The following is a 58,460-nucleotide window of genomic DNA, read 5'->3' on the forward strand; positions in this document are numbered from 1 at the left end:
AACTTGGTGGAGTTACCCTTTAAAAAAAAAAAAGGTAATAATGCTGAGATGCTGCATTATAAAACCCTCTCAGGCTATCAATGTAAAATTCATCCTCCCGTTTACCTCCTGCAATTAGGCGGCATATTATAAAGTAAAAGTTTTCTCTTTTTTCCACATAAAAGCAGATGCATAAATAAAGTACCGCAATAAACAAACAACTCAGGGGGGCTACGCTCCTCGCATGCCTCAACTGCAGAGAAGGCAAGACATCGTGTAAGCACGCTAAGTTCAACTCTGTATTCTTTGGCCGTGTTTACTGTTTGTTATCCGTGTTTCATTATGGTAATTAACCGCTGTATTATGAGCTATGGCTGAATGCGTTCTGGTGCTCGCTCTCTCTCTCTCGCTGCAGCGATGCTCGGGCGTTGGGAAGAGGAGAGGATGTTTCTGGGTCACCAGCTGCCTACGTTTTCTGCAAACACAGCACTGCTAGACCTCACCAGCTGTTTTCTCTCACCATCTCTACCCCTTCGAACTTCCCCTCGTTCCCTCTCTCGGTGTCTTTTTTTTCCTTCTTCTTCCCTTTACTCACTACATGCTTCTCTACGCTGTATCCAGATGCTCGCCTGCGGCTAGGGGGAAAATGAACTGTCTCCTCTCTTACTACGGCTCTACTTCTGTGTGTAATTGTGTTTGCCTATTAATAGAGGAAGAGATAAGCGAGACTTAGGCAGGTCTAAAACATTGGGACATATTGATCATTAGTGAGGGAGGGGGTGGAAGACAGAAGGACAAACAGAGGAGACACAAGTAGAGGAACATTTTTTTTACCTTTGATTCTGGCTAGCGGTGTCATCGGAAAACCGAGGCGCTGATCACACAGCTCCGAGAAAGATGTGATTACTCTCTATCCTCCAATTCATTTAATTACCACTCTATAACCTTGCAAATGAAAAAGAGAGGGAAGAAAATGAGGAACGTAAAAAACAGAAGATGGAGAGACGGGGAGAGAGCAAGAATGCAAATGGAAGTGGGAAAAGAGTAATTGGACAAGAGTGATAATTCTAATCCTACAGCAGTTAAATATGCATAAATGGGATTTAATCCATGGGGCGGCAAATGCGCGGAGCCACAGTGGTGGTAATTGTAAGTGTGTTTTAATGTACGTCCAATATAATGTATGAGCCATTTAGTTTAGCTGCTGTTTGAAATGCTAATGCGCGTGGTGTGCGTGCGTTTGTGTGAATGCCTACCTTCGTTTTTTTAGTGTGCGAGGCTACCAGCGGGCTCATAAGTGTGTTTAATTTTGTATGTTTGTCTCTTTCATGGCTCCTATAAAACATCCGCGTTTTTTTTTCCTCCCCCTCCAGATAGAACAAGTCTCTCTTGGATCATGAATATGGATAACGGAGAGTAAAAGCAGGTGCGAAGGGGAGGGAGATGAGTTGAGTCGACATTGTTGAGTAATTGCAATTTAAATAACTGATGAATGTGCTTTCGCCGGTTTCTCTCGCAGACCTGCGCCCCAAATATAATCTTGATCAATATGTTCTGAGCTTCCGAGCTAATCGCTTCATAGCCCCGCGCGCACGGCGCCCCTTTCAATCTTCGTGTTTTGGAGATAAAAGATCAAACGCAGTCAAGTACGGGGGATTTACGCAAAAGAGGTCACACGCACGCACACAGATATCCACTTTGTCGAGCGCACGACTTAAAGTTAGACCTCTACCGAGCGTTCTCCTGTAAAGACTCACAAAAGTCAAGCAAAGCACAGATAAACGACTTCGCTGACACATACATACATATGCAGGGTGCAGCTATATACAGTGCACACAGACAGGCAGACACACACATGGAAAGAGGAGATAGTAACACTCAAAGGCAACACTGGGGGCCAATTTGAATTTAAAAACAAGAGATCAATCACTTCAAGCAAAGATTATCATTTCACACACGCGCTTTGAGCCGAGGCTGGTAGAAAATGTTAAGCACTCTGACAGCAGCCAATATGCCCTTGAACACACTTCACACTTTGCCACAGTTCAGCGAATCTACTGGGAACAGTTGCAGCAAGCGAGCGAGCACCTCGCCACCGCATGCCTCAGCTCCTCCATAAAGGAAGCAGGAACTTTGGTGTTTAGCGAGTCGATATCTCCCGAACCTCCACTGCGTCAAAACACTCTGATCCGGTGTGACCCTGGATATAGATATTTTCCTATAATTTAGGCTGGTATTTTCAGCAGCAACCGATGTGCACCGCGCTGTCAATGTGTGTTTTTATTCAGAGTTTCTGACCATGTGTCAGCGGCTCCCTGCCAAATCTGAAAGGGCACCTGTCTGGGAGTCCACTAGAGTGACTTTGCATGATTCAACATTTTTCTAATCCTGGCCCTTAATGCAGCCACAGAGTTCATCCTGTCTCTTTATAGCCTCTTCCTACTTTACTGTACAAAAACACTCAAACTACAGAATATATAACTAATAACTCTGATTCACAGTTTCCTGATGGACTGTTAGCTAGCTGCCCAGACTGGGAGAAGTGTGTACACCTTTCGCACGGGAGCTTTGGACTCCCGGGAGGCGGATGGGTGGTGGGACCCAGCTGGGAGAGTCAGCTACCTGCATGCCTAACTGAGCTAACTAGCTAACGACAACTAACATTACTTTTAGCAACAAGGAAAGCTGTCCGTCCATCAGGAAACTCCGGCAAAAGTCGTCAGCTCATCGTGAAAGAAAAAACACATGTTGCATTCAGAGCAGTCGGAAATCTGAGCTTTCTGCTCACAGGGATTATGTTTACATACGTTTACCTCGTCATTTGAAACTTTGGTCACGTATAGTTTGAAGTGACAGAAGATTTGGACTGCCAGGAGGAGGTTTGGAGGGGGGACCCAGCAGGGAGAGTCAGCTAATAGGACCGCTAACTGCACGGCTAACTGAGCTAACTAGCTAACAGCCACAGACTTTACAGTTAGTAGAAGTTTCTGTTTACTTTTAGTAACAAGCAAAGCTATCTGTCCATCAGGAAACTAGAGAAATCAGAGAGCTGAAATGAAATTTCACATTGAGCATGTTGCATTCAGAGCAGCCTGAGAGCTGAGCTTTTTGATTACTTTTACATACTTTTACCTCATTATTTGAAGCTGTGGCCACATTTAATACGAACATCTGACATTGTAACTGTATATATAATCACAGGGAGTAAGGAAAAGCATAATAGGTTCCATTTAACTGAAGGTGGCATTTATTAAAATGCATGTAATGACCTCCAGTCACATGTTATATGAAGGCATTCAACTGTAATTTGGAATATAAGAGCGTTGTAAAGGCCGAGCTGAGGAAAGCTGCATTCCACTCAACACAGAAAGCACAGCATGTCTCTGAATGCCATTGCCATGGTGCTGTAATGAACGTGGAGTACTGCGGCAAACCTATAATAAAAAAGCGACGGCAATCACTACTTTGCAAAGGAAAGAAGGCCTCAAAGGAATAAACCAGGACCTTCTGTAATAGCTATTGTAATGCTAAAGTAAAAGAGACAGCAGGAAGGAGAGAACAAACGGATAAACGTTCATATCAGCACGAGGACAGGAAGAAATGACACGAGCACAGAGATGAAGAATAGGAGCTAACATGAAAGGGGTCCAGCGTAACAGCAAGGCTGAGGGAAGGTGGCATTAGGGGAAAGACGTGGAGGATGAACTGTCAAAACCAAATAAGCTCTGTCACCATGAAATCCACACTTTCACCAGCTCACTTTACCGCTTAATCAAAGTCTAGCCTGAGTGATTACATGGCCCCCTCTTTTTTTTCATAAAAGTGCCACTATTAAAAAAAAGCTCCTAATACTGTGCTCTAGGAATCATTTCTAATTTATTCTCACCAGTCCTGATCTGCCAACCAAAGCTATTATAGGAAAGTCAGGATGATGTGCTGTCAGAAAGCAGAGAAATAGATGTCATCCACAGCAATAAGCCTGTAATAACTACCGTCAAATTATTTTCAGGGCCTAAGTAACTTTTCCCTCATCTCCCCATTTGGCCCCTGGCGCCTCTTTTGCAGCTTGTAAAATGCTCATTATCATAATTGCATAACTGCGCATTTAACATTCGAGATGTTGAATTGAGGCAATATACTGTATGCCTCCTCTCGTCATTAGCATACAAGGAGATTACTGAGCTCCACTCGTGCACAAAAATCATCCTCTCAAGTGGACATGTTTCGTGTGACTCATACGTCTGCACACATGTGCCGTCTGCACGTACCGCGCAGCGAGCAGTTCATTGCAGAAGACGAGAGTTTTCTTGGCATTTACGTCGTCCTCCTTTGGCTCAAGAGGAAGATTCGGGTGCGGTCGTCGATAATGCAAATTATAACAAAGAAATTAGCGCCTATGTGGAGGTTACGTAACATACATGAACACCAGAAATTCAAATCGCCAGCAGACGAGTTTGCCTTTCTGTACTTTGTTCTAGTGGATCACATTCCACGTCAGGGAAGCACCAGAAAGTCTCAGAAAGTATTTTTTGGCCTTTTCCTGACTTTATTTATAGAACAGCTGAAGAGTGACGAGAAACAGGGTGAGAGAGAGGATAACATGCAGCAGAGGGCCACAGGTCGGACTCAAATCCTGGGGTTCACAGCCTCTTAGCTCAATTAGCAGCTAAAGCTCGCGGTCCTATTAGCCAGCTGGGTTAAGCCACTTGGGAGAAGTGTTTACTCCTTTTTGCACGGGAGCTTTGGACCGCCAGGAGGTGGATGGGAGGGGGGACCCAGCAGGGAGAGGTACCTAATAGGGCAGCTAACTGCATGGCTAACTGAGCTAACTAGGTAACGACAGCCAGATAAAGATAGTAGGGGTTATCGGTTACTTTAAGCAACAGGTAATACTATCTGTCCATCATGAAACCCTGAATCATGGGGTCTCACAGCCTCTGCACATGGGGCGTACGCTCTACCAACTGAGCTATATTTGAAACACGAAGCCATGGTGAAGATGGAAAACTATTTATGCGCCAACGTCCGTAGCCTCAGGCTGGAAAAGGGGCGAAAATAATGCCACTTTTACACCAAAATTGTATAATATATACTAGTAAACCCGCTTAAAAAAGGGGTTTGACTTGAACAGAAGTTGCAAAGGAGTGAGACATCCCACTTCTTTCTCATCTCTGTTGATGCTGAGAGATGCACATGCACAGTACCAATCAGTTTACAAGCACAGAGGGCACCAGCACTGGTTGCTTTATAGATATCTCTTTCAAACTTAAAGCTTCTTTGAACAAAAAGCATCTGCTAAATATAAAAATGTAACGATGATCGAGCGCTGCGTGAACGGAGACAGATGGAAAACATTTAACACGCCAGCGTCCAGAACCTCAACGCACGTCATAACATCACGTCTGAATTGGGGCGGGGGGGGTGTTGCTTTATTATGTCTCAGTCACTGCTGATCGGAACTGTAGGTTAAACACTGCGGAGTCATTTGCAGGAATTTCCAGGAATGATTGTCAGTTGTAACCTTTACCCACCAAAGACAAAAGACAGATGTTAGTGGGTGTTGATTGGTTGTTTGTCGAGTGTGAAAAGGGCTTAAGTAAGAGAGAATGAGTGGAAGAGGACGAGAGAAGGAGAAGGACAAAGAGCACTTGGCTGTGTTTAGAGTGGCTCACTGTACTTAAAGTGACATTTTGGTGAGATGTGCACTTTTCCAAAACCCCTGTGGGGGGGTGCAAGGGGCATGCCCAGCCATGCCAGCCTCCTCTGCGCAGCTACACTGTATCCTGACACTGAGCACAACAGGCAGGCCAGGCCATGCGCCTAAACACATTATACTCTTCCTTATCTAACACTCAAACAAAAACACATTCATTTATATCATACCTGACGTTCGCACAATACCTTCTGATAATCTAAAATGAAAACGCGCACACACACACAGACACACACACCTTCATCTGCTGCACTGTGTGATTACACAAAATCTGTCCCCCGTTCTGCCCTCCGGTTGTCCATCTGGGTAGTTTGAACTCAGTTTGTTCCATATTGGCACCATACAGTGACGGCTTCATGCTATAAGCACAGCCGGCCTCCCTCTGTTCCAAATACGACCCACAAGGCCTCTTGCGAGCGGTCGGGCACTTGAGTATAGGCTGGGGTGACAAAGTAGGAACGGCTGCGAAGTGATGTGATTGAACAGGACAGTGGTTTTATGGATGGATAGAGTGAGAATATTGTACATTTTGAACTTTGACACACCGTTATAGAATCATCTTGGGTGGATTTAGAGGGGCTGAAAGGCTACGAGGTGCTTTCACTCCCAATGATGCGCAGCAGGCTACGGTATCGACTGAAAAACAACATCACTGTGCGGAGAATACACAAAAACACACGTACCAATCAGACAGCGTGCTATCCCGGGGCGCTAAGGGGAGGGAGGGGGGTGACGATTGCGGGCTGAGTCTTTCACACTCTGACAGAACTACTAATGCTAAAATGTCAGCACACTGTAGGGGCAGCAGCAGCAGGCAAAGAAGAAACAATGAAAGGGGAGTAACACGCTAACCAAAAAGTCCCAACTCCTCTGAGCACAAGTTGGGGTTAATGTTACAGCTGCGCTCCAGTGCCCTGCCGACAGCAGCGGTAAACAGACTGCACACAGAGCTCCTGACCAGAAAATGTCAGAAATTAACACTGGTGTGAACTTTATTTTGCTCCACAAGTCAACAAGGGGATATCACCTCAGTGTACTTCACGATACTATTTTGTAACACGTTATCCTTAAAGTACGAAGCTGTTTCGAGCGACTGTACGTCAGTGTCCAAAGCTAATCTAATCAATTAGCCGTGCTGACATTAGAGTTGGAGACCGTGGCATTAGTGTCAGTCTGTGGGTGCCAATCAAAGCACATTAGCATTTCTGCTGCTTCGAGCTGCACTTTGAACGTCCGCGCTGAACTTGAACATACAGGGACGGCGTCAGATGAACTAATAAACATGTCGAGAGGCAGCGCGGCAGGTTCATCTATCACTACAAGGTGATTGTTTGTGTTTTTAGTAAGACAGGCCGCAGCACCTGGTCGAGAGCCAGATGTGCGTGCTGCGCTGTCAACAAGCGCTTTTATTATCACCTGATAAGAAATAAGGCCCGGCTCGCTGGATGGCGGATAATGCGCGGGGTGATTTGATCGCAAATATGATGAATGGGGATAGCATCAGAACAAGCTGTACGTTAATAAAAAAAGAGGGTTTGATTTCATACATGCTTGGCCCTCTTATGGGACTCTGCGGGCAGTGTGCTGAGGCAACTCGTCTGGTTGGCTCGGTACACTGAGAAATTGCAAGCATGTGTACAACCCATCAGGGAGAGACCATTCATCCTTACGGGGCTCTGGGGCCTTTTCACCTGCTCAGTATGGGAAGTGTAGGCTTCTCACTCTCTTCAGCCGGCCTGATTCAAGTAACCAAGTCACATTTTGCTGAATGAAGCAGCGACAGGTGCTGTATTTAAAATCCTGACCTAGTGTGGAAAAGGCCGTGCTACACACGTTTTGCAGTAGCTTGGTATTAAAAAGGCGATCCTATCATGGCCTGTAATAATGCGTGAACCGGTGGTATCGCTTTCTTTCCAGGCGCCGGTAAAAATAAGGACGGAAAATATATATTTTCAGACAAAACTACAGTAACATTAACTACTTGAATTTTTGAACAAATCATGACCCGTCCCTAATTAATAGCAGTACTAAATGACAGAAAACTAAATATTATTTTGATGGATCTGCAGGGAAAGACATCATGGAAAGTCCGCAATCAATCTAGGAAATTTCTTAAAAGTAACAGGAATAAAAGAGAGAACTTAGTTCTGTGAATCTACTGCTACACTCTAGTCCAGTAGGTGGCGGTAAGCTGCTTTGCCAACCATAATAAAACTCAAAGAAGAAGCAAACTTCTTGTGTCCTCACGGTGAACTGCAATTAGGCCGCTGTTAGTCTCAAGCCCCTTGTTTTCTAACATATACAATTATTATTTGCATTGCGAAACATTGACATCAAACTCTATGCTGCTGGAAACTTGGAGTGACGGTGAAGAGGAAGACACAGCCCAAAGTGTGGCTTCATTTCCTCACAAAGACTTGATCAGGATTCAATAGGAGAATCAATACAAATCAAAATGCCCCAGGCAGCACTTTCAAAATTCAGTGTTTCTTAACCAGTCTCATCTGAACATTAATAAGGTAAGCAGTGGTTCCCTGTATGGAGATAAAAAGCCACTGTGGCTGGCACAATTGCTCACTATGTGGCTATAGCCATGATGTAAAACTCTGCCCGTCCTCCATCTTATTACTTCACAGCTGGCAAGACTGATATCCCATGACAGCCCTGTGGTACAGAGAAGTGATTAATGCATTCGCAGCACCGCCCAGGAAACTTCCTCAATATCGGTGAGCAGTGTCGCTGGCAAGTGGAGCTGTCGGCACGATGCCCAGTCTGCTCCGACCTCTCGAGGTTTGGCTCCTGAGACGGACAGAGTGACGGGTCTGAGATCATCAGCGGATGTGGTTCTGATTATCAATGAAGTGCTGGGGCTAATCTATGATTTCATGTTTCCTTCACTGGTTTGGGTGATTCACAGCGTACTGATACTCTGATACGGAGCAATCATGTTCAGACGTGTTGTTTTAAGCTGTGAAGAGTTGTTTTCTGGAGGAAGCACCGCTGCCTGCTCCGATCTTGGCAAGGAGGTGTGTGATCTGTGTACCATTTTTGGACAACAGCTTTCGGCTCATATCTAATGAGTCCATCAGAATCCGCCAAACACCGCCCAAGAACATTAAGAACTCATTAGGCCGAGGATGATTCAGCTAAATAAGTCCATCCTACTCCCCGAAACACTCCTTGTACCCCGTCCCTAACACAAACAGAGGAGCTTCTACTCCATCGAGCTGAATGTTTCCTGTTTATCGACAAACTATTGCTGAATTTTCATTATGGATTAATCTGCCAATTGTTTCACGATTAATCTGTTAACAGTTTGTTCTATAAAAAAGTCAAATAATTGTGAAATACTCTCATCACAGTTTCCCAGAGGTCAAGTTGCTTCTTTTGTTCAACCAACAGCCCAAAACCGAAAAACTCATTCATGTAGTATCATAAAAGACAAAGTAAAGCAGCACATAAATTTAAGAAGTTGGACCAGGGTGCCACTGATTCGGTCACACATGTGGCCAAAAAAGTGCGAAAATAAACACTTTCCTTGGTTGAACTGGTGCGCCTGAAATTTTAAATGTCTTATTAAAAAAACATGAAGCCTATTTACAATATTTTTGATGTTATTTCAATTTCTGGTTGAGTGTGCTTTGATTTGCTGAAGATAATAAGAGAAAACATTTTTTCAGGTGCACCTACATGAAAAAGTTGGACCCACTGTAAAAAAAGTTAGTCTGGAGCCCTGCTGGCACCAGAAAATGTTGACATTCTTGCTTGAAAAATGAAATTAATCAATTAGAAAAAACTAATTATAGTTGGCAATTTATTTTGGACTAATCCTGTGTTTGACTTTGGGTCACACGCATCTTGCGAGTGCTCCGCTGCCCATCAGCAAACTCAAACGTCTCCGATTTTGAAGCCTTTTAACAGCACGTCAAAACAAAAGCCAGCAGCAGACATTTTCAAATACGTCTGCATTTAAAATGCATCATCAATGAGCTGCCCTTGACTAAAAACAAAACAAGACATCTCTGTAATGAAATACCCAGCCAAAGCAAGTTTAAAGCATCTGAGAGCGAGTCTGAAATTAATGTAAAAGTGTCTCGGAGGTGTGAAAAGCTCGACAATCTACAACAACACGCTTGTCGAACACTCCAAGGCTTAACCATGTAACAATACTCTAACAGAAAAGGCAAGGAGGGAGAAAAAAATCAAACCCAATCACCTCCAGTGTTAACCACTGTACAAGGACGTTGCTGGGCTATGACCATCTTCCTTAAACTTAATGGAAATAGTTGTATGGTTCAACAAGCACAATCAACTCCACGGCGCTAACAACCTTTGCTGACCAAGAATGTTCAATTTGTGCTTCTTCCCCTTGTTCTTTTTCTTTATATATACGCTGCAGAAGTGTATATGTAGGCATGCTGCATAAGCACACACACACACACACACACACACTGGTCTAAGACTCCAGAGACCCGAAGCGCCCTTTTCTCTCTCCCTCTCTTTCTAATCCTGGCAATTAGCGAGAAATAATTAATGATAAAAAATGAAAAAGTTGAGGGCAGAGAGCCTTGAAGATAGAGTTCTGCACCGTAAGCATTCAATTCCCCCTCTCAAGGTCCTCAAGGTCCGCCGCTCTCTGGCTCTGATCCTCACACGGCTACTGGAGGAGGCTTCAACAAAGGCCTCTTTGATATCAGCCCGCCCTCCGTCACTCGCTCTCCCCTCCTACATCTTCTTCTTCTCCTGTTTTCCTATCTATCTTAGTGCACACCTTAAATTTACTCTCATCTCCTTCCCCCTTCATCTCACCCTCCTCCACGCCAAGGTTGTGGCCTGCCTGCTCAGGGTGCGTCTGGGAAAAAAAAAAAAAACTTTGAAGGTTAAACCAGACATCTGCTGCACCCCCCCACCCCACCGCTCCAGAGTAGGGCTTTGTTTGATTGCCTCCCTGTGAAATTAATAAGAGTAGCCATTAACAATCTGGTATGAATAGGAAGTCGGCGGTTGTGTGGCTGTGAAGGGACGTGCGATGCAGCTGAACCTTGAGCACGCGGGCGCGGCGATGGAGCTGTGGCGTCGTAAGGGGGGGAAACGGGGAGGTCGTGACCTTGTGAAGTCACTCCGGGGGCCACATACGAGCATAATGTGGGTGTTGTGATCAGGGAGAAGAAACTGCAGTGTCATGCCGGGCAGCAATGTGATGTCTGCACGGGCACCGACTGTGTGTAAACATCCAGATTTTCCCAGAGGAAATCAATATTCATAATCACATGTAGCTCAGTGTATGTGGAGGTTTGTGTGTGTCTGCGTTCACTCACGAGCAGACAGACAAACAGCTGAAGAGAAGGCATGAGGAGGGAGGTAGGGAGGGAAGGAAGGGAGGGAGGGACGGAGGGGGAAAGAAAAAAAACACTCCTGAGCACTCCTGACCCCTGGTGGCAGCTCGCAGTAGCACCTCAGAGGAAAGGCTGCGACCGAGTTACAGTAGAAGAGGGACCGCCGCTGTGTGAACAGTCTGGGGGTTTCTGCTTATTGCACCACCTCTTCCTCCTGAAGGGTGGCTTTGATCTTTGCATACATTTAAATTCCAAAGAGGCCAAAAAAAAAAAAAAAAACCCTTAAAAAAAAATAATACCAAGGGCTGGTAAAGCTCATTCATTCATAAATGCAGCGACTGGGATTTAGATCTTGAATTACAGAGAGAGCAGACATCATTTCATAATACTCTTCAAGCTAATTGTGTTTCACTTGCTCGATATTTCAAATGTTTGATGTCAGACTGTGAGCGCTGCCGTCGCAGAGACGTTTCGGTTGCCGTTGGCGAGGGGTAATTTAGCACAAATTTGAGGCATGCAGATAGGCTGGTCCTGCAAGAGGCATGTCAGATGTCCTCTATCATCCCATCTTTCTGGACACATCTGTTTGTTTCATCTTAACAAAACCTCTGCACAGGAATCCGGTGCAGGGAAAACTGAAGTGTAAGAGTGTAAAGTAAAGCAGAGAAGACAAGGAAGGGTTATCACAGTGTTAGAAAAATGCTTTTAAAAGCCTGTAGAAAGGTATTTGATCTGTGGGATCTGAGTTTAACACTGTGACTGCGGTTGATGCTTTTGGCCAGCAGATGGCATCAGCAAGTTAGTGCAGATCGCTGTGGTGCAGTGCTCCCACCCTGATACTGCCTGTCCCCCACCCACCCACCCACCCACCCCCAGGTCAGAGTCTACAGTGAGGCCATTCAGTGTGCACGTTCAGCAACAAGAGCAAGTTTCCACATTGTGACCAGATTTCAGGGCACCATTACGGATCCATGCACAATTAATCCCCCTCAGCCTCCGCCGGTCCCTGCTTGATATTTCAACCCCCTCCTCGGCTGCTCACCCTCACCCACACATGCATCCCTGTCAAAGTGTCTTGCAGCGCGGCACACCGGTTGCTTCTGTGCGTGAAAGAAGAAAGGCGAGGGATCATTAATACACATGCTAAGGAGCAACGGTAAAACTTGTCTGGGGAATCAATAGAAACATCAGAAAGGAGGAAGAGGAAGATTAGATATTGACTGAGGTAATGGGGTGAGGTGAGGGAAAAATGCATTCAGCTAACTGCTGTTTTCATCTGGCAGCGACAATATGGCCTGTGTAAGTGGAGGAAGTGAAGGGTGCGTTAGTGTAAGATGTCATGAGTGACATATAGGGTGGAAAAGTGTAAACAACACTGCCACCAGTTAAAAAAGGCACAATATGTCAGTTTTAAAGGGCCACAAACTTAATTATGCAACTGTTTGTAATATGATAGGATTGGTTTCATGCATTTAAAGGGGCACTATGTAGCTCAGTAGAAGAAATTCAAGCTCAGGATTTTAATATTTACAGTATGAATGAGGTAATAATACAAACTCAGAGATATTTATATTTTCCATAACTGAATAAAGAAGCTGGAAAGGTGGCAGGGTCCACCATATATAAACAAAGTAAAACAGGATGAAGTTGTGTTGTCCTTTAAGATCAGTTTGTTTATTCAGTTTATTCAGTCATACATTTTTTTCCCCAAAAAAACTACATAGTGCACCTTTAAGGCATGATTTCATGTCCAGATATGCAAGTCAGTATGTAAGTAAGTAGGCCTGCATGATATGTAATAAAGTAAAAATCTACATTGTGTAATAATAATAACATTGTTCAATATTTCGAAGACAATATGACTTTCAATCACGAAACAATTATTCAAGCTCTCATATTGCGCTAGCTAACCTTGCAGTCACCACTAACTTGATGCCAATTAACCTGGGGGTAGCTTGCTAACTAGGGCTAACACCTGATTAACCAGGGCTCCATCTGATAGATCAAAGTGTGTATGCTTGGTGCATGTTTAAAAATGTTTATTGACTGCATTTCAGGCACTCTTTTGTGACGTGTCCATCTTGCTAACCCTAACCCATGGCATGAAAATACGATTTATCGGTCAGCTAGGTAAATCTGAATCTGCAAAGTCAAAGCTTGACTGAATGATAATCAATACCCGCTGGTAAACTCAAGAGCTCATTATCCAATCAGAAAAGAGCTGGAAAAACTACCAACAATCATATTTAGTCCTTGTAGCCTCTCTACTTGCATGTCACTCTTGACATAGACGACACCCAAACAAAGAGAAGTCACAGGATCACACACATCATCTAATCATCGTGTTGACAGTCAACTCTATTATCATCACTGTCACAAGCACAACACTCAAACTCTCCAATCAAACAGGGATCAGCATTTGAGCTAAAACAACAACAGTAGCAGTAAAAGACAGCTAATAAAGCGGGGAAGGCTATTCCCTGTGACACTGAATCAATGGTCAATGTGCTTCCATCCTGCATTAGTCCAGAGTTGAAACTAAACCTTCACTGAGAACTTGATGATGTCTCGTTGTGAAATAATGTGTGAGTTCAGTGCCAAAGCGCAAAAAATGATGTCCCTAGTCAAAAAGTCCAACAGGATTTTCAGCTTTGCCGATGAATTTCTAAAAAGCCTTTAGGATATCCTATAAGAAACATGTTTGGTTCTTTTAGGATTTCCTCAGTCCTTTTGGAAATCTGTTTTTCTTCTACTGTTTCCAATGAAATCCTTTAGGATCCCCATACATTCCTAAAAAAAACTCCTATAGGAATTATTTATGAAGAAGTTTAGGTTCTACTGGAAATCAGCCTTTTATAAAATCCCTTAAGATTCCTGCCAATTAAAAGATCTTTTTATCTTTAAAGACTTTATATCCCCTTTACGAGAAAAAAAAGTCTGGTTCTTGTTGGATTCTCAGTCCTGTTGTTTTTATTTCTGCTGGATCTTACATCTATTTTAAACTTCTCGGGAGTCTTTGATTAATTTTTAGAAGAACTAGTGATAGGACTCTTATTTCTTATTCTTAATCTTACTTGACTGCTGGATTCTTGGAAAGTCCTGTTAAGAGTGCACTTCAGATAGCTTTATGAATATTTCACTCTCACTCTTGTTCAGGCACAAAGTCACAAAACACAGGAATGGTAGCTCTTACAGCGAGACACAGACGCACTGCGAGCTAGTACACCAATTTAACGTTTGGCCTGCTGCGACCTGAAGAGAAGAAAACAGCGCGGTTGCTGTTCCCGCCATTTTGGAAAAAATGCATACAGCAGTCGATGTTGAGAACTGTTTGAACTGTGCCATGAATTACACATGTGAAAAGATCATTTTCCAAGTCAATAAAGTCGCAGTTTGTCGCAACTAAAGAAAAATATCATCTAGTTTTGTGAACTACATTGTCTCGCTCAACATACGTCACCAACACCAACATGGCCGCCAACTCGCCACAGAAAAAGTATCTACAAAAGTGAAAAAACCTGGAACTCGGCTAGCATTTTGCACTTCCTGTTCCCTTGTCTCAAAGTCAATAGGTTTTTTGAATGGGTTTTCCGTTAAATGCCTGAAGTAAGGTCTGTGGTTCACACAGGCTTAAGATATTAACACGTTTTGTTCTACGACATTAAATATATCACTAATATCCCACTTAAAAGCGGTGATTGCCACGTGGCTAAGTCACTAGTCCGTCTTTACAGTTGGACTTTCGTTGTAGACTATTCTAACTCTAACTTTACAACTTGTAAATTGATCAATTTACAGAAAACGTGTACAGTAATTGTGTAGTAAGACGCTTAGTGGTGCTGACATTTAAGTCACGCGACCGCAATCGGGTCTGCTTATAGCCTAACATTAGCTTTTTACTTTTTACTCAAAAAGTGTTGTTCATCTGTGAAGATTATCTCGCTGAACAAATCGTGTCAGTATCACAAACTTGTATTTGCCACAAAGCGTATTATTTTCGGCAATAATCCAACATCCAGTTCATCGGCTTTTTGTCAAGGGAAGCAGAGTGATGCTAATTTACAGGTTAGCCCAAGAATACATCACTGCTACAGCACTCTTTTACAGCCAGATTACCAATCTAGTCCCACTTTAAAATAACTTTTTGAACTAATGCTAGCTCAGCTCACATGTGTAGCTATAATTTAGCAGTAACATTAGCTGAAATGTTAGCTTAAAGGTCAACACTAGGCCTAACGCTAAATGCTATTAAATAGTCTAACAATTGAATAGCATTTAGGTAGCGTATCTTATGATAAAGCTACGCAAGTTGACATTATAAGCTAACGTTTTATGACTACCATGATGACAGTTTAATTTGACATTAGCTCAATCACTGTGTAGTGGTGTTTTGGAGGCTGCTAAATATAATAGTCACTCATTTTTATAAAGAACAGTCTCTTCTGCTGGTACAGTAAGTTAAATATGAAGCCTTGCAGGTGACAGATTTAAAGCAAAGCCCGGATAAATTATTAAAGAAACCTTAAACATGCAGGTGTACTGCATTACAATATTAAGCAACTAGCTGAGAGGAGCATAATCTTAATATTCTCTGTTGGCCTATAGAGATGATTAGTCATAATTTACACTCTCAAGTCAACGTTTGTCTGAAGTTTTTTGACACTTTACTAAATGAAGGACACTCAAGAGGATGTTAATAAAGAACTGTATATCATCAAGTTCAGTTTTTGTTTTTTAATCTCTTTTTTGTCCACAATATAAGCAGATTATTAAATTATACTTAATTATACTTGTGTGAGAACATGCCAATCTCAAGGTGAACTATAAGGTCTGTAGCATTTCTGGAGTGAGAGGAACGGATCCAAAGGCAACCAAGACTGGTGAGATCTGGAGGATGATGTCTGAGATTAGCCTGATCTGGGTATCATCTGTGATTTCTTCAGCAGAAATGATTGGAGAGCCTTTAGGGAGGATACCGGCCCGATTCCAGAGATTTTGTACACAGCTTTCATGAGCAGGAAGTCTCCGATACCACAATCCGGTTCATCTTACTGCTCAGAAGTGGCTTCTGGTGTTGTAGGATGTGCATCATCGCGTTAATCTCTGTAGTGTGTTACAAAACCCCTTGAGTCCAATGGCAACTATCATCTGTTTTGGTTATGTTGGTGCCTCCTCATCAGGGATAAATGAATGAATACCATCACACATGAAGAAACCACCCTGCCTTAGGTTCCTGTTATGTCTGGGTATTGACTTGCCATTTAAGAAATCGCCAGGAGAAAGTTTGAACGGCTTCTACAGGGGTAAACATGGTAAGCATGGCTGCACAAGCCCCAGTTTTAGGTGCAGCGGGCATTCATAAAGGCAAAAGGTTTATGCAAATGTTCAGGGGTTATGATTTCAGACCTCGACTTTTTCTTGTTCCCAAGAAAAAACAGAAAATAACTGGAATTTAGCCTTTGAGTTTTTTGGAAGAATGAAGGGTTGCTTTTTATGTTTGCAATGGTGGTTGAACTTCAAATCATTCAACAAGGTGCAAAAAACAAAGTAGCCAGCGCTGAAGCCAGTCCTGTTCCACTTACATAGACTAATCAAAGATAAAATAAAGAAATTTAGGGATTGGATATTGTTTCAAGGTATGGCAACAACCGTGAGACATCTCACCATCAGTTATTTATCTGCTCTTGTTGGTAGCCGTTGAGTTGATCTTTTAGTTTTTCACTCTTTCCTACTTTCTTATGTGTATCTGACAGGAATAGCGTCTACTTTCTATGAAAATACAAGAAAAAAATGCATCACAAACAAACACAGAGAAATAGTTTTAAAGGTTATGTTTTCACCGGTGTCCGTTTGTTGGTCGGTTGGTTGGTGTGTTGGTTTGTGAGCAGGATTACACAAAAACTACTGAACTGATTTATTCAAAACTTGGGTGGAGGACGGGTCTCGACCCCGAATAGATCCTGCTAACTTTTGGTGCGGATCCAAATATTTTTTCCTCACTTTCTTTAACATTGTGCGATAGGGCGTTTTCAACATTTTGATGACTTTCTCGGTGAATAAAAGGTGGATTTTGATGAAAAAAATCTGGCATATTTAGGTGGCTGACAATAGGAACCTTGAGTAATAACAAAACATAATCAAAATCAGAAAGTGAACAGTGACACACGCTACTGTTTGTGGGTGGTAGACTGAATTGTTTAGGGAAATCACCTTGGCAACGACTGGCTATTTGCCACTGCGGCCCACTATCATCTCATGATGCTGACGCTGCAAGAGTTTTTCCTTTCTTTCTTTCATTCTTCCTTTGCTTTCCTTTTTCTTTTACTTCCTTTCTTTAGGGCCACAGCGTCAATGCAGCATCACCACTCATGTGCCAGTGCTCGTGCCTCCAGCCGGGGTGTCACGAGGCTGGGGCGTGTGCGTGTGATCACGTGTGCGAGCGCCGGTGCACGCTGGGGACGCATTGGAAATAGGGAGAGTGGTGGTGGGGGGGGGGCACGCAGCGCCGTATGTCACTTGATCTCGAGCATCAGAGCAGATAGAAGAAGCTAAAGCGATTAAATGGGAGGGGGGGCTTTGCGTCACTGGAAAGGTGGCTGCCCTGGATATGTGAATGGATTAAGAAGAGGAGTACATGAATGAAAGAACAATGAATGGATACAACTGTTTCCTGCATTTTATTACAGTTCATCTAAATCTCTAAAAGATAAAGTTATTGAACATTGCAGAAACTCTCATTTTCATCAATTTGAGGTTACTTGTTGTAGTTTACGCACTTTTAAAGTTTGGTGTACATTTGTTTAGGATTTCTTTTCTTTTCAACCTCATCACACTCACCTTTTTTTGCCTATATGCTGGATTAAAGAGGCTGTAAGAGATCAAAATATGGCAAATCTGTCCATTGAGGTTCTTGGGAAACTATCTAGGTACCATCCTGGATGAAGTGCACGTTCAACTTAATATTTCTCACTGTGGGATTATCATCAATTTAACCTCAGAGTCGCCAATAAGTGGACAGCTAGAACTTTTATAGGCCTTTGTTAAAAGGGGCATGGCCGGATTAACCCGCGAGAGGGGCCCAGGGGCAAGAAATGAGCCTGTGGGCCCCACGTTAACCCTTGTGACACCCAGTGTCAGTGCAACCTGGTCCTTGGGTTTAAAGTGACAATTTGTAACAGTTTACATGTATGAATCACTTTCTTATTGGCCATATGTAAGCAGATTGCAACAAATGAGACCTGCTCCGTCTCTTTCGATTGTCTATACAAGCCTGTGGACGATTTGTTTAGGTTGTTTATTGAAGCTAGCTTGGATTTTCTCCAACAGTCCAAAGGATGTGACTTTATGCACATTCTCGAGTGCCTCGTCTCCACTCTGCTAACAGAGAACATATTTACTTAATTTTCAATCATATGTTTGTACTTTATCCATATTTATTTTACCAATAGTTGTCAAAAAATAGTTTTAGGGGAATCGTTGGATGGACCTAGACTAGAGTTTGCGTCCAGCTTGTGACCGAGAGTCAAGAGTCATTTGTTTTTACCCACGGAGCAAAAACATATCCAAAAGACGTCCCTTCAACGTCTTTGACGACTATGAAAAGACTTTCGGTGGAGAGCCAGAATCAAAGTTTTTTAGACATCTTTTCAACGTTCACAAGGGATGTCCAAGTTACGTCCTTACAGAGTTCAAAATCAAAGTTTGTAAGTTGTAATTTTAGACTTCTTTTCAACTTCAGTCACGTCTATAAAACCTCTCTCAGTTCAAAATTCTTATGACTTTCCATGCAGCAAGAGCTACAGGGAGGATTTGAACCCCTGGTCTATTTATCAGCTATATTAAATGCCATGTTTTGATCAACCAGCCTTGAAATATGTTTTGGATATGTTTTTGCTCAGTGGGTAAGTTATGTAGCGTAATTAACATATGTAAATGATGTAACTTAAATGACGTACTTATGCTACTTATGTTACGTGTTGTGAGTCTTGTCACATAATTTACTGAATGTAGTCATTTTAACCCAAAGTAGGATCTTATCCTAAACCTAACCAAGTAGTTTTTGAGTCTAAACCAAACTAATTTAACAATTATATTAACAATCTAAAAGTCGTAATATGTCATAAAATTTGCCCTGTTTGTCAGCCTGCTTTATTTTTTAAAATCTAACCGGAAGTTACATGTTGCGTATTATTGACGAGGAGCCCTTCATGTGAAAAACTGACTCTAGGGGGGTAGAGTTCCAGTTTGAGACATTTATTGTTATATTTTTGTACTTCAGTACAACTAAAATAAACACATAAAACCAGACTCTGGTAGTAACAGGGCTACACAAGGGGCCCACAAACTCATTTCTGCCCCTGGGCCCCTCTAGCTCGTTAATCGGCCAGACTCAGACTCAGACACCAGTTAAGTTCCTGGTTTTATGCACTATGTAGTTTTAGTGAAGAATGAATAAACAAACTGACCTTAAAGGACAACACAATTTCATAATGTTTTACTTTGTTTATATGTGGCGGACCCTGCCACCTTTCTATCTTCAAACAATGTTCTGGGATCTTATTATTTTCTTCCGAGAACAGCTTGTTTATTCAGTTATGGATAAAATAAATATTTCTGAGTATGTGTTGTTACCTCATTAATATTGTAAATATTAAAATTCTGAGTTTGGATTTCTTCTCCAAAACTACATAGTGCGCCTTTAATAACAACAAAATTACTGGAGACTCACCACTGAGGCACAAATATAGATATATACAACAGATATTATAGTGAATACATTGTGAAAAGTCTGAAACTGATGTAAAATATGTGAGGATCCTTTTAAAAGATATAAACTCATGTTAAGTGTGTGAGAATATTACATTAGCAAGATTATATTAAAGGTGCACTATGTAGTTTTGGTGCGGAGATTTTAAAGGGAAGAGTTTTATGTCTAAACAAACAAAATAAACAAACTCTCTTTGTTTTTATGACTGAATAAACAAGCTGACCTTAAAGGACATCACAATTTCGTACTGTTTTTAAGTTGTTTATATGTGGCAGACCCTGCCACCTTTCTAGCTCAAACAGTGTTCTGGGGACCTTATTTTCCTCTGAGAACAGCTTGTTTATTCAGTTATGGGGGGAAAAAAAGTATATTTATATATATATATATATATATATATATATATATATATATATATATATATATATATATATATATATATATTGTAAATATTAAAATTATGAGTTTGGATTTCTTCTCCAAAACTACATATTGCCCTTTAATAACAACAAAGTTACAGGAGACTCACCACTGAGCCTCAAATATAGATAGATATACAACAGATATTATAGTCTTAAGTCTGAAACTGATGTAAAATATGTGAGGATGCTTTCAAAAGATACGTATAAACTCATGTTAAGTGTCACCGTAATGATAATGACCACTGAAGCTCCAAAAAATACAGCAAATATTACAGAGTAGTGCCAAAATATGACATCTAAACACTCCGTAAAGACAAAATGATGTTAATATGCAGGGTAGATACAATATATACAACAGATAGTTTCAAAAGAGTGTCATCGTAATCATAATCCAAAAAGGACAACAAATATCACAGAGTAGTGCTGGACTATCACATCTAAACAAGACAAAATGATGTTAATATACAGGATAGAGACCTTCATTAGGAGAACGTGACATTCACGAGACAATAACGCTGCTGAAATCACACTAAAACACAGCATACTGATGCTGGGGCGGCTGATGAGGTGGACACAAACAAACAAAAACATAATTCACTATCAGATATGTTTAAAATACCCTTCATGAGGGAAACCAAAGAGGGGGAGGGGGGTGAGGAAGGAGGGAGGAGGGGGTCAGAAGATTATAGATTTGATAGAAAGAAATAGTCGCCCCCCACAACTACCCCTATACCCCCTCTCCATCCCCCCCCCCCCCCCCCCCCCCCCCCCCCCCCCCCCCCTCCCTCAGCCTGGGGTTTGAATTAATGTGCGTCTATTTTTGGCTCTCCCGTGTTTCCAGGGGAAACCTAATGACGCAATGACGTCAATGCAGGTCACCAGCAAGAAGCAGACTGGAGGAATTGAGTGGCTTCCATTAGAAGGTTTTTGCAGCATTTTCCGGAGAGAGGAGGGGAGGAGGAGGACAGAAATGGATTAAGAATTAAGGCGAAGATGCGAGAGAGGGGGAGAAAAAATAAAACAAAAACGCGAAGGGGCGAAGTGAACGGGGAAGGATGAACGCGACTGACGTCTGGGAAAGAGAGAGAGAGAGAGAGAGAAGGGAGGAGAGGACGGAGGGAGGGAGAGAGGAGGGTGAGAGGGTGGAGGTGGAGGGGTGGTGAAGAGAGAGAGATGGGGGGGAGGAGGAGGAGGTGGAGGTGGTGGTGGTGGTGGTGTTGGTGGAGGTGGGGAGGGGGGGGACCCTACTGCTGCATATCAATGGGTGCCGTTCAAATTCCCAGGGATTATTGGAGGGAAAAAAGGGGGGGACGAGAAAAATGATGCACGCTTCCACGGATCGGTGATGACTGGGTGAGCCCGCTTTCTATTTTTATTATCTTCCTCTTTTTTTTGTTTTTATTGTGGTTTGCTTTTTATTGTGTGAGAGAGTTAAAAAGAAAAAAAGGAAAAACGAAATACAAAGCTGCCATTCTGTTTTTCGTGCTTGGACTTGGACTGTGTTGTGCCATTGAGAAATTCATCCCCGAGTTTGACGGTGAAGCGTGAGTGGCCGGTGTGTGTGTGTGCGTGTGTGTGTGTGCTTTTATTGGAGACGTGTTGATGTGTGCTGCTGATAGAGGGGGGAAGAAGAAAAAAAAACACACAATCGAGTAAAAGAAAAGACAGAAAAGTGCACTCGGAGTTGATCCTCGCATCGTTCACCGCAGCGTGGACGCGGACGTGCCCCGTCTACAGCGGCTGATGCGCGGATGAAAATTCTGCATCCATCGGTGTTTTGTTTTTTTAAGAGAGAGAGGAGAGAGGGGGAGGTGGGATACAGACATTCTCGTGCGATGATTAAACATGTTAAAAATACTGGACACACAAGCGCGAGAGGGGTCCGCTTGTGTTGTGCCTCTCGCGTCGATATGTCTGTGCGTAAAATGTGGAGAGGGCAGAGAGAGAGAGAGAGAGAGGGAGAGAGAGAGAGAGAGAGAGAGAGGGAAAAAAACACGGTGAGTTTGATTAAAATCGAGCTGTGGATAGAAACGGAGCTGGTTGATCATCATTTAACCGAGAGGCTACTTTTCATAGCCGTGTGTGTGTGTGCGGTGTGTGCATGTGTGTGGTGGGGGGGCAGTCGTGCGCGTGGAGAGGGAGAAGAAGCAGAAGAAGAAGAAGAAGAAGTAACGTTACTTCTTTTAGTGGAATAACGAGGATTAGAGCGCGCGCGCGCACACACACACACGTTGCCCACTCGCGAGGCTTTCTCAACGGCAACAAGTGCCAATTCATGCACCAGGCTGCACCCCTCCACCCCCCAAAAAACACACACACACTGAACGCTGTTTTTATTGCATTTATCAGTTTGGACTTTTCCTTTTCACCACTTTCCCCTTCACCCCCTCCTCTCTCCTCCACAAACTGGTGCTCCCAGACTCCAGCGCAGGGCGTTCACCACCACCACGACAGCCAGAGCTGGTTCCAGCACCACGGACAGCTCTCGGTGTGTGTTTTCAGGACCTCTGGAGAGCGCGCTGCCTTCATCCATCCATCCATCCATCCATCCATCCGTCCATCCATCCGTCCGTCCATCCATCCCCCGTTTTGAGGGCCGATGACCAGGTCTGGAGCGAGCATCCTCCTCCTGCGAACTTCTACGTTGAGGGCCCCTTTTTTTTTTTTTTTTGCGTGAACCACATGCACACAAATACGTATTGAATCTAACAACCGAACATGGGACAATGTAGGACACATTTAGAGAAAGAGCACAAGGGGATGTGACACTTTTTTTTTCCTTCTACACCCCCCCTACCCCCCCCCCAGCCCCAGTTATGACGCATGTGGTGAGGTAAGTGTGGCAGATGCCTACGTGTGCAGATGGTCCAGTCTGCTGGTCCCTATCCGCCCTGGGCTTGACGTAACGGCCACATCCAGGCACAGGCCCGCATCATGTCGTCCAGATGTGGTCATGTGCTGCTGCTGTGCACGCCTCCTCCACACACACGCACCACAAAAGGCCCTTTTTTAAAAAAAAAGAAAAGAAAACCCTTTTATGAACTTGTTCTTTACTGGAGCATGAAATTTCATGATGTAGGCCTGCACTTTGAGTGGATTTACGCTCGCAGTTGAGCTCGTGTCTGATGCTCTGATGCAGGATCCTTAGATTTATGTTTGAGCTATAACTTTCAAGATATTTGTTGCGATGATGATGATGATTTTTTTTTTTTTTTGCAGGACTGCATGTGTGGAATATTCCCCCCATTCTCACACTCCCCTGCTCTATCGCGGCGTCTCTCTGCAAAAGCATCACAGAAACTCAAAATGTTCAGGAACATACAGCACGTCTTTGGGAATGCTTTACAGTAATCGCAGCTAAATCCAGAGACACTGTCATCAGAGGACCAAAACGACTTATGATGGCAATGTAGACACACCGGAAGAGGCTAAACACACCTTCAGGAAGACAGAAATGTGATGGAAGTGAGGGATTGCGGTCAAATAGCATCTAAAATGTGACTGATATGATCAAAATACACCTCGGCTGATGAGATGGGATCAGAAGTTGACATGAGATACTTACACTTTCTTTAAAAAGTATGATTCAGGCCCTGGAGCTTTTGCTTTGCAGGCATTTATTTTATTACAAGGGTGTGGCATGGAGTGGCGTTGAGAGAGGCAGCCAAGTGTTTTGTGTTTTCTGCTGTCTTCTTCTTACAGTAAGGTGCAGTGGCTGGCTCGTGATGGTTGTGGCAACTGAACGCTGGTTTTCCTGTTTCCTGTCGCCGATTTCTCAAAAAAGATTCAGATCTAGCTGAGAAATTAGCTCTCAGTCTCATGCTTTTATTCACAATGACGGCTTCAAAGTGGTCTGAGAGGTCTGACGCGGCAGGAGCTGATGAGGTCGAGTTTGGAAACATCTAGGCAGATCTCTGAGATTTGTGCTGCTTGAGTTTTGGGGAATAGAAGGTGGAAACGATAGTTTAAAGCATATTAGTCTGTGGGTGTAAAACAGTTCATCCAGTTTGTGCAGTTTTCCTCACTGATTGTGAATTTTGCCACCTCGATTTCAAATTGAGTGTGATCTTTTTTAGGTGGATTGAATAAAATCATTCAGAGTGTGTTTCAGGTGGTTGAGCAGGTCGAGGGATTTATGTGCTCTCCACCGCAACAGTCAGATAAGTCGATGTAGTCTTTAATATCAGGGAAAGACAACATTTAAGCTGTATGACAATATTCATTTCAAATACGTACCAACTTTCCTCCTGAGAAACAAAATTTAAAAGGAAACTGATGTTTGTGGAGCAGTTATCTCCAAACCTAAAGAAAAGTGATGTTCGGGGTGAGATGAAATCGTTTCCTGTTGCTGGTGCAAACGTAAGGAAAGCTGAAGATCTTGAATGTGGTGATGGTGGAGGGCAGTTTGCGTTACATCACGAGGGTTTAACAAGACAACGCCGTCTTCTTCTTTAGAAGGAGAATGTGAGACTCCTGGCCAACGCTGGAGAAATCTTTAATCAGGTGTAGAGATGCTCAGGTGTATCCTGCTGGCTGAACACTGTTTCATCACGCTCAAAATTAAACGGACTCATTTTCCTACAAGGTGTCTTCTAACGTGGACACATCTTGACACATTTCTGCAGGTTTTGGAAGAGAGAGCAGAGGATGGACTTAAATTTGTCAGGAAAGAGCCCTTAAGATATCGAACCTGCTGCTTTTGTCATCTTTTCTAGAATGACAGAGAATTTCTGAATGTTTATTCTTCTGGTGATCAATCATGGAGGGAAGAACATGTTTGCTTCATTAGAGGCGTTTCTTAAGGTCTCGTCCAGTTTCCGAACATGATGAGCATGTCCCGGTCCTCTCACCACTTAATTTTACTCGCTGCAGACGCAGACAAACTTGAAAACATCTAGGAAAAGCGTGTATAAAAGGGGGCTCGAGGGATATTTACATACAAGAATGTCAAAAATGACCCAAAAATGGCGTAAAATGCAACTTCTCATGATCAAAGTTGATCTTGAAGTGAAAAGGCTTGGAAGTCATGTTCATTTTTCTCCTCTTGCTGACACGGATATGTTAAATGTATACATTTTGTATTCATGTACCAGGCGACAGACCACTGCTCGGGACCACGTGGAGACCACGTTTTTAACAACAAAGGCAGTATTTTACACCAAAACGTGATCTTCTCCAAACCCGTACCAAGTGGTTTTTGTGCCGAGTCACAACATAAAATTGAGGATTGACACATACAGAAATGTAAAGTTTCAACATATCTGTGGTTTGCAGAAACATACAATGCCAACTATTACTCTGGTGACTGGTTTGAGGTTATACACTGAATGTGAAAGTCATTTTCAGACTCGGCACGGTCTCCAAAGACATTTACCTGTATAAAAAGCAAAAAATATCGCACTTTAAATGTTCACTGATTCAGTGACACCCATCCAAACCTCCTAAATGTTGTTTCCTACCGGCCAGCGAGGCTTTTTTAACAGCAGTTTGGTTGTACATCGTGTTGCTGCTGAGGTACTAAACAGGGGTCAGATTAACGAGGGTCTCATGATGAACTCGATGGTCCTTTGGTGACGTTATGACCAAAATCCCACTGAGAATCAGACCCCAGATCAGCTTCAACCATTCATTTAATTACAGTCTGATACAATCAAACTACCACAGATCAAACCACATGTGTGCTGGAAACAGGAAGCTGCAGTCAAACTTATGACATCATCCAGTTCACCATTTGGTGAGGAAGATGCATGAAGATGGCTAATTAACAGTGACAGTGATGCTGCAGTTCTTATGATGTAGCAGTACTGACAGCATCTGTACGGCTTGTTCCATCACCTCTCATCCCTCGGCCTTTCAGCATTAACAAGCACGCACACGAAATTTACAAATAATTTTTTTGTTTTTTGGGACATTTGTTAAAGGAAAGGATCACCCAAAAATGAAAATCCAGTCATTATCTACACATCCTCACGCAGATGGAAAGACGGGTGACGTTTCGTAGTCCGCAAAACATTTCTGGAGCTTCACAGCAAAGCAGCGTTGCAGCGTTCTCCTAAACAACTGAAGTAGATGGGGACTTGTTTTAAAATGTTAAAAAAAACATCCAAAAAAAGATAGAAAATGGCTCCATGAAGCTCGTCCAGCGTAATCCAAGTCTCTGGAGGCCCTGAGATCTCACATTGATTTGAAAAGATGTTATTTACAGCCTTTTTCAAGCTAAACTGAACTGTAGCTGCAAAGCTAAAAGTGTTAGCTTGCACCCCATCGCAGATAAATTTCAGATCTCACTTGGATCACGCTGGACGGACGCTGGATTTTCATTTTGGGGTGAACTTTTCCTTTAAGAAAACAGTAAGCGATGTTTCGTGGATGACACCAGCTGGGCTCTGTGTGCATGGATGATGGATGAATGGTGTTTAACAGGAGGAATAGTTCAAACTTTTTCGAGACAGACGGGAATTCCTGTCAAAAAGAGGGGATTCAGGCAAAAGTGAGGCGTCGCAAGAGCGTTTTCTGGAAGCTTCAGCTGTTTATGAAAGATTGTGGATCCTGACGACCAGGAACAGAGTTAACTGGTTTAATCTGTGGTTTACTTGTATTGTGTTGGGGTGGTCTGGTGGGACGTATTTCCTGTTGATAACGCTGCACCATGTGAGTTGTGTCCAGAAGTTTCCATCATCAGAAGTCCTGATGGCTCTCTTTCTTTCTACAGATGCTGACGAGATCGGCCTCAAGAGGATGGCGTTACATTTTCTGTCCTTTGTGGGTCTTTTTGCGGTCTGGGCTTGCTGTTCCTAAGGCAGTAGCCAGGAAGCCCTTACCCCAAAAAGTATCTGCACTGGATTCTGGCATCAGAAGCAAGACGTCGCCTTTTTCTTTCTCCCCCCGACGGAGCTGTGAGTATCTCTGATCCACGCGTAGTGTGGCACAGTGCTCGGAAGATCAGTGGAAATCTGAGATTGTCAAAGGCTTGATCAAAGTTGGGGTGTGAAACACAAGAATCTGATTTTTTTTAAAACAGGAAGCGTTTGAGAAACAGAGCACAGGATGTGGCAGAACATATGTCTGAACCAGAGAGGGCAACCTGAGAAAAATCCAATCGCAAAGAGTCTCGTTACAGAAAGAAGAAGACGTCAGTGTCAGTAAAGCTACTCAGTAAAGGAATACATGTAACAGGATTACAGATACAAAAAAAGGTAACTGTATTCAGTTACAGTTACTGAGAAAAAGATGTAATTAGATTACAGATACATTCGGTATAAAAGAGGATTACTAACAGGATTACAATTTTGAAAGAAAGAAGAAGATATATGTCTGACACAACATCGCTGTGGTCTCGAGTAAAACCAAATACACAAGTGTGGAGTCTGTAGGAACTTTATTTACATTTATTTGGTATTGAGGTTTATCCAACATAACAGAAATCAAGTTACATTACTTTAATAATGTCATGTTTGGATTAGGATACTGACATTTTTTATAAAAGGTACTTAGGAACTGTATGGGAACACGTTTTTAAAGTAACCCTCCTGACCCTGCGTATTAGTCCATACTTATAACTATTATAACACAGGAGCAGGTGCAGACAAAACAATACGATGAGTTACTGAAGGTTTGAGACGATCCAGATGTGGATTTTAGGCTGAAATGGTCAAATATTTTGTGCCTTTTTAACTCTTATGGAAAATTGTACAGTCATCATGTTATTTACTACATTATTTATGGTTGAAACACCATGTTTTGTACCATGACTGTAGATATTTAAAGGGTTTTTTTTCTCAAATTGTTACAAAAATCATTTTAATTGTATTTCTGTGTACACAAGTTTCCGAAAATCCAATCAGCGGACAAATATTTTGATTTTTCTTCTGGTTTTTGAGGCACATTTCATTACAAAGCTTATATTTAGAGATGATGTACTTCTCAAAAATACATGCTGTCATATGTTATAAGAGTATCCGCTCCATGACATAATTACCAGCGTATGTATACCGTGCACAGGTCAGTCATTTAAAGAATTACCTCACTACACAACATAAATAGGATGCACTCAGTGAACAAATGAGCCGAGGGGAAAATCTACGTGTAGCTCCGAGCCTTTGACGCACTGTGTTACATAAACGTGATTATTTATCCAAACCCAGGAGCCTTCACAATGTGCTTTTTGTACGTCAGAACCCGAGGCGGTTTCCGTCCACTGACGAGGACACTTCACTCACGCTAATCGGATAACTTCATCGCTCAGGGAGTGTTTGTATTGTAAGTGTACGTACAGTACACACATGCACATGTGACGCTGCTGCATGTGGGCAGATGTGTAGGGCAGCACAGTTTCATACTGTTTTACTTTGTTTATATGTGGCGGACCCTGCCACCTTTCTAGCTTCAAACAGTGTTCTGGGGACCTTGTTGTCCTCTGAGAGCAGCTTGTTTATTCACTTATGGAAAAAATAAATATTTCTGAGTTTGTTTTATTTTTCTCATTAATATTGTAAATATTAAAATTCTGAGTATGAATTTCTTCTACAAAACTACATAGTGCCCCTTTAACAAATTGTTTATTGTCAGGTTGAAACTGATGTTTATAATACTTTATAATACAGTTCATTTATAAACATTATTTTGATGGCCATGATAAAGTTGCAATTGATGTTTATAAACCTTCACAATTGCTTAATAAAAGGTTTGTAAAGCATTTCATTGTTAGTTAACAGTGAAATAACCATTAACTAATGTTTAATTTACTAAAAATTGACCTTTTTTTTGATGATGGTTATTTTAAAGTGGTGTTGTGCTTGTGTGGTCGTCCATGTTTAGTTTTGTTTTATTTAAATTCACTCTTCAACTGCTGCCATTTACATGTTATGTGAGCTCATTATTGTTATTTCTTTCTATCTTTCTTTGTTTATAACCTCTCTATAGCCTGATATTTGTATTCTAGGAGGAGCAACTGTAATGTCCCTAATTTCCCCTTCGAGGATCAATCGAGTATTTCTGATTCTGAAATAAAATTAAGACAAAACACTGAACTGTCTTGGTGTCTTTCCAAATATATTATAACCAATATAACCCTTCCTGTGAGAAAGATTGTAATAGTTTTTATACTTTTTTGTGCCGTTTTTGAAGGCAAACAAAGGAAACATTTCACCGAATGACTAACCACACACAAATGAAATAATATTGCAGTTATAACTTGTAAAATGAACAGTTTAACAAAAATCTGGCTCCTTAAATATCAAGTAAAAATACACTACAGCTGCTGAAGTGAATCAGAAAGACTATTTAAAGGTGCAATATGTAAAAACAATTAGGGGGCAGTACTAGGGTAGCCGCTAACTGCTTCTAACTGTAGCTGACGTTAGCTAGTTAGCTCAGTTAGCAGTCTGGACTGAGACTCAGGAGCTCCAGAGGAGTGTTGGTGTTTACACTGCTAGCACAGGAGTGTTGGATGGAGACGGGACGGGTCTAACTAATATACTAATATACTAATACTAATATCTCGACATTGTGACGTCAAAACTGTTATTTCTTCACATTCTGTTGATATTTTTAGTTCATTTTGATTCTTACATATTGCACCTATAAGTCTGTAAGTAGATTTTACAGTCCAACAGCAGCTCCATCTAATCCCGCACAACACCACCGACTCTTCCTGCCTCGTGGGTGCCCACAGTATCGCACAGTCTAATAAGGGTGACATGTTTTCCGGTAGACCGGGCCTCTGCGTCCGTTAATTGACCTAACAAATCTCCGACCGACCTTCAGATCAGAGCGAGAGATCCCCAGTTTAAATCACGGTTGCCGTGGCCCTGCGATTTGTGTGTCACACATCGCCCTGGGATATAGGGCAGTGCCTCATCCATGTCATCAGATAGGGACGTGGGTTGGTGGATGCACATTTTGCTCCTCTCCCACTTGTAAATGCAGTAATTTGTAACCACGGGGCAAAAGACAATGGAAATGGATTTTTCTGTAGAATATATACTTTCAGTATCTTTGGCTCCATGTCATGTGAAACACAATAAAAGTAAGTTTGTGGTTATTTTTCATCACTTGCAGCTGAAACTCTTTTGTAATTTAAAAAACGTACGGCCTTAAATGTGTGATTTCTGAGGCGTTGCGTTCAGGAGATTATTTAAGGCGTGCCCTCAAGTCAAATGAATATGAAAGGAGGATTGTCATTACACACTCAACACACACTGGCGAACTGCTCCTTCATTAAATCTCTGGGTGTGTGCAGCTCTCCAGAGGCTGTTTTGTGAACTGCAGCCAGTAACACACTTGTGCAGCTCCATCACAAACACAGCTGGCTGATTTGAAAAAGTTTTCACTGGAAACTTAACAGGTAGACAGCTGGTTTATGCTGTCAAGTACTGAAACTGATACTGGAAAGTCTGGTGACGTATTCGCGCCAAAGTTACGGTAAAAAGCGTTAGAGCTGAGTAATTCACTGCCTCGTTTGCTGAAACAAAATATGCTGTCGTGTTTGCTATTCTTGGCTTTCTGCCTTTCAAAGATCTGTTCTGTGTTTTGGTTCTCGGTCCTGGTGTTTTTGCCAAGCGCTGCCAACTGCTTCAACTCTGTGATGTGATTAAATTTAATTGCCAAAAGCCCACTAATAAAAGAGAAGTGACATGAGTCGGCAGAGCAGAAAATAAATCGTTTTCCAGACGTTCTGCTGGCAGCACGGGTAGAAATACAGGGTCTTCACGCGGGGCACCGGAGATGTGGATCACCACTTCCGAGAGCAACCACTTGTTTCTATCAAAATGAAGTGCTGTGGTCGTCATTTTCCCTGACTGTAAAAGGAGAAACATGTACTAGGGGACGAGAAAATGCTAAATTAGCATTTAGGCAGCTAGAAAGACAATTTAACTAGATTAGTGCATTGCTGAGTGTCGTAATAATCTGAAAAATGTTCTTTGTAGCATCCATTTTGTTCAAACATTACTTAAAACTTAAAAACGTATGAACACAACAAAGCTGGTTGCTGAAAAGGGAAACAGGAATGCAGGGTCAGTTTCTAGCTAATGTTTCGTTAGCTTAGCAGAGTTAAATACTCAGTGCCCGGCTAACTTGTTGTTAGCTTGTTGTAATATTAAGGTTTAAACTTCAAATAGCTTTCGACATGTTCGTTAAACACTCTTAGCAACAAAAAAAAAACAACGCACCTTCTTCGTAGCATCCATGATGTTTTCACAGTACAGCAGGGATGACCAGAGGAGCATGCTAAACTTCCGCATGCTACAATGCTCAAAAGTACAATGCTAAGGAGCTGATGTTTAGCAAGTAGCCAAATATTTACCAGGTTTTCTCTTTGTTTAGCCTGTTAGCATGCTAACACCAGTAAATATGAAGTACAGCTGAGGTTTAAGGGAATTTTGTTCGTTTAAATTAAAATTGTGAACTTTTTAAACGTAACAGATTGCTTAAGATATTATAATTGAGCGTGAGGGGGGCAATAATGTTCATAAATTTCATGGCAATCCATCCAGAAGTTGTAAAGATACCCACGTCAACCTGGTGGTGGTACTAGAGGCGAAGTTATGGCATCACCAAAGTTATTATTCATCCTGCGGGACCACGACTGTCTATGTTTTTGAGATATTTCAGTCTGTGATGGACCAACTAGCATTGCCATCCATAGAGCCGCGGCACTGATGTGGTCGAGACATGAACCGCAGCAGACACGTGGGTGCAAAATGCTTCATTTTGGTGATTAATGTATTTTTCTGAGGTTGCAAGGTTCCAAGGAAAACACACAGCTCACTGACCTGTCTGATGTCTGATCCCTTTGACTTGCATGATGAAGCAATAAGAGTGATTATACCAATGTATAATCACTCTCATTGCTTCGTCATGCGTATTGACTCACCACAACTATTTCCTGTGAAGCCAAGTCATACAGTATTTCTTCCCAGTGGTTCCCTAAAAGCGAAGAAAGGGGGGGATGGTGCCATGTCAGCTTACTGGAACTGACCAAAGCCCTTATTCCAAGAAGTTGCTCCTCCTCTTGAGCCCCCTTTTTTTTTTTTTTGCCTCCCTGTATCATCAGAGGCAAAGTATTTCCATCTGCGTCACGTTATATTCCTCCAACATAAGAGGGTGAGTGCGGCGGGCCAGACCAGATGAAAAGCAGATTTGTTTTGACGCACCATTACATGATTCTCTTGACAAAACTGTCGGCGAAATTGTAATTTGGTTTCAATTAGCACTGAGTTCGAAGGGGGGACAGAGTACACAACAAGAAGAGAACAAGGAAAAGGTTTACTGCAATAGTTCACGGTTCAGTAACATGGAAATACAATTAATCCACTGTGCTGTCTGCTGAGGAATAATGTTTATTTTGCATCATTCACTTGTAGTTATTAGGAAAACCTTCATCTTTATGGGGATTAAGAATTCCTCAGAAGCAAAATACCATCAGAAACTCACTAAAAGAACATTTTCTGGGTCATATCATTACACTCCGTATGCAAGTTAGTGTTTTAAATCCGTCTTTCAATGTCGGTCACTGTTTTTTTTTTGCACTCGGAGCTAAAAAAGCCAGCAGTAAACGTAGCCAATGGTTTCCACCACTTCAATAAATTTATCAGCCACAGAAATAGGTCAGCACATTTAGTGTAACCTGATGTGAAGGCGACTGAACTGGCTCGGGACATGTTTTTGCGAGGCTTCAATTTTGCAATCGAGCCAAGAAATATGTGTCGCTGCAGCTTCTGCACAGTAACCAGAAGTTAACATAGCAGCAAAGTTGTCAACAAAGGTTTTAATTGCCAACGAGAGCAGCTTAAGGACAGGTTAGCCGCCCGACCGGAGGACTTTGCATATGCAAGTGTGTTTGGGAATTTACGAGAGGCATTTAAAACATGTCTTTGTTGTCCTTGTGTGTCCACAAAAATGTCTGATTGAGTCAAGTGTGTCTATTTCTGTGCTCTTCTTGCTTTTATTCTATTTTATTTTTATTTTATTCACAATATTTTCTTGTTTTCCTTTTGAGGAGACTTTTAAAAAAGGCTCTTCAGGCCCAGGAAACGGCCCTGGCGCTGAGAGGCTTGGCTGTCGGACACTCGCGTGCTTAGCCTCCTTTCTAGGTCGTTTTTTGGCATCAACGCACAGCGGGTGCACAGCTGCAGGTCAGCCAGGGGAACTTGAGTGCATTAAGAGCAAGCTATACCCAAAGGGTGAGAGCCTTTTTACAATTTGGAGGCCTTGCATAGCCTTCTGCGTGACACAGGCATGAAGCAGCCTTTCTAGCTTTTAGCTTGCTCAAGAGGCGTTATAAGCTAGCGATTTTGTGATTTTGTGATTTTGTCCCAGACTTGTTGTGGCACTGGTACATTTCCTAAAATACTTCTTTACCTGACTTGTTATTAGGGTTAATGATAATAAATAACAAAGGTTTCAAACCCTCAAAAACTCAAGAGCATCTCCTTTAAGTTTTCTCCTCATATAATAATGTGATGCAAGCTACTGTACATCTGTAGCTAACTTAGTCTGTAAGAGAGTTTTCGCCAAATGGAAGTGTGAGAAGAAGCTTTATTCTTTGACCTTTGACCTTTGACATGTATGCCATGAAGTCGAAGCTGAAGTACATCATCGGTATTACTGGGAATTCTGTTGTTGGTCACAAAAAGGGAGCTCAAACTGGGGAAACATGCTGCAGTAGGCCTGTGCAACAAAACGGAGAATGTAGTCTCCTCTCATTCACACAGTAATTACACACACTCACAAAACTTCCGTGGCAGGAGCATCAGGCCTTCAGAAAAACACCTCCGGAAACCATCACCGTTTTACGAACTTTGTATGTGCGGTCATTATGTTTCTATTTTTAACTTCCCGTTGCCGCTTTTGTCTACGACAACAATAAACACGTGGAGTACGTCATAGGCACCACGTACCAGACAAAGACACTTATGTAGGCCTTTAAATTCCAGGTATATCTTAACATGTACATGTGTAAAGAAAATCCAGATGATGACTCACTGCCTTTATTCTGTATTACAAAATGGCATATACGCGTTTCTCATGTTATATGACAAAATAAAATGAAATGGCATCTACATGCACATACTGATCATCTGTTTCTTTGTTTTGTCGCGCACATGGGTATTAGTGGGTTTGCACGGCTACAATCTACCTACACATTTTTTCCAGTACATTAACATTGTTATAATAAATTTTAAAAAAAACAGCTTATATCACACGCAATCCTCTTACAGGAAAACAAAACTAAGAACAACGTGACTTCCAAGAGACTGAGTCAGAATGCCGTCATTTATTGCATTTTTTTTATGGATTTCCTTCCCAACGAGAGCATGTTGATAAGTCAATCTGTGATGGTCAGGCTCAGGTTTGATTTGGGGGGAGGAGAGAGGAGGGGAGTGGGTTCAGAGCAGACTATTTAAATGGGTGGGGGAAACCTGCAAGGAGACACATGTCACATCTCTTTGTCATCAGGAGCACAGCCAAAAACACAGGTAAGTAAATATATTTTACATTATATATGAGCAATAACAACAATACATGTAATACTTCTATATTTCAAGGGAAAATAAATTAATTTGCACAAATGCAAAATGGAATCTTAAACTCTGTTGATTCACGTAATTGTATTTTTTTAATTTATTTTTTAGGATGCACATCCTTCCAGTCCTTCTCCTTGCCTCCCTGGTGGTGGCCCCCGGGTGCTTAAGTCTTCCCAAAAAGGGTGACTCCACCAGAAATACCATCAAGAGCATAATAAACATTGCTCAGACAACCCTCGTCCACATCAGGATACTAAGGGCAGAGGTATGCACAGTGTTGTTGGAAACAGTTAAGCAACCTTCTGATATAAAAGTTCACGTTCTTCTTCTTTTTCCGTAGTTTCCCGTCACTCTGCAGATAGAGTCCAGCGCTCCTTCCATCAACGGACTGACTAACATCAGCTATGACCTTGGACTTCTGGATAATGAGCTGCAGAGCCCAGATTCCCTCAGTCAGATCCAGGCCGACGTCTCCAGCTTGGAGGGACTGGTGCGCTCCCTCGCCCTCACGATGAACTGTCCCGTCAAGGCCAAACCCCGAGGACAGACCGGTGACAACTCGTTCCCCGACACTCACCTTTACCTGACGCTGACCAAGGTGCAGAGCTACCTGGACAAGTTTCTTCTCAACAAGGACAAACTCAAGGTCTGCTGAGAAAATCCATAATACGAATACACAGAAGCTTATTTGCACAAATAGCTCACTATGTGATTTATCTTTGCACAAAGTATGTTTTGGACTATAATAATTCCTGTAATGCACCTGAATCATATTTTTAAATTTACAAGCAATAATGCTCCTCAGCTGGCTGCTAAACATTAAGCATGTGATGCAATAAGCTTTTGAGGTGCTTATTTGAAACTTTTGTTAAAGTCTGAATTATATTTGAGTCGCAGATTTATATGAATATTTATATGATCTGAATTATATTTTAAAAGTTTTGATATTGAGTGATTTTTAGGGAAAGTGTTTGATGAGTGTGAAGGAACATTAAGCTGACGGTCACTTGGATTAGAAATCTTAAGCTGAATTTTATTCGTTGTATTCAACTTTTAAATAAAGATTTGAGACAATATTTGTTTCCGGGACTCTTTTTTTTTAAAGGTCTATTTTTTAATGATAGTTTTAAAAGAACTGTATGAGAAAAGTTAAATCCTTTAAGTCAAGGTATACTTTTTAAAGTGACATCATTACTTAATCAGATGTTCTTTAAGTGTTGTTCACCTTCTGCTGCACAAAATTACACCGCTGGAGGAAATAAACAACAGATATCAATTACACTTTTAAATGATAATATGTCACGCTTTCTAAATATTAGCATACACCGATTGAGCTTAATTTCAGTGTTTGTGTTTACCCAAATAAAAATAATGAAACAATGTGAAAAGAGCTAACAAAAATATAAAATATGAAATTGAACTATTAGTATGATGTGTACGAAATACAGGACACCATGAAAAACATGGTAAATGTATATATGTATATAAAATGAGGTGTTCTTGTGTATATATTTATATATCTTGCACAACAATTTAAAAACACTTTAAGTATGTCATCTTTCATCAAAGCTAAAATAAATAATAATAAAATAAATACAAAAAATGATAACAGTGGAGAGAGAGATAAGCAGCGCAGTCCTGTGACACACACACACACAGACGCACACACGCACGGCTGTAACGTGTTACACTGAACGCCTCATCCTTACGTGAGTCGTACAGTGAAACATCAGGAGCGCTCACAGTTTGAAAAAACACATTTCTGCTATCATTCAGTGGTAATATTCTTCACACGTTAATTCTCATTAAAATGGAGGAAAAATGATTAATTAAAAGGTTCATTTAGGAAGAAGCATTTTTCACTGCGTCACATTACACGCTGTCACGCTGATATGAAAATTATAATCATAAGTGACACACGCTCACTTATAACTGAGAACAAATGAAGCTATAAAATCAAATTGTATAGTATTTACAGTATCTGGGGGGGGAAAGCATATAAATGACCAAATAAAAGGGTTAATTGCTTTTTGTGTTGTGTTCTTCACAGTGTTTCCTACTCATGTTACTCATGACTTTTAAACATTCTGCGTTTTATTGTATCGGTGAGAAAACAGGATCAATATGAGATAAAAATCAGCAACTTATAATTAAAAAGTAAAAGGTTTTTTGTGTTTTTCCTCATCCAAATTAGACACAGGGTTTTGTATGCTGCACAGATTGTAAAGCAATCAACTACAATTTTTTTTTTTTGCTTTGTGATTTTGGACAGTTTAAATTAAGTGGAAAAGTAAGGGGGAGATTTTTATGGCATTAAAAAAAATAATCAATCACTAATGACAGATCAGGATTTTCTCTTTTAGACACTCATTTACAACACAATACAATCAAAACTTGATAAACCCCTGAGGAAGATGTTGCTTAAAGGCTTTTCTTGTTTTTATATCAGCTGTGTTTTCAACTGTAAAGCACTTTGTAACCACATTTTGAAAAGTGCAATGCAAATTAAGTTTATTATTATTCATTATTATTGCTCATGAAGAGCATCACCACTAATAAAAGGATATAAATTCATTTTTAATGTATCTAATGTGTGTTTAAACTGTAAACAAAACTTGTAAACTGGAAAGAAACAACAGACTTGGAAAGATGATGAAATATTATTTATCCATAGAAACGGCAATGTCTCAAAAATGTTAACAAAGCATTCATGACATTGATGATCTGTGACAGCATTTATAAAGCATGTGGCTTGTGAGCATATGATTATATTACTTTGCAAAAATGATGTGTGTATTCATGTTTTATTCTCAGCTGAAGTCAAAAGTTATAAAAATGTCTTCCTCAGAGCTGAAAACAGCAGCGATGTTAGTTGTATACTGAGGTCAGAAAGGACACACATCTCTCTTTTATTTATTTAGAAGAAACATCTCAGCTGGCTTTGTATCATTTTTTCTCTATCATTTTCTCCCAGCTGTAATATTTCCAGAATTTAAGACACCTTATGTTGTAATTTACAGTTTTAACTTTGGGTATTCATACTAAAATATAGAGCTGGACTTATAAATATAGTTATATACTGTGTGTATATATATATATATGAAACATACAGTACATGGACATATACACTCATGTAGTTGACATCATTGGCCACTGCTGTATGTTGCTACAGTTATTTTTTACAAACAGCTTTAAACTCTGTTTATAAATGATACATTATTAACAGGGGTAGAAGTAACTAATAACAACTACTTAAATTACTGTAATTAAGTCATTTTTGGGGGCTGCTTAGTATTTTTTCATGTCTGTAGTTTTATTCGTACTTAAGTAAGCATTACATCATGTAATCAGGGTTGGGAAGGATGTATTCCAGTGCAGTTACGTAATCCAAGTCTCCCAATATGAAAGTAATGTAACTTGATTACTTTCCGTTACTTTTGGATTACTTCAATCCCAAACATATACAAATAATAATACAGAAATATCAATAGGATGACTTTCAGTGTGTTACCGACGAGTATATCAATCTTTATTTAAAAATTGTAAATCTGTTACATGTTTCCCATTACTCCCCAAGTCTGAATGTAATCTATGCAGTTACTTTTATAATCTTAATTGAGTACTGAGCACAATTTTAATTCACATCTGAGCAGAACAGAGCAGGAGTTGGGAGTAACTCAGACTGCAGAAAAACCAACTAATACTCTATTTGAGAAGAATATGTTGTACTTTTACTTAAGCATTATCTTACTCACAGTAGTTTTACTTGTAATTGAGTAACATTTCAGTAATGTAGTTGTACTTGAGTACAGATTTTCAGCACTCTTTCCACTGCTGGCCATTATAACACAAACTTTATTGAACAAAATATTCACATATGTCAGAAAACTGCTTGTATTCTGATGTGGTCATGCTGGTGTCAGATATGAACCATCCATACAGATGCAATACCAGGTTTGACCAGCAGATGTCGACATTTTGTACCGAGACTGAACTATTTACTACAATATGGGTCATAATGAAGTTCTCCAGAGAACCTTGTGTCCCCACATTTTGACAATCATTTGATCGTTGCATCCATTTTTCCAGCAAAAATGTCAGAACTTGAAATAATCTTGACGGTTTCGGATTGGTTGGTTGTACAAAAGAAGCAATTTGAAGACGTCACTTTATAGATTACATGATTAAAAAGGTGCACTATGTAGTTTTCGGGGAAGAAATCGTGCTAAAACAAACAAAATAAATGAGCTGTCTTCATTTCATTCATGACTGAATAAACTAAATAAACAAACTGACCTTAAAGGACAACACAATTTCATATTGTTTTACTTTGTATTTGGCGGACCCTGTCACTTTTCTAGTGTTCTGGGACCTTATTTTCCTCTGAGAACAGCTTGTTTATTCAATTATGGAAAAATAAATATTATCAGTTTGTATTATCACCTCATTAATATTGTAAATATTAAAATTCTGAGTTTGAATTTCATCGCCAAAACTACATAGTGCCCCTTTAATCATGAAAATGATCCTTAGTTGTATCATGTGTAAATCTGTTGTAAACAATCTATATACGTTGGTGCTTTTCAGACAAATAAATACAGCAAAAACGGAAACAAAGGAGCTACAAACAGTTTTATTACACTAAACGTGCAGTTTCCAGATCTCTGGATCAAGTGCAACAACGCTTCAGGAACACCTACTGTGCAAAACAAGCAGCACGTAACATAACCTCTACAGTATCTTTTTTTAAATAATGCATATCACTTAGAAAGTAACCTTATCGACAAAGTCAAACAATAGACAGTGCTTAAAAGAGGGTTAGGGGTTAAGTCTTTGTTGAATTACCCTGATAATTATGCCAAAGCTGCAACATAAAACAATCAAGGTGCTTTCTCTTTGAAATCATAGAGAATCTTTACAGTTTAAAATTAAAATTCAGACTTCAACAGTTCACATTTTTGCTTTGAGGGAGGAAACAGGCAGCGAGTTCAAGTATTTCTCCAGGGTACAGAGGTAGTCCTCTGGGTGGCATCGCATGTGTGCTGCATGTGTCGACACCTTCCACTTCTTGCACTCCACAGTCACGCCCCTCCTCCTCCAGCGGTCAATAACCTTGTCCATGGAAGCCTGCTCGCACATGACATCGTTGTCGCTGGAGAAGAAGAGGGCCGGCGCAGTGATCGGGCTGTCGTTGAACACCTGGATGGCAGTGTTGTAGAGGTCTGCTGTCTGGGATTTGAAGAGCCAGAAGTAAAGCATGGCAGTGTTTTTGATGAGGCGCTCAAAACGAGGAAGCAGGGTCTTGCCGAGGCCTGAAGAACGACAACAGACAGAGGGTTTATATTTTATAAGTAAGAGTACAATTACACATTATATGTATATTTGTTTTGCTTCTATTTGAATGACGTTCATGCTCTAAGTTTTGGAACTACAGCTCTGGGGATGTTAACAGGAAGTAAAAGGTTGCCATTGGATTAAGTGAGTTATGCTGTGGGTTACTCATTAAGTTTGGTTGAAAAGTATGCCGAATTAGCCATCAGCAGTTCCTGTTTGCACTGTAGCCATGAATGAACAGACTGCTATCAATGGGTTACTTTAATACTGAAGAAAACTAAAAAATGCGATGATTCTCAAGGAAGTTCTGCAGTTCTACAGAGTGTCTATTTTCTATGATTTCTAAGCAGATTTAAACCACAAGAGACAGAGGGTTTATATTTTATAATTAGAGGGACTCATTACATCTATATGTGTCTTACTTCTATTTGAATGACACACATTACACTACAGTTCCCATATTGCTTTGGGGGGTGTACCAGGAAGTATAACGTTGTGGCAGTACTGGCCAGCCCAACCTACATAAAAATATACACAAAAAACATATAAAACCAGGGGAATGCCCAATGTCCACTACTAGGACAATAAACAAATAAGCAAATGCCTCTTCTGGGTATAAAAAACAATTGCCTCCTACAAGCCCCAGGGAAAGTAAAGGGGCTTGGGTTTTAAGGGGTTCCCAAATAAACAAAGTTTCCTCACTATAAAGATGTGGAGCAGCCAAGAAAACCAAATAGGGCCTAAACAGACCAGAGTTTCTGGCTGCCAATCTAAGGGGGAATGAGGTTCTCAATGGGTCAGGGACAGATTCAGACTGGCAGTGAGAGCCACCAGTGTGCCATTTCCCACCTCTTTTAAGCCTTTACAAACAGGGTGTCATCACACCCTGATTGGCTGGGAGGGAAACGCCCCAAGCTGCTTCCACTCCTCAATCAGGAGTCAGTCTCCCCACCTGTGCACAGGTGATCTGTCTCAGCCCAATAATAATGCCAAATAACGGATTAAACTTTTTACGTCATTTTCAAGCAAAACATATAAAGATTTTATGGTTCCAGTTGTGTGAGGATTTGTACTTTATGTTGGTTTTAAAACAGTGTTGGAAAAAGATAAGATATTCTGTTAAAATATTACTTAAAAGTCACCCGTAGTTAATAGTACTTGAGTAAAAGTCCTGAAATATCTGACATTAAATGAACTTAAGTATCAAAAGTAACATTCTGGCAATAAACGTGTTAAAGTATCAAAAGTACAAGTAAACTGTAAACTGCAGACACTCTCCTCAGGGAAGTTAAAGACAAGCTGCCACAAATACTTCTCCTGACTCCTGCCAAATTGGAGCAGTGGGTCAGCTGGTGAGTGAATTATTTAAAGATCCAACACAAAAGTAACCTGAGCTGGATCGCTCGCTCTCACCTATCGCCATGTGCTCCAGACTGCCAACCACCAAGCTGTCATAGATTTGCCCTATCACCCTCTGTGCCAGGCCTGCGTGTTGTTTCTGCCCCTGAGCGATGTGGGTGAGTATCTGGGTGAAGGAGTAGCCACCAATGGAGGAGGCGTGAACCAGCACCACCCTCCCTGAGAACCGAGGCTCCTCTAAAACCTTTAAAACCTCCAAGCCGTAGTTCATCCCCCATCGAGGCCACAGGAAGTGCATTACGTCGCTCCGGACCCAGAGGACGTCCATGCCGCGGTCCAGGTAAAGGTCCCTGTACTTGGCAACTGCCCCCGGCTGGGCGCCGAGCCAGGAGAAGAAAACAAGAAGGGGACGGGGAGCGGAGACAGAAGCTGGTTGGTGTAGGGGAGAGGCAGATGTGTGTAAAGGCGAATCTGAGAGAAACGGAGAGGAAGAGTCATCATCACTGAGGGGCAGAGATGAGGATAATGGGGGGCAAAGATCAGTGGATGTTTGAGATTCTTTGGCAGCACAAAATGTATTGTCCTCAGCTGCTGAGACCGGAGTGTAATAGTACATTATGCGACTGCTGATCCTCTTGGCGATGAACCTGCCATCACTGACTTGTTCTGATGTGGCTGTAGTCCTGCAGAGGCTGGAAGAAAACACAAACCAGAGTCAGTTTTCAAAAATTAACATTCTTGGTCCAAAAGTTAATGAGTCTACTCTGCGCCATTGCAACCCTAACCGGCACTGATACAGCAAGTTATTGTTTTAGGTTAATATATTAAATTATTATAAATTACATGCTGGAATGTGGCACTTTAAGCAGAGCAGTATTTTCAGCTGGTTGTAACCGACTTACTCAACTGTTCTAATTCTGGACAGCATATTGGAAGAACGATGAAAAGAGCATTATAGTTTCTAATCCACTTCAAGTAAACGCACGTTTTTTTTAGCATCTTGTTGGATTAGGAGCGGCTTTAAACTATGCGATATTTCTTCAATGAAAGAAAGCTGCTTTGGTCACCTTCTTTATGTCGGATTCAATTTTATTAATGCTCAGAGCACGGCACAAGAAACAAAGGTCAGTCCTTTATGCAAACTCCGCAGAATAACTTCTCAATTTTAATTTTTTTTCTATCTCTATACTTCCTCTAGCCGGTCGCTATCTGTCCTGATCTATTGCAAATGAGAATGAGCGAACGCCGTCCCTCAGAGGCACCTTTGTTTCTGTTTCACTCTTCACGGTTCATGTCCCATCTAAATGTAAACCTCCGAACAGACCTGTGATTGTTATGCACAACTCATGTTCCCTCCTGTTACACAGTGATGGAATGTAACTAAGTACATTCACTTTACGTACAATTATTTGCATTTTAAGCTACTTTATGCCTCCACTTCACCACACTTTGGAGGCATATATTGTACTTCATACATCACTACATTTAAGCGATAGCTTTAGTGACTAGTTACTTTGCGGATTGCAGATTTTCATTGTCAAACAGATAAATAATCAATAAAATAATCATGAAAATGTTGAATATCAGAAACAATAATCAACCCAGCTGATTATCAGTTAACCCAGAGTATACAATATATGCATACATGTAAATATATGAATAATTAACTTATACTTTTGATACTTTAGTACATTAAATATCAGACTTTTATTCGAGTATCATTCGTATGGATGACTTTCACTTTTACAAAAACAGTAATATTTTAGCTCCATATCTTTACTTTTACTCAATTACAACTTTTGGGTACTTTTTACAACACTGTTGTTACATTCAAGGTATTTTGGTAAGCGCTTTCAGTGTAATAGTGCAATCACAAGATACAAAATAAAGATGTTTAAACATGATTATTCATGTGACATTATTTATGTGATATCTGTCATTTTCTTCACAATGGAAATATAATTATTATTAGAGTCATATGCATCAGTATTGGCATAGTGTAGATGATTATAGGAGATTATAAAGCAGTAAAATATTCTTGGGATAACTTCTAGTAAGTTTATTGTATGTTATTGTTTATTTTTCCAGCGCACTGATGCCATTTTTGACAATAAAGTGTATTATTTAACTGTGAAACATCCTGCCACATTAATATATAATGTGTAGTATCATTGTAATGTTACACAGGGATAACAGTGATAAGCTGTACAATGTAAAGTATTATATTTCACATTACTTTATATTTCATCCTGTCTTATATTAACTCAGTGTGAAGATTTAATGTTTTTTTGTACTTGACCACTGAACATCTCCTCTGTGTAGTAACAGTGACTCTGATTGAACCTGTCACGTGTGAAAAATGCCTTTAAATCAAAGTCTGAGGGGGGTGATGGTGTTGATAAACCCTTCATACATTCATGGGCTGGCATCTTCTGTAAAAATAAAAAAGATATAAAGTGTGAAGCACTTTATATCGCTGCACCGGTCTGAAACAATTTGGGAGTCCTGCTTATTAAAATGCGGATGCGGCACAGCATCAGCCCCCATTTTGTTCATCTCTACGCGGCTTCTGCCGAACAGCTCACACACACAAGCACAAGCGATATTATCACAGCGACGTGTCATGTGTGTTGTTACCTTACGGAGGCCAGCAGGTTTCCCATGTTTAGAGGACAAAGTGTGTGAGGGAGCCCCGGTCCTTTCTGCCACGGCACCGGCTGCTCTCAGGGATGACTGCTGCTTCTTCTTCTTCGTCTACTACTAACTACTTCATGTGGGTTTTGGCGGATGGCAAACAAAATGGCGCATTACCGCCGCCAGCTGGTAAGGAGGTTGGGCCGGGACACGAAAAACCCAATAAATTTTAAATAACCAAGAACATGGGATCATTTTTTTTTCTCGTTAGATAATAAAATAAAAATAATTAATTTAATTAACTGAACTTGGTAAAAAAAAAAAAGCACGAAAATCAGGCCTCAAGGAATCATCTAGTTTTAGCTTAAACGTTAGCCTACTTATATCTTTTTCTTTTAGTAAAGGTAACCACCACAGTGTAAATATAAATAATACTCTGTTACAAGTATAAAAGTACTACTTTGAAATTTACTTCAAGCACAAACAACTTTTCTAGCGTTTTCCCTGTGCTGAGCTACATGGCTACCGCTAGCCTCCTGGCTACCGTCCAAAGACAAAGTCAGTTTGACCTAGAAATCCCCTTTTTAGTGCTGTGAAAGGGAAGAGTAAAACACCTGCTTGTATTAATAAGTAGGCAGGTCTTGTTGGTTACTGATTTACTAGAAAGAATGGTGTTTTAAAATGTTCACGTCCTGGTGGTAAGAACACACATCAGCAAGGGAACAGACTTTGACACAACACCGGCGCTCTCCATTGAGTGAATGCCCTTCTGTTCACTATTGTTTTACGACCAATCTGAATCTAGTAAGTAACTAAAGTAATAATAAACTAATTAACTGCACATTTACCATTTATTTATGAGGGTTACGTGTTACCAAAATAGGAATGGAAAAGCAGTTCATTAAACATATCATTTATGACTGAATCCTCACACAGCAATAAAGAGTAGGATAACATTGCAGCTTAAGGAGAGTTGATCCCTGGATCTGCTATTTATAGCCCAAAGGACCTCCTGGCCAGAACAAGCCATTGCCGTCACGAGAACACAGTGAAATCACTTTGAGCTGCCACTTCATCTAAATAGGGAAACATCAGAAGGTCACGTAGGCTGTTTGATATGACCTACTAATCAAATAACTGCAAGGCATTTCAGTGCCACGAGATGGAGCCAGAGGCTAACACAGGCCTGGTCGACATAGAGAAGTTATATTCTTCAGTATGTGGAGAACTTCACTTAAGATTTACTTACTTTGATTACATTGGATGCCTCCTGAAGTGACTCAGGCCTCATAAAGTACATTCCTGCACTTGTTTTGCAGTATAATTACCTTATTTTGCCACCCATTTCTACGCAGACTTATGCAAGATGTGACCCTGCTGGATGTATTTATCATTATTACAAACTTTAAGATCTTCAGTTGGATTTAAAGTAAAGTTATGTGGGTGTAAATAAAGCTTTGCTCAGCAGAATTTTGAACTCCAACTGGTGGTTCAGTGGTTGAAGACTCTTATGACCTTAAATCTGATTTATGTTATTAGCAGTAAGCTTACATATTTTTCGTTGTGGCTTTAAACCACCAAAAATGTCTTTTCTGACATCAGTGTCAGTTCGTCTCGGTGTGGCTTGCTGTAAATGTGAGCCGTGGTTGTCATGACAGTGGTGGTGACAGTCGTGATCGGGTCTTTCCATTCTTTCACACACGGGCAGCACAGGCAGTTTTAGGTCATCACATGCTCTCCTACTTTCTCTTTTTTTCCCCCTCTGTCCCTCGATGTATTTTCCACTGTCACTTGCACCTTCCCCCTACAGACAGACAGACAGACAAACACACACACACACACACACTCAGCCTTTTATTTTCCAGTACTCCAGAATCCTCGTTTCAAAAGCCTGTTTAAAACCTGCTTTTAACCTGGTTTGGAGAACCCTGATAGAAAATGGCAAACTGTGGCATGGAAATATGTTATCCAGGTTTTTGATCGCTGTCTGCTGTCCAACGTAGGGCCTCCTCAACCCTAAATAGCAGTTAATTCTAGGGGCGCCCCTGCATCCAGCACACATGGAGCATTAGCGTCCATGAGTCATGTTTTCTTGATGTATGTAGTCCAATATTAACTGTTCTCTTAGCTCTTTTTTCGTCTTCGCCAACTCCTGAAGCAAATATCTGGCTTTTCAACTGCTAAATGCTCCACTGTGTTCAGCAGCTAGTTGCTAACTTTGTCAAAACAATGAGCTAAAAGATGATAAAACATATCAGGAGCTGCAGAGTCAGCTGAACCCTTTTCACATTTCACATTTGATGGGTTTTTACTATAAAAATATGTAGTGGTCCAGCTTTAATTTCAGTGTTTTGGCCAACAAGTTTATCTTGTGTGCAAACGTGTGTGTGTGTGTGTGTGTGTGTGTGTGTGTGTGTGTGTGTGTGTGTGTGTGCAACAGAAAAAAGCCTGAGACTTTCTATGCCCGCTCAGCATGATCACTTTCAGGCTCAGTCAGGCAGAAAAATGTTTGAGTCCCACAAAAACATAACCCTCGGCCCCTCGGCCATGCGTCCACGCTACCCTCAACGCTAGCTGCCCCTCTCTGTCCCCATCGTACGTCAACCTCTCAAAACAACCCCCCCTCCTCATCCCTGTTGATTTTCTATACATCCCCCCTCATCAAACGTCTCCCACCCAGGAAAAGAAAGCCTCCATCACTCTCTTTAAAACTCCAAGGCCCTCTCACCAGTCTTTCCCCTCTCAGCACCTCAGACCACCCCCCTATTGCTGCCGCACAAACCCCCGGCCTTTCCTCTTTGCATTGTTTCACCGTGGCCCCTATTGTCCGAGCAAAAAAGAGAGAGTTGGGAGGGACGGGAGGCAGAGAAGAAAAAAAGAGGGGAGGAGGGGAGAGAGGGGAGAATGTGCCCTCTCTGTTCTCTGGGCAGGACGGGTCCACCCACATCAGGGTGTGGAAATTCCGTTGCCGCTTCCTGATTTTTCCTCCCAGTCTTTCCTTTTCTACTCTCTGTCATGTCTCCTCGCATCATGTGCCTTCCTAACTCTTCACGCAAAAGGATGAAATCACAACAAACATGTCTGAAGCATTAAAAGACTGGAGGATGTTTTTACTTGAGTTAGTTGGAGCAGGTAGCAGCAATCGTACCCGATGCTAAATGATCACAAAAATAACAAAACCATTTAAATCGCAGGTATTGGTGCCGTTTTAAAAAGCATTCGGGGGAGATAATAACCAGAACGAACTACAGGAAACATGCAGAAACTTGCAGTTTTATGGTTAATCAAGCTTGGAAGGCGAAGCAAATTGTAAAGAACGGCAGTGTGGAGTTCTGCTTTTAGCAAGAAGTTGTTTTTATCTCTTCTGAGGGAACAGTGTTGTAGGATCTATCAGAAGAGATGCCATATGTTTTATCACAAAATAAGAAATGTTATGTTTTCGTAACTGTAGAATGAGTCCACCGTGTTGCACTGCCATGTTTCAACACATAGCACGAGGGCTTTTCATGTTTTAAGCAGACACTTTTATGGAGGTTCTCCTTCAAGTTTGGATCCATGGTAAACAACTCTTTCACAGTCGACTTAAAGCTGCAACGTGTAAAACTTTTTTTAGTTTGAATGAGGTTTGTTTGATAATTATTTGTGAGTTTGAAGCTACTAAAATATTTATTACAGCAACTAAAATATCACTTTGACCGAGCAACGTTTAAGCTAACACAGCACTATGCGTGTCCACTTCCCATTTCTTTATCCCTCCCCCTAATCTCCCACTTCCTTCCATCTCCTCCGTCCTTCACCCTTCTCCATGTGAGGGCTGCGATTTGCATTCATAACATGCTTAGAGGCCGTCGTAGCTTAAGTGTGACACCTGTCGTCTCTGTGGGAGGAGCTTTTCTTTTTTTTCTCCCATCAATCTTCCTTATTGGTATGGAGACCACGTTAAAAACCCCAGTAGGTTCACGGAGCTGATGTATTAAACATACAGTCATTGATTACAGATGACATGCTAGGATCTCACTGGACCCCCACCTGCGACGTCTGCACCGAAATCCAATTCGAAACCTCCAGCTGTCATTGTGTGTTTTAAACAATCTTTCTATATCGTTAGGTGTGGAATACTTGTTTCTGATTGGTTCTCAGATATCAGGGCATACGAGGTAAACTGCAGGTGACGTAGCAGTTGTAGTGGATACATACAGACCGCTACCTTACGCAAATAAAGTGAGCTGACAAACTAAATGCATCTTTAAACTGAGTGCTCGTAGCTTCATTAAAGGCACACCTCGTTTTTTTGAGTATGGTGATGGCGCATTATTTATCTCAAAGGCTTTTCTCTCTGTATCTCGCAAAGTAAACGCAGATGATTTGTCCACCAAGGTCATCCCTGATCCTCATCTAACAGCCCTAATCAGCCATATCAAATCTGCAGGGAGAGCTGTGTGAGCGCACATTCATAGAAACACACCAGAACACACACACACACACAGCACTGTACTGTTGCACGAGACTCGGAACACACACAAGGACTTTGTGTCGCTCGTTAAAACCAAGTGTGTATCTGATTCCTCCCCAAGTCAGATCATCTTTACTGACGTATATACTTCGTGACTGCTGCGGTTCCATATATTAAGAACTCGATTAATGACACGCCTCGGTCTATTTTTACATCAGTGAATCACAGCCATGAAACATCATTAACAAGTACACACACACGCATAAAAAACATGCACAAAAGTGAACCTGGCTGTCACTATTAAAAGGACTCAGGCCAGGGTTCATGTAGATGGCAGAGCCAATAAAACTATAGTTGGAGTCCATTGTTTTTTTTTCCAGACAAAGAAACTTTCTTTGACCTTTACAATCTGCCATTGTCTGGCACTTTCCGTGCGCTAGAGCCAGCGAACTGTACAAGGAGAGGAATCAGTATGAACACACACACTCACGCACACACACACACGCACAGTCACACACACACTGAATCCTAAGTATTCTCTGGGGGGACTCCAATCTGTTTCACAGTGTCCTCAAGACGCCAGCCAGACCTGAGAAAGCATGAAGTCCCTTTAACACACTGAAGTCCACTGCCATTAGTCACACTGATAACACAGGAATATGTGTAAAAGTGCGTGACACGGTCCACAGAGGTTATCTTGAATTGGAAGCGGAAGAGTGGTTTTTTTTAGTATTACAGCAGGATGCTGGAGCTTGTTTGATGAGCTGGAGGAGTAGAAGCTAAATCACTTCACAGCAGGGGGAGAAGAGGAGAAATTAGAGCTGCAACTCACAGTTATTATCTTTATCAGCTGATAAAATGTCAGAGAACGGTGAAATGTTCCCATTACAACTTCCCAGAGGCCAAAATCGACGTATTCAAATGTATCGTTTTGTGCAACCAACAGACCGTAATTGAAAAAAAAATTCAATTCAAGTTGATTAAAAACCGAGAAAAGTAAGAAATCTTTGCGTCCGTGAGGCTGGAAGCAAAAATGTCTGGGATTTCTGGTGAAAAGAATACATGATTAAGTTTCTGTCTATCAATATTCAATAGATAGACGGTATTAGTAATATCAATTTTGGAGAAGATGGTAGAGGCTTGGGTTTCGGAGTGTCCTGGTATCTGGTGTTTCCCTCTTTTGCTTCAATGGTGGCGTGTGCTTGGTGTGGGCTCCCCAGATTGGCTTTCTTTGTCTTGGTTTGCCTCGACGGATGTCCAAGAGGGAGTCCATGGCTTTTGGGTCTCCATGGTCGTCTTTGGTCTTTGGGTAGTTCTTGTTGCTGCAGTATAAAGTACAGTCGAATCATGGCTGGACTTCGGGTTTCTAAGGAGCTTTGCAGGAGCTGCTCAGGAACCAGATAGTCCTGGGATATTCTGAAATTCATGTTTCCTGTTTTCATTTTTCGGGGATTAGGCTATTCACTTGGATTGCCGAGTTGGTGTTGATGAAGAGGGTGTTATATTTGAGGAGATATCTGATGCATTTGTGAAGAAATGCACATACAGGTCATGAAAGCTAGCCTATATCATGTATTTAAAACATTTCTCCTTTGATTTTAGTTGAGCTGTCTGCCCTTAATTATGTTGTATTTATGTTACTACGATGCCAAAATCAGAAATCAAAGTAATTAAAAAAACAGGAACATTACGAAGACATGAATAAATAAAAACTGAGCCATGACTCGACTGAAGATCCTTAATTAGAACGCTCGTCTGTTGTTGGAGCGTCCTCGGGCACAGTTTAAAGCTCAGCTCACCCCGTCCCAAAATTCATATCTTCCTAAGACGGGAACATTTAAATCTGTCCTGAGATCAGAATGGGAGTTAATTTCACCTTTCATATCCCCTCAATGTTGTTGAGCAAAGCCTGCAGGCTGGAAAAGAAGCACTTGTGTCTACAGTTATTACAAAAATGATTTCTTTTATGGAAGAAAACCTTGTGCAATATCTCCTGTCTCTGAAAATGTGCTGCTTTTACCAAAAAAACATCAGATTCCTTATAATAAAACACCAAAAAGATGGGTTTGTTCCTTCTCTGTGTCAGTTTAGTATGGGAGATCCATTCTGTGTCACTTCCTTAGACATTACTTAGTTTGCATATGGCTGTCTTCACTAGTTTTGAAGGTCAGAATAATAGCGTATGCATTTCGTGTGGAGGATACACATCTTCAGACAATGCATCCAATCTAAATCCAATTTATTCCACGTAAAAACAGGACAATACACTGAATTCAGAGCAGAGGAAGCAGCTATCATGTACCGAGGAAACTAGTCTTTTATCTCACTAGGGTAAAAGTAAAGGTGGTAAGAATAGCAAGGAGAGTCGAGGTCAAATATGTTATTAAGGCGATCTCGCCTGCGCCGGCGGGACTGAGCCAAGCCGGGGAGGGGGCTTCATCACAGGCAGGACCGCTCAGCCACCGCTCAGGAAATTACGTTTCCTTGGGTTGGGAGTCGGTTGATTGTTTCTATATTTGGGAAAATTCCTGGGGATCATAGAGGGAGAGATCTGGGGAATGTTGTGCCAAAGCTGGTTCACAATAGTAGCACTCTTCATTGACTGGACACCTTAGATGTCAACACAGATAAGTCAAACTGTGTGAAAGGTTAGTCTCTTCAACCTCGTGTAAACTTTGTAGGAGGTTGGACATGACGTGAGTTGTTCAATGCCCGGGAAAGGTGGGATGGAAATTAACAAAACAGATGTTTTACAGGAGTTTATTTTTGTAGTTTTGGCCTAAAGAGGTACCTTCATATTGGACTATTCTGGACATATTGTCCTGCGCCAACATCAAGTGCCAACACAGGAAGTGGTGTGTCTGATGTGTAGGATGAGGGTCACCTCAAGTCACAGACCTGCAAGGAACTTGGTATTAACCATAACCATGACCTTTCCCAAACCTTAACCATACCGCCACCAGTTTATTTGCTATAACATGATATGGCTAATCCCATCCCAGCTGTACAGTAGTTGCCATTGATACATATCTGGGTTTTACATTGGTGTCAATATTGGACAGCCACCAGACAGCCAACCTGGCCCAGCAATTGGGTTGAACTTTGGATAATTTCAACTGGGAATGGAAACCAATGCGTCCAACATGGCAAGAAACACAAATGATTAGTCAATCCAATTGTATACCAAACCCTCAGGTTACTCATTTGGAGGACAAAATCATAGTAAATGTATTTCCCAAACCATTCATTCTAGTCTTCGTGGTTTACATACCAACGACCCGGTCCAATTTTGACCTACCCTACTTGCAACAGTTTGATTGTACTGCCAAATGAAGTTGTGATCTGGCTGGAGGTGCCTAGGGTGGTTGGATGGTTCAACAAAATGTAGTCAGACTTTTGTTCGCTTCCTGCTTACTGTTGTTTTTTTTTAAAAACTCTGCTCGCGATCATTCCTGAACATTAACCAAGCGATTCTTTGAACCCAAAACATGATCTTTCCCTGTAACCAAGTGGTGTTTGTGCCAAGTGGCCATATTTGGATGAGTGAGTGGAGACCATGGGACCATAATTTACTAAATCAATATCACGCTGTATTGAAGGAAACTTGAAAGTAGAAATTGAGACCGTAAACTCATTACGACTCTGTTTACTGAGGTAATAAATCAAGTGGGAAGTAGGTAATTTTCTCATATACTTCAATAAAATCAGACTTCTTTTTGCCTTCACTATATCGATGTCAGATCTGAAAACTATTTCTGTACGGCATCCTGTCCTTTGTTTATTGCTCAGTTGTTATCATAAGCAAAAAGAACGACGGCTAAAACTACAAAAACGAGACCCAAGTTGTACTAAATTTGATTTAACCTTTTAAGTTTGGCATAATATGAAGAAAAAGCCATTCGTAGAGTGGAAAAAGTCAACGCACGAGCTGTACGAGGCCTAAACATAGTGCCTGAAAACCGCTGATTTCAAATTTCTCCAGCTTACAGCTCGTGTTTGTGTGCACACGGAGGTGCGCGTGTAACATTCATCATGTGTGTGTTTGCATAAGCGATTTGTGGTCTCACGTCCAACTCTGTTTCCCCCCGTGTCTGCGGCATGGGTGATCTCCGCTGATGAACAATTTGCTCGGTGAGGTGTGACCACAGGCATTGTGGTGGGGAGCCACACTGTGGACTACTGATGCAGTGAGCGAGAGAGATAGAGAGGGAGGGAGGGAGAGAGAGAGAGAGAGAGGGAGGGAGAGAGAGAGAGAGAGTGGGAGGGAGACTGGAACTCAATTCCACACAGACGAACCTTCACGGGCTCAGAAAGACGGTCTCTCCCGCAGCACACACACACACTCACACACACTGACACACACACACACGCCGCTGGCTGTGGATTCTCCATCTTATTCCATACATCTGTAGGTAAGGTAAGCAGCTGACATGTTTTCATCTCTCTCTCTCTCTCTCTGTCTGCATGTGTGTGTGTGTGTGTGTGTTAATCAGCTGTTTTTGCATCCAGGGATAGGGGGATGTGTGGGTCTGACTCCAGTGTGCTTGCTGTAACACGCTGACTCACAAACATACTGTATTTCCTTTAATACATGGGAGGAGGGTTTAGGATTAAAGAGATCACACTGAATCGTTTAAAATATGGAAAATGTGTGTGTTGGGAGGTGTATTTACTGTGTGTGTGTGTCTGTCAGTGTGTCATCTGGGCACACCTGATATATAAAAGACGTTAACATCTGTATTTTCATGAAAATCTGTCTCGGATTATCCAATCACATCCATGTTTTTTTCAATCTGTTTTAGCACAAGGATGTACAGAATACATATGCATGAATGTGTGTGTGTGTGTGTTTTGGTGCTAGCAAATGCTCTAGCAGGCATGGATGTGTGTGTGTGTGTGTGTCTGTTTGTGATTGCCCATTTGCATGTGAGTGCAGCACACTCCTACAAGCGGAACAGAGGCGTCCAAAAGGTGCTCAAATCCCGGGGATTAGCAAGACGTCTTCGGCTTCAGCTGTCACCATGGCAGAGGCAGTCGGTGGAACGCCTGTGTCTGAGAGCGCCCTTTACAGCCGGCAGGTTCACTGCATTCATCGGCTCTTAGCCTAACACAAGCATTAGCCCGACACAATTAATGTCATTCTCAAGCACGGGGAATACGTTTCACGAGTGGGGGATTTAAAAAAAAGAGTATAAGAGGCGTGGAAGATGTTCAGAGGAGCAAACTAATCCCAGAAAATGGAAAAATTACATGCGAGCGAATCAAGTTTTTCCTGCACAAATGAAAGTCCAGGAGAGTTTTTTTTAAGGTCGCCGCTAATGTTCTGAGACTGGATTTGTAAGATGTCCAGAGGAAACCCCGCAGATTAGAAGAGCACGGCATTAATCTTGTTTGTGAATAGCATGACTCAGGATGGTGTATGTTGTAGAGCCTGCAGTACGTAACCTGTTGGAGTCGTGCCCCGCGATGCTGCTCGCAGGTTTGGCTATTTGCAGACACGAGAGCAGCTCTCGTTATGGTCAGTAATGTCCAGGGGACTATTGACCGCAGCTGGTTGAACCATTTCTATCTGCAGATCTGTACCTCGCAACTCACAGCAGTGTAAGTTCGTAACAGGAGGACAGAGAATGAACATTATGTCAAATGAGGAATTAAACAGTGATCGTAAAGTGTCAACAGACAACTCCCCCCCCCCCAGTGTTTCCAAGTGGTGTTATAGAGGTTTATAGGCAACCAGTGTAAACACAGATGGTTTCATTATTTGAAATCCATTAGAAATCTGTGGGGTTTTTTTTAAATTGGCATCTAAAACGGGAGGATTAAGCCTTGTTTTGGTCCGTCTTTCTCGTGGCTTTACAACCCAGCGTTTCAGAAGCCTGCCTGATATTGTCGTCTTGCTCGGATTGTGTTTATTTCGCCACTTTTCCTTGATTATTGCGCTTCTGTCAGAGGCTACGTAGTTAAATGGTTTTCTTCTTTTGTGTGTTTTAAGTTAATTGTTAAGGTTTCCCACTGTGCGGGTTAGAGTTAGATGACAAGATCGACACCACTCTCGTAACCTTCCTGTAAAGACTACAGCCAGATGCCGCTTAGCTTAGCATTAAGAATGAAAAAAGGGTGGCCTGGCTCAAAAATCAACACGTTATATTGTCTTTGTTCAAGGCTCCCATTGGTAAGAAAGGTGATTTTTGAGCTTCATTCCCATCTCATCAAATACTGACGCTTTGGGATTGTAGGTCAGATCCAACGGCACCCGAAAGTGTCAGGTTGGGACTCAAAACTCAACCATCGTACCAACGTGAGCTTTAATCTGTACCAAAGAGTAAAAACAATCAGGTGAGACTTTTGCTCCTGACTACTTCCTGGTTAGAAGCAGTCACTTTCCAGAGACTTTCCGAGCTGTTTCCACCTGTTTCCAGTCTTTAGCTGAGCTTAGCTAACTGCTCGTAGCTGTTAGATCTTCTCATCCGGCTCTCAGCAGTTTCCCAAAAATGTTGACCTGTTCCTTTAAAACAACAACATACGTCTTTCTTGCACACATACTATGAACATGACACACCAATAACCTGACTGATCCATTTTCAATTACAGTATTGATATGGAGCATCATATCTAATCAATCTTTATTGATAGAAGTATGGCAGCCTCGCCATAATGTTGAAATAAACCAACCGTAAAATGAATCCCTGAACGTGCAATGACTAAAATCTTTGAAATTAAGACATCAATCACCTGAAAATGTCTCTTTCTTTTTCTTTTCCCTACATCCCTCTTTCGTGTCCATGACCACGATGACAACTTCGCAGATCGATAGACGGATGGACGGACACTTGCTCGCTACGCTAAGCTCTCTAACGCCTCATAAAGCCCTTCGAATGCGCTGCTTTATGCAGAATAAATCCCCGCTGGCTTCAAGCGGCCGGTCGGATTGAATCTGTGCAGTATTGACATCCGCGCGTGCCGCCAAAGTCAGGAGAGGACAACAGGAAAAAGCCATAAGTTGACTCCTTGGATGGGCGACTGAGCCCCGTGGTGTTCATGGACAACGCAGGGCCCAGCGGCACGTGGGCGGACGCGCATGTAAATACCAACTGCGCCTTCACATATACATGGAAATAATACTAGAGTGGAAACTAGCGCTTGTAAATATGCACACCCACACAGCACATTCAGAGAGAAACCACCGTCACCCACAACAGTAGCCATTTGCAGGGAGGTAAATTACTCCATTATCCTGTCCTGTGTCATTGATCCTCGGGCCTCGCCGCACTTATAGCAGGTTTGTTAAATAGTAATGACGTTGACCGCAGTCGATTCGTCTCCATTTGTGTTAGCAGAGCCTCTCCATTTCAATCACTCAGGAGCGACGCACACCTCTAATCCGGCCTCCTCTCCTTTTTATAGCTCTTCTCCCTCTTCATCTTTCTCCCTCTCGTTAGCTTTACCTCCGTGGCCTTGTTATCTCGGACGGGCTTGTAACGCCATAAAACCGCCGACGGATTAATTTACGACGGAGAAATGTGGCGGAGCAGGTTGAAGGCTGATTGAGAGCAAGATGGCTGATGGTCCTGGGAGGAAGTGAGGGGAGCGGGGGGGAGCTAAATTGGAAGACAGGAGTGTGTTTGCAGAGTTAATAAACGAGGCTCTGGCAACTAACTAAGATGAGCGTTAGGGAGACTGCCGCAGAGTTTACTCTCCTCGAATGCCACGACTGAATGTCAATATGGTCTCTTTGTCTCTGTCTCCTCTGTTGCCCTTGTCTTCCGCTCTCTGCCCTTCTTTCCTGCCTCTCCTCCTCTTCCTCCGTCTCCTGCTCCACTGAGCACGCTACAGTGTCTTCGGCTGGGAGCAGCGAGACAAAACCGCCGGCGAAAATAATAGAGGGGACTTGTAAATTCCCCACAGACACTTTTTACGGCTCCTTTCCACTCGCTCTGCTGCCTGTCAAACCAGACAATGCCTTCACTAACAGGCGTGTGTGTTTGATGCGGCAACGGGAAAGTTTAAAGCCCCGAGCTGGAATTGCAGTCTCAAGCTCAAGCTGTGGCATGTACGCTCTTTGATTCATTAGTGGCTCGTACATTAGGTGATCAATTTGTTAGCTTGATTGCTAGTTTGTTAAAAATGTTTTCAGTGATGTGACTGACAGAGGCGTTGACAGCCAAACACCAACTGTATGTTACTTTTTAAAGGTTTTAACAGCTCGTGGCACTGTGGACTAATGGTTGAGTGGGTCCCTGTTTTGTTTGTATCCCGTGCTAATGTTTTAGTGTCTTTTTGCTCGTTGTTTTGTTTTCTGGGCCCACAACTTTAAAGGTGCAATATGTAAGAATCAACCACCTGTTGAACTCCAGACACATAGGAGCAGCGTATCACCAGAGTGGCTATTCTGTTTGTGACTGTAGCTACTATTAGCTTGTTAGCTCAGTTAGCCGTGCAGCTAGCTGGAGAGTTGGTGTTTACAGCGCTAGCACAGGACCTTTTGACCTCTGGGAGAAAGAGGTTTTCAGGCCCAGGGCTAGCTGGTTAACATGCTAACTAGCATGCTAATTGTAGTTAATTTCACATTGTTTTAAAGTAAAATTCTTACATATTGCACCTTTAATGTTGTGATTCACCCTCAACACTCTCTTGTCATGCTAAAAGCTCAGGTAAACCAACTGTACACTGCATGCTAAGCGCTAAACCGTGGACAGTTAGCAGCTAGCTGGTGATCATAGTGGAGCAATTAGTCGCTGAAGAGACAGTTATTTATTGGAATATTGGACTTAAATTAATTCAGGTGACCAAAAAAAAAGTATCTGCTGACTTTGTGCATGTCCTATTGTTAGCTGACAAGTTCACCATATGAGTTAAATGGTATATTGGGAGATAAAGTAATGTCAAGGATATGTATGTCTATATTTCCATGTTTTCCAAGCTACATAAAACCTTTATTGGGGCTTTAAAAATGGCAGTGAATTGTAATGTTATGATCAAATAAGAGTTGCAGTGAATAAATAACTTCAGCTACTTTCCTGGAGGTGGAGGACCTGATACTGAGAAAAACATCTTTGAGAAAAGACCTTTGCCTGTGCGCTATGACAAGATGAGTCAGCATCAACAAAATACCATCTGCTTCTGTGCTCAAATCAAACAGAGTGAGAGCGGAAAGTCTTCTTCTTGACTGAGTGATTGGAAAAGAACACTCAGTCCTGCTGAAAACTGCTCCTGTGGTGCTGATATAAGACATAAGGAGACGCTGCTGATAAAGATCCTCCTGATGGAGCGATACTACGACTGCTGACTTAAAAACAAGCGGGAAGATATGTCGAGAAGTGAGAGTTTACCAAGTAAGACTTAGTGGAAAGGGATACCCAGCTTGAAATGTGAGAATGTTAGCCAAAATAAATTATACATATTCCTGACACGGTCTAAATAATTCATCAGTTATGCATCAAATCAACAAAAAGGCAATCGGGGATAGAGGATATGTTGCCCCGAGCTTTACAACTAATTAAAATAAACTTTGTTCCTCAACCCTTTCTCTCTTTCATAATTTATTGCTTTATTAATGTCTCGAAGAAGCCAACAAAGTGTGCAAGCGTGGGTGTGTGTACTGGGAACAGTGCGTGTGGGCAAACAAGCGCAAACATGCAGCGTCAAGATCCAAATTCATCTACAATCGCATCTCTGGGCGCATGTAATGTGACCGTGCGTGGGTTGGTCGAGCCCGAGCGTCTAAAAACAACCTCACCTCATTGCAAACTGATTTTCATGCTGTTCGCTCTACATGCTAAATCCGGGGGGTGTGTGGGAAGCTCTGCGTTTGACACCCCTTCGTAGCCGGCCCTCGTATCTCGGTTTCATCCCTCCAGGCGGGAACGGAGGGGGGAGATGGCGGGTCAAGTCTCTGCTCTCCGGCGAGAACGAGCCAGGGACTCCTCATACTGGTGGCT

General features: G+C 41.7%; 2 protein-coding genes across 5 annotated transcripts; one reads left to right on the forward strand and one right to left on the reverse strand.

Moving 5' to 3' along the window:
- Positions 1-34,851: 34,851 nt before the first annotated feature.
- Positions 34,852-35,397, forward strand: lepb (leptin b). The gene is made up of 2 exons (XM_073481105.1): positions 34,852-35,007; positions 35,083-35,397. Exons 1-2 carry the CDS (start codon positions 34,852-34,854, stop codon positions 35,395-35,397), a joined length of 471 nt encoding a protein of 156 aa, XP_073337206.1.
- A 3,958-nt stretch (positions 35,398-39,355) lies between these two features.
- Positions 39,356-44,178, reverse strand: LOC141008548 (transmembrane protein 53-A-like). Of its 4 annotated transcripts, none has more exons than XM_073480965.1 (4): positions 44,078-44,162; positions 42,050-42,127; positions 41,490-41,906; positions 39,356-40,054 (listed from the first exon to the last, which is right to left on the reverse strand). In XM_073480965.1, the coding sequence occupies exons 3-4, from the start codon at positions 41,761-41,763 to the stop codon at positions 39,693-39,695; spliced, it is 636 nt and encodes a 211-aa protein (XP_073337066.1). In that variant the 5' UTR covers positions 41,764-41,906; positions 42,050-42,127; positions 44,078-44,162; the 3' UTR covers positions 39,356-39,692. The 4 variants fall into 4 exon arrangements, with proteins under 4 accessions (XP_073337066.1, XP_073337067.1, XP_073337064.1 ...); XM_073480966.1 differs by having other exon boundaries at positions 44,073-44,082; XM_073480963.1 differs by having other exon boundaries at positions 41,490-42,127; positions 44,073-44,178.
- Between the last annotated feature and the right edge of the window lie 14,282 nt (positions 44,179-58,460).

The sequence above is a fragment of the Pagrus major genome, chromosome 14 (assembly GCF_040436345.1).
Source record: "Pagrus major chromosome 14, Pma_NU_1.0".
NCBI lineage: Eukaryota > Metazoa > Chordata > Actinopteri > Spariformes > Sparidae > Pagrus > Pagrus major.

Coding starts and splice junctions, on each gene's coding strand:
- lepb (XM_073481105.1), top strand. CDS start 34,852: ATGCACATCCTTCCAGTCCTTCTCCTTGCCTCCCTGGTGGTGGCCCCC. Junction 35,008..35,082: donor TCAGGATACTAAGGGCAGAG/GTATGCACAGTG, acceptor CTTTTTCCGTAG/TTTCCCGTCACTCTGCAGAT.
- LOC141008548 (XM_073480963.1), bottom strand. CDS start 44,098: ATGGGAAACCTGCTGGCCTCCGTAAG. Junction 42,128..44,072: donor AACCTGCTGGCCTCCGTAAG/GTAACAACACAC, acceptor GTTTTCTTCCAG/CCTCTGCAGGACTACAGCCA. Junction 40,055..41,489: donor TCTGGAGCACATGGCGATAG/GTGAGAGCGAGC, acceptor GTCGTTCTTCAG/GCCTCGGCAAGACCCTGCTT.